The sequence below is a fragment of the Ursus americanus genome, chromosome 21 (genome assembly GCF_024610735.1).
Source record: "Ursus americanus isolate L20-20 chromosome 21, mUrsAme1.1.p, whole genome shotgun sequence".
NCBI lineage: Eukaryota > Metazoa > Chordata > Mammalia > Carnivora > Ursidae > Ursus > Ursus americanus.
The window spans coordinates 28,213,838-28,285,254 of record NC_142147.1 but is presented as its reverse complement, the minus strand read 5'-3'; the positions used below and the strand labels follow the sequence as shown (position 1 = coordinate 28,285,254).

Sequence of the window (71,417 nt, the reverse complement as noted above, 5' to 3'; positions counted from 1 at the left end):
TCTCTGTATTTAGAAGTCTGGTTCTGCTTTTGTTAGTTTATTCACTGGTAGTGTGTTTTTGGATTCTACTTATGAGTGAAATCAGTCTTTCTCAGTCTGACTTATTTCACTTAGCATTATACCCTCTAGATCCATTCCTGTTGTCTGGGATTTGGTTTTGTGGGGGAATGAGACTGACTTCCTCCCGCAGATCTCCTGGGCAGGTCAGGCAGGACAGGGGTGTGGCTGGTTCTAGGCTGCCAGTGTGAATCTGCCATCTAGTGGTGAAGGGCCGTGAGGGCGGGCACCCCACGGGGTGTCTGCACCCGGCCCAGAGGTGGTCCAGTGCCCCCGCTCAGCTGCCCATCCACTCCCAGGACTCCAGATGGTGACCACCCCCGACACACACAACCCTGCAACCCCTGCAGGGCCCCAAATTTAAATGTTCTCCTCTGCACCTCTATCCAGGCTTCAGCATGGAAGGCCCTTCAGATGATGCCCTGCCAACTTGGGCAGGGGTGAGGGCCCGGGGAGGGATGCCCCAGGGAGGGATACAGCCCAAGGTCATGAGGGAGGGAGAGGGTTACATTCCCATCCGGTCTTCTAAACACAACTTTCTAACCTGATGTGTGTTCACAAAGCTTTTCTGCCCCAGCAGGCTTTCAGGGTGCTGGGGACACACCTATGGCATATAGAGGGGGTGCAGACACTCACCCGGGGCATACACTACCAGGGGCATATACAGGGGCCTTCCTTGCTTTTTGAATTCTAAGCACAGTCATTACTACCTGATGAATTTTTCCATCGTTATTTAAATATGCAGTAATTTTCTTTAATGGACTCACTTTTTTACTGAAAGAAAAGTATATAAAAAGAAAACTATACACCACTATCGCAAATGGAAAGCCCATTATCTCTTGCCAAAAATATGAAGTAGGTGTAGGGGCATCAGGGTGGCTCAGTTGATTAAGCGTCTGCCTTCAGCTCAGGTCATGATCTTGGGGTCCTGGGATAGAGCCCCGATTTGGGCTCCCCACTCAGCGGGGAGTCTGCTTCTCCCTCTCCTTCTGCCCCTCCCCCCGCTTGTGCCTTCTCTGGCTCTCTCTTTCAAATAAATAAATAATCTTTAGAAAAAAAATAAAGTAGCTATAAAGATAAATACAACAAAAACAAAACAATTGCCTTATTGTTAATCAGTTCTGGCTAGGTTTTGTTTAGCTGCCGGAGATAATCTCCAGCAAGGTGTTTAAGATTTAGTAGCATCATGCAATATGTGCCCAGAGTCCACAGTCTCTCATGGTTCATTCCCCCTTTTGTTTACCCCCCCCCTTAATTCTTCCCTTCCTTCTCCTACCGATCTTCCTATTTCTTATGTTCCATAAATGAGTGAAACCATATGATAATTGTCTTTCTCTGCTTGACTTATTTCACTTAGCATAATCTCCTCCAGTCCCGTCCATGTTGCTGCAAATGTTGTGCAATCGTTCTTTCTGATGTTTGAGTAATATTCCATTGTATATATGGACCAGATCTTCTTAATCCAGTCATCTGTTGAAGGGCATCTCGGCTCCTTCCACAATTTAGCTATTGTGGACAATGCTGCTATGAACATTGGGGTGCATATGGCCCTTCTCTTCACTACGTCTGTATCTTTGGGGTAAATACCCAGTAGTGCAATTGCTGGATCATAGGGTAGCTCAATTTTGGTGCACTGGGTGTTCTACACAAATAATGAATCATGGAACATTACATCAAAAACTAAGGATATACTGTATGGTGACTAACATAACATAATAAAAAATTATTATAAAAGAAGATTTAGTAGCATGAAACAGAGGCTTTCTCTTTGACATAATCAGAAGGACTGGGGGAAATTGACATAAGAATGACTTCCTTACTGTGGCATTCAGTGTTATTGCAGTAAAATTGTCTTACCTTTTGGGGAACACGGGGAGCAAGGCAGAGCATTTGGTGGCATCTCAGTGCCTTGAGGGACTGGCCATGCAGACCAGATCCTGAGTTAGGTACTCTGAGAGCTGGAGGAATGGGTTATTTATAGGCTCTGACTATTGATTGGCATTTGGAGGGCTTCTCCTTTTCCCCAAGTAGACCTACAGGTCCATTTCCTGGGCTGAAGCTGAGAAGCCCCTTGCTATGTTCTCTGGATGTGTGGTTGGATTCAGGGAAGCTATAAGGATGGGTTTGGAAAGGAACTTGCTGGGCCTCTTCCCCACAAGTTAACTATGTAGACATTTCCTTTCCTCAGCAGGACCCTGCCATAGCGTTTGTGTAGGGAGTCAGCCCTCAGGGCTACACATTGCTCCATTCAAGACTTGACCACAAGATTTCCAAAGGAAAGAAAGAATTTCGATATAGATGTGGTAGAGATTAGGGTGAACTGAGGTCCTGAATGAGAATGTATGTGCGTGGGCGTGGGTCTCTGTTGAAAACTGCAGAACTCTCGGCATATAAGGACTTCATCAAATTCTAGCGTGGCTTCTGGCATCATAAGGCCATGTCCCTAGGATGATCTCCCTGCTCCTGCCCTATAAAATACCTGTCTAAGAAAGCTCAAGTCTTGGGGCGCCTGGGTGGCTCAGTTAAGCATCTGCCTTCGGCTCAGGGTGTGATCCCGGCGTTCTGGGATTGAGCCCTGCATCAGGCTCTCTGCTCTGCTGGGAGCCTGCTTCTTCCTCTCCCACTCTCCCTGCTTGTGTTCCCTCTCTCGCTGGCTGTCTCTCTCTCTGTCAGATAAATAAATAAAATCTTTAAGAAAAAAAAATGAATGAATGAAAGCTCAAGTCTGCTGGGAAGTTGTACAGTTTGTTCCAGGCACTTGACACAGCTTTCTTAGAGCATTTACTAAAAAGGGCTTACAGTGAAAACAGTGACTCCTTCCTCTGTCCTTTGAAATGTATATGTATCTCCTGCAACTCGGCAGTGTCTTTCTCAAGGACCTGAAAGCCATTCCAATCAGAAAGAATAGGGTCTGTTTCTCCAGGTCTCTATGGGAAGATGGAGTCCTAACTTCGATAATTGCCAGCTAACAGACAGAGCCAGCCAGGTCATATTTACACTGATCAGCCCTTTGTAGTTTTTTACTAGAGCCCCACTTTCTTCCCCTCCTCACTCCCTCAGTCTCCCTTTAAAATACCTGGTTAAGGGGCGCCTGGGTGGCTTAGTCGGTTAAATGTTTGCCTTCAGCTCAGGTCATGATCCCAGGGTCCTGGGATGCTGAGCTTCTCCCTCTGCCTCTGCCTGCCACTCCCCCTGCTGTGCTCTCTCTCTCTGTGTTAAATAAACAAATAAAATCTTTTAAGAAATTAAAATAAAATACCTGGTCATGTCTGAACAAATCAGAATGGAGCTCAGCACTTTCCCCTACTATCGGTAATTACTGAATAAATTCTGTTTTCACTGCTCTAATTAATGTCCTGCTTTATTTATCTTTAATAGTGGGTATACCTGTGTAGACAGATGTTTATAGGCAGATGTTTATACCTGTGCCTGCACAGCCAATTACAGCTATGAGGTCAGGTTAAGGGGTCATTCCACTTAGTTTAGATCTGCCCTTATTTTGATTGTGCTTGATTAACCTAAGCTGTGTTCCTACTGTGTGCCATAAATTTTGGGTAGAGTATGTAGACAGATCTCCAGAAAGCTATTCTGACCCCTGGAAATACCTCTCAAAGTCAGTTTCCTGATAATCCATCAGAAATTTCTCTTTGTAGGCAAGGAAATGTATATTCTGTATCCAAATCAATTAAACAACGTTCCTAGAGCCACTACTGTGTGTCAGTCACTGAAAAGTGCTACTATATTTACAGATTTACTAGATTGTTGAAGGCTTATCTCTGGTTAAAGTCACCATCGTGTGTGTATATAAATAGTGTTACATGGGGTTATTTAAACCTGTGTAATACCTACTAAAAACTGGAGACTCCACCGAAAGAACATTTCTAGCAGCCAGCTGCTCAACATCATTAGCCATCAGGGAAGTACAGATGAAAACTGAAACGAGATACCACTTCACACCACAAGGACGGTAACAACAACAACAACAACAACAGCCAATAACATGTTGGTGAGGATGTAGAGAAATTAGAACCCTCATACTCTGTGGGTGGAAATGAAAAAGAGTGGATCCACTTTGGAAAACTGTCTGACAGTTCCTCATAATGTTAAATATTGAACTGCCACGGTTCTGTCCCTAGAGAGATAAAAACGTACGTCTACATAAAAGCTTGTAATGAATGCTCATAGTAGCATTATTCATAATAGCCAAAAAGTGGAAACAACTTAAAGATTCATCACCTAATGAGCGGATAAATAATAAGTGTGTTATCCGTCCAATTGATTATTATTCATCAATAAAAAGAAATTAAATATTGATACCTACTACAACATAGATGACCCTTAAAAACATTGTGCAAAGTGAAGGAAGCCAGACACCAGAAGTCACATATTTTATCATTCCATCTATAGGAAATGCCCAGAATTGGCAGATCTATAGAGATAGAAAGTAAAGTAGTGGTTTCTTAGGGCTGAGCAGGGGAGAGTAATGAAAGGAATATGAATTTACTTCTTATGGATATTGGGTTTCCTTTCAGGATGATGAAAATGTTCTAAAATTGATTGTGGTGTTGATTGCAAAACTTGGTTTTATATTAGTTGTAAGATTTTCAAAGATACCCGTTAGGAGATTGATATTGTTGCCTTCTATTTTTTTTAAAGATTTTATTTATTTATTTGACAGAGATAGAGACAGCCAGCGAGAGAGGGAACACAGGCAGGGGGAGTGGGAGAGGAAGAAGCAGGCTCATAGCGGAGGAGCCTGACATGGGGCTCGATCCCATAATGCCGGGATCACGCCCTGAGCAGAAGGCAGACGCTTAACAGCTGTGCCACCCAGGTGCCCCTTCTATTCTTGCTTTGATGAAGGGATATGATGGGATGATGGAAGTGGATATTGGTACGCAGTACACACAAGGGAATATTGTTCAGCCTTAGAAATATATGCTGACATATGCTACAACATGGAAAAACTTGAGGACATTATACTAGGTGAAATAAACCAGTCATAAAAAGATAACTACTGTATGATTCCACTTACATGAGATACTTAGAGTAATCAAAATCATAGACAGAGGGGCGCTTGGGTGGCACAGCGGTTAAGCGTCTGCCTTCGGCTCAGGGCGTGATCCCGGTGTTATGGGATCGAGCCCCACATCAGGCTCCTCTGCTAGGAGCCTGCTTCTTCCTCTCCCACTCCCCTGCTGTGTTCCCTCTCTCGCTGGCTGTCTCTATCTCTGTTGAATAAATAAAAAAAAATCTTTAAAAAAAAATCATAGACAGAAAGAGTTATGGTGGGGCGCCTGGGTGGCACAGCGGTTAAGCGCCTGCCTTCGGCTCAGGGCGTGATCCCAGCATTCTGGGATCGAGCCCCACATCAGGCTCCTCCACTATGAGCCTGCTTCTTCCTCTCCCACTCCCCCTGCTTGTGTTCCCTCTCTCGCTGGCTATCTCTGTTAAATAAATAAATAAAATCTTTAAAAAAAAAAAAAAAGAAAGAGTTATGGTGGTTGCCTGGGGCTAGGGACAGGAAGGAATGGAGAGTGACTGTTTAACGGGTATACAGTTTCAGTTTTGCAAGACAAAAAGAATTATGAAGATGGATGGTGACAATGGTTGCACAACATTACGAGTGTATTTAGTCCACTGAACTGTCCAGTTAAAATGGTTAAGATGGTAAATTTTATGTTTTGTGTATTTTACTACAATTTTAAAAATTGAAAAAATGAGAAATGGAGATTGGATTTTGTCAGATGCTTCTTATGCATTTACTGAGATGATCATATGGTTTCGCATTTTTCAGTTTGTTAATATGGTGATATTATTGACTGAGTTATTAATGTTGAACCAAGTATGAATTCCTAATAGACCCCACTTGGTCATGACATAGTCTTTTTAATGTATTGTTGTGTTTAATTTGCTTAAGTTTTTTTTTTATTTGATTAAGTTTTGTTAAGAATTTTTGCAATGAAGTTGATGAGTGATGCTGCTCTGTAGTTTTATTTTCTTGTGATTTTAAAATCTGGTTTTGGGGGCGCCTGGGTGGCACAGCGTTTAAGCGTCTGCCTTCGGCTCAGGGCGTGATCCCGGCGTTGTGGGATCGAGCCCCACATCAGGCTCCTCTGCTATGGGCCTGCTTCTTCCTCTCCCACTCCCCCTGCTTGTGTTCCCTCTCTCGCTGGCTGTCTCTATCTCTGTCGAATAAATAAATAAAATCTTTTTTAAAAAATCTGGTTTTGGTATTACAGTGATGTTGGCCTCAAAGCATAACTTAATGTATTGCCTCCTCTTCAATTTTTGAAAGAGTTTGTTTGGAATTGATATTATTTTTTCCTAAAATGTTTAGTAAAATAATCACTGAAGACAGTGTTGATAGAATTAACCAGTGAAGTTATCTGGGTCTAAAATTTCCTTTGTGAGAAAGTTTTAAACTATAAATTCTATTTTGTTAATAGCTATAGGGCTATTCAACTGATCTACTTCTTCTTTTTTTTTTTTTTTAAGATTTTATTTATTTATGTGACAGAGAGACAGCACGAGAGAGGGAACACAGCAGGGGAGTGGGAGAGGAAGAAGCAGGCTCCCAGCGGAGGAGCCTGATGTGGGGCTCGATCCCGGAACGCCGGGATCACGCCCTGAGTCGAAGGCAGACGCTTTAACGACCGCGCTACCCAGGCGCCCCTGATCTACTTCTTCAATGGGTTTGGTAGTTCATGTCTTTCAAGGAATTAGTCTATTTCATCTACATTGTCAAATTTGTTAGGGAAAAAATTATAATATACCCTCATCAAATTTTTAATAGTGGTAGTATTTGTTTTGAGCTCACCTTTCTCATTCCTGATATTGTTAATTTATGTTCTTTTCTCTTCCTTATCAATCTGGCTAGAGACTTATCAGTTTTGATGTTCTTCCCAAAAAACCAGCTTTGGTTTCATTGATTTATTTCATCTTGAATGGAAGAGATGTCTTCATATCACCCTGTTTTAATTCTCTGATTGGTGATTTTCACTCTCTGACTTCCTATTTATTTACTGATTTATTTATCAATGGTCTCCCCTAGAATGTAAGCTTCTTCAGAGAGAGAACTTACCTGTTTTCTTCACCACTGTATCCAGATCCCCTAGAACATGCCAAATTTCTCCAGAATTTTTCATACACCTAATATTGAATGATGAATGTGATCTGGTGATTCACTATGTCCCCTCTTCTTCTAGAGAAAGTCGTTGGTATAATATCTACAGTCTGGTAAGGAGGATGGCTTATGAACAGATACAACAAATATGAATGAGGGAAATTAGGGTGGATATTTAAGCTGAACCCTGAGATAGAGACAAATATCAATTCATAGAAAGAGAATAACTGCCACCCCCAAAGAGGGCACCACCACAATGAGCAAAGCCTCAGAGGCAAGAGAAAGGAAAGAAAGAAAGAAAGAAAGAAAGAAAGAAAGAAAGAAAGAGAAAGGAAAGAAAAGAAAAAAAGGAAAGGAAAGGAGAAAAGGAAAAGGTGAAAGGAAAGGAAAGAAAAGAAAAAAAAGAAAAAAGAAGAGTGTATTTAGGCGTAAAGAATCCAGTCTGTCTTATCTTCTGATATCTGGACAAGAGTTGGAGACACAGATGAAAGGTGGATTGAGACAGATGGCAGAAGACATTGCATACTAGAAAAGGAGTGTAAGTTATAGTCAGCAAGCTTTAGCAACACACCAAAAGATTTTTAACTTGGCAACAGTCAATATGTAGGTAGTATTTAAGTGGGAAGAGACTTGCATCAGGAAGGCTTTTAGAAGATTACTCTGATACTTACTAAGAGAAATGCAAATTGACTATGCAATTTTCCCCCCATCAGATGGGCAAGCATTCTAAAGTCTGACCACTCACTGTTGACTCTCATGTATTACTGGTAGGAGTGCAACAGGGTGTCTATGGAATAGGATTTGTCCCTATCTAATAAAACTATAAATGCATTTACCCACTAACCCAGAAATTTCATTTTTAGGAATTTACCCTGAAAATATTCATCTAAGTCAAATGAAAATAATATGTACGTGACTACTCATTCTGGAATAATTTGTAATTGCAAAATACTGATAATAATCTAAATGTACATATACAGAAAGGGGACTGGTTTAATAAATTGTGTTATATCCATCCAGTGTAATACTATGAAGCTGTAACAGAAAATGAGGAAAATCTCTGTAAGTTGATATGAAGCGATTTCATATTTTTTGTTTTGTTTTTAAGTTTATTTCTTTAAGTATAATCTCTACACCAATCCTGGGGCTTGAACTCATGGCCCCAAGATCAAGAGTCATGTTCTTCTAATTGAGCCAGCCAGGTGCCCCCATTTCTAAGCTACATGGTTAGGTAGAAAAAGAAAGGTACAGACATGGAAATAACCTATGTGTCCATCAGTGGATGAATGGATATAAAAATGTGTGTGTGTGTGTGTGTGTGTGTGTGCGTGCGTGTGTGTGTGGGTGGAATGTTATGGAAAAAATACGATGGAGTATTTTTCAGCCATAAAGAAGGAAGTTCTGCTATTTGTGACAACATGAATAGACCCTGAAGGCGTTGAAACTGAAACTAATTGAAATAGAGAAGCCAAATACTGTATGATCTCACTTACATGTGGAATCTAAAGAACAAACAAACAAAAACAAACTATAGATACAGAGGACAGTTTGGTGGTTGCCAGAGGCAGGAGAAGGGGGAGTGTGTAAAATGTGTAGAGGTGGTCAAAAGGTACAAATTTCCAGTTATAAGATTTTTTAAAAGTCCTAGGGATGTAATGTACAGCGTGGTGACTATAGCTAACAACACTGTACTATATATTTGAAATTTACTAAGGGAATAGATCTTACAAGTTCTTATCACAAGGAAAAAAATGTAATTACATGCAGTGATGGATATTAACTAAACTTATTGTTTCACAATATATACATATGTCAAATCATTATGACATATACCTGAAACTAATATAATGTTATATGGCAAGTTTAAAAAAGTATAGGAATTGAGGCGCCTGGGAGGCTCAGTGGGCTAAGTGTGTGCCTTCAGCTCAGGTCATGATCCCGGGTTAAGTCCCGCATTGGGCTCCCTGCTCAGTGGGGAGTCTTATTCTCCCTTTCCCTCTGCCTGCCTCTCCCCCTACTTGTTTATCTCTCTCTCACATAAATAAATAAAATCTTTAAAAAAAAAAAAGTGTAGGGGCACCTGGGTGGCTCAGTTGGTTAAGCATCTGACTCTTGATTTCAGCTCAGGTGATGATCTCACGGTCATGAGATGGAGCCCTAAGTCAGGCTCTGTGCTCAGCAGGGAGTCTGCTTGGGGATTCTGTCTTTCCCTTTCCCTCTGCTCCTCCCCCGCTCTTTCTTTCTCAAATAAATAAATGAATGAAATCTTCAAAACCTGAAAAAAAGAAGTATATGTGGAACAGAAGTGGGAGTGGGGAGAGAATCGGAAGGAAATATACCAAATTATGGACAGTGGCTACATCTTGTGAGGGAAGTAGAATTGGGGGCCAGGGCTAGGACATGATGACTGAAACAGGGCTTGCCTGACTCTATCTCTAAACTTCTTTATTATATAACTCTTTTCTTTAAAGTCAGGTTTATTGGGGTAAAATTTACATACAGGAAAATTCACCCCTATTAGGCATATGGTTCTTTGAGTTTTGACAAATACAGTCATGTTGCCACCACCAAAATCAAGACTTAGAATATTTCTGTTGCCTCCAAAAAGATCTTTTATGACCCTTTATAGCCAGTCCTCTCCTTCACCCCCAGCCCTTGATCTGATTTTTATCCCTTGTAAAACTTTATAGTAATAACACATCTGTGTACCTCCCGTATAAATAAGTATATTAATCTAAGTAAGGTTATTTTTCCTCAACCCATGATCCACACGTGCTCATTTCAGGGGGAAAAAAAGGCAGGAAATATAAACATGGAAATGGGACCTAACTTCCAAAATCATCTTGGTGCATATTCTTACAACTTTCTCAAGTAGGTACTCAACCGAACCAGGCAGTTCTGCCACTGCTTTAATACATTTGTTTCATGTGCTCCAAATGGACTCACAGACTTTTATTTGCCTTAGTAGTTGACTAGTTACCCGAACAGTTTTATTGAGTGAAGTAATGTGAGGTTCTGTGCTGGTCCCGGTGCGTGATGTAAGGATCTGTATCCAGATGGTGAAGGTGGGGTGAAGAGGAGGGACACCTCGGAGGTAGAATGGACACAGTGCAGCAGCTGGTTGGTTTGGATCCTGTGGGAGATGAGGACTAAAAGAGGATTCTGAGGTCTGTCACTGAGTATTGCAAGTTTCATGGTGTCGTTGCAGAAATAGGAGAGGCTGGTTTTTTGGGGCAAGATAATGGGTTTGGGTTCAGGCATGCAGGAAGCTCAGAGCATGATCAGAAATGCCTCCCTGGATTTGAGAGAGGGCTAGGGAGGGAGCTATTGATTTAAAATTCAACAATGAGGGGCGCCTGGGTTGCACAGCGGTTAAGCGTCTGCCTTCGGCTCAGGGCGTGATCCCAGCGTTCTGGGATCGAGCCCCACATCAGGCTCCTCCGCTATGAGCCTGCTTCTTCCTCTCCCACTCCCCCTGCTTGTGTTCCCTCTCTCGCTGGCTGTCTCTATCTCTGTCAAATAAATAAATAAAATCTTTAAAAATAAATAAATAAATAAATAAATAAATAAATAAATAAATAAAATAAAATTCAACAACGAGAGAGGGTGGTCGAGGTCAAGGAAGTAGCTACTGTCACCAAGGGAAAAGTACAGAGGGAAAAATGGAGACTTGAGGGTCACCTTGTGAAATAGTTCCATCTCAGGGGCAGTAGGAAAAAGAAAATATGCTGGTGATAGGGGGAAAAAAGGAGGGGCCATCACAGGTGCTGATGAGCATTTGGAGAGTGAATGTCAGAGAAGGGGCAAGGATCCATAAGGAGTTAGAGCCAAAGAGTGAGAGCGGAACAGGAGCTGCCATCATTAAGATGCTGGTGGACATACTCACATCAACATATTGGGGCCAAAGCTGGTCTGCAGAAGGTGAGAGTGCAGAGGCCCCCACCCCTCTACAAGGACCTGAGATCCATGGCTCCCGCCTCCCTTGCTCCCTTTTCATCTTTGATCGGGGGGTTGAGTATAAGAACTTGGAGGTCAGGGGTGTGGATGGTACTATCATCTGGTGGACAAGGACGAAGACTCCCACCTCACACACTGAGGCCCAGCAAGTGTGTAGATGTCACAAAAGTTTGGATGGGGGCCCTGGTCCCCAAGCAAATGGATGGATAGAGTAATTTGCGCCAATCCCAGCCTCACCTATTCTAAGTCACCTGAGCACCCACTGCCTGGGGGTCTTTTCTCATTAATTTCTCTAAACTACCGTTTCTTAATGTGTATATTCTCTCTGCTCTCGGCACTCAGCACCGTAGCAATTTAGAAAGTTTTTTTTTTTTAATGAGTTGCTTTACAAATACTCTATAGCTTCATGTTCTTTTCCCCTTTTTGGGGGTCATGTGGATATCTTTCCTTTCTTTGGTGTCCTGCCTCATGAGAGAGTGGGCACTTGGCCAACAGGGAGGAAATAAAGGTCACCCTCTGCCCTGTAGATTTGGCTAGCATAGAGCCACTAAAGGAGTGTCTCAAAAACCCCGGTCACTCACTGCCCATTACCTATCTAGAGGCACCCCATGCAGCAGATTCATTTAGATGTTATTTCACTCTCCTATGAATAACTCAGGCCCAACAGCAGCAAGACCAGATTGTAACTCAGAACCCCACAGGGAGTTATCGTCCTTATAGATAATTGGCCCTTTTGCCCTGATTGCTTTACCTGAAATGGCCAAGAATGGACATCTAGATTCAGCTGTGAGCAGTTGGTCTCTGCCAGGATTGCAACTGGCCTTGGATGACAAGCTGGCACGGAGGGAGGGCTGAGGCCAGAACGGGTAAACCTGCCCAGAAGCGTAACCATAACATTCCACCACCAACACCCCCCACAATGCACATGCAGGGGGCCGGCAGCTCACGAGGTGTTTCTTATGTGTTCTTATTTGGGTTTTACAGCAGCCCTTAGGGCAGCCAGGCCAGGGGGCTTTTTAAGTCCCTATTTTACGCAACGAGAAGCCAAATACTCATAGCAGCACCATTCACAATTGTCAAAAGATGGAAACAGTGCAGGTGTCATTCAACCGATGAATGGATAAACAAAATGCGGTATGTCCATACAGTGGTGAAATACTGTTCAGCCTGGTAAAGGTATCAAGTGCTGATATATGCTACAACATGGAGGAACCTTGAAAAAAGTATACTGAGTAAAAAGTAAGCAGACACCAAAGGTCATATGTTGTATGATTCCATTTATATTAAATATCCAGAAGAGGCCAATCCACAGAGACAGAGGGTAGGTTACTGGTAGCCAGGACCTAGGGTGGGCAGGTGGGTGGGGTGGACAGAAGGAAATGGGCATGGGGTTTCCTTTGGGGATGATGAAAATGTTTTGGTAGAGGCGATGGTCGTACAACATTGTGAATGAAATGCCGTGTGAATCATACATGTTAAAATGAGACATTTTATGTTATGTGAACTTTAACTCAATTTTTAAAAAAGAGAAAAGAAATCAGTGTTCCATAGCTTCAGAAACTTGCTAGTGTCACTGGGGTCGATGTTAGGACCCAAAGTAGATTCAGGGCTTCTGACTCACAAACCAATGCTTTCACCCCTAGTAATCACAAATCTGATACTTTTTTTCTCTGGGTTTGGGTTGGGTTTTTTTAGATTCTACACATAGGTGAGATCATACAGACACCTTAAACTCACACACAGCTGTGAATAAATTATATCTCAATAAAACTAAAAAAAACAAAAACAAAAAAACAAAACCCTAACTCAGGGCTTCATCTGATACAATGCTGCCCTTCAGCAAATCAACCAACCAGACAATAAAAAACCTAGTGTTTGTCCCATAGTGAATGAGGTACATATTCATGACATGTGGAATAAAAAGATTTTACCTTCAGATACCCTAATATCGGCAGTGTTTAGTGTTCAGATGAGTGCTTAAAATGGGTGTGTATATGTATGGTTTCTGTGTGCGCACATGGGCTAGAGGCAAACGCATGTTCATATTTACTGGCATAATTATTAGCAGATAGCTGTTGATTTTTCCTGTGTGCTCAGTGCTGGAGATTCAAGCACTTCTGGTATAGTTAGGGACTGGGTAACAGTACAGGACACTGTATGCCAAGGAGAACATCCTATGGAGAGGTGGCCCTTGAATCGAGGGGTCAGGCCAGCAGGTGGACAGATATAAGGATCTCGCCATTTGAAGGACTTTGAGGAGGTAGTTAGGGTTTGCGTCCCAGATTGAATTTCTATCTCATGTTTTTGCAAGAGGGAACGTCTGGCAGATTCTGAGCAGGGTGATGACATGTAGTAAATCAAACGTCGGTTCTTCAGGCTGTTGAAGAGGGCTTGGAAGGGGTGGGGCCTGGAGGAAGAGAGACTGTCAGGAACATGGCGCTAGTCTCGGCATGAGGGGAACATCTGAGTTACAGATAGAAGTTCACCTTCAACAAATATTTACTAAGCACCTCCAGTGTCAGAAGCTCTGTTAGGAGAAAGCAACAGCCATGTAGGCAGGATGGCTCCCTGAGTTGCTCACGTCCAGTGCAACAGAAGAATGAACATTAAACTTGACGTGAGAGAGTACTTGGCTCCCGGCTGCACTTGTCACTAGCAGTGTGATGTCGGGGCTCATGTTCATCTATCAGAGGGTAAGATTGAGCCCTACTCCTTCTCTTGGGTCACTTTTAATTTTAATGTTTCTAAAATGAAAAGGAAATGAGGGGCACCTGGCTGGCTCAGTGTGGGGAGCGCGCGACTGTTCATCTCCAGGTTGTGAGTTCGAGCCCTCCATTGGGTGTAGAGATTACTTTAATTAATTAATTAATTAATCAATTAATCTTTTTTTAAAAAAATGAAAGGAAAAGGAAATGAGAGTTACAGGAGCTGCCTTTTAAAGAGGGAGGCTGCAGCACAGGTTCTGGGTGATTCTAGGGTTTTGTATACGTGGGGACTAGGTAAGTGATAGTATCCCGCGCAGAAATAGGGCAATCTGGAAGGGGCTACTCAACTAAGCAAAAGCTGAATTCAACTTTTCCTTTGCAGTAATTTTTTAAACTTTCCAACCTTTTTTTTCCTAAATATTTATTTATTTATTAGAGAGAGAGAGTGTGTGTGTGTACGTGTGCACATGCTTGGTGGGGGGAGGGCAGAGGAAGATAAAGAGAGAGAGAGAATCTCAAACAGACTCCCTGCTGAGCACGGAGCCCAACCCAAGGCTCAGGGTCACACCCCTGAGATCAGGACCTGAGCCAAAATCAAGAGTCAGCGGCTTAACTGACTGAGCCTCCCAGGTGCCCCTAAGCTTCCCAATCTTTAAAAGACAAAAGCTGTCAGTCAAAAACAGTTTAAGAACCCACTATTCACTATTTATGAGAAATCTAAACATATGTTTATGGGAAAAGTAAAAGTTAAAAAAAAAGGGCATGAACAAACATATATTAGGCTTATGATGGCCAAAATACAGCTGGTATAGGAATATTAAATATATGTAAAAGCAGAAATTGTTACAAGAGATGAAGAGGTTTACTCTGTTCATGACAGAAGGTCAAATTCATTGGGAAGGTGTCACAACTTTGATTTTTTTTTCAACTAATAACGTGGCCTCAAAATATGTTAAGGAAGTATTTACAGAACCACAGGAGAAATAGACAAACCCACCATGATGATGGAAGATTTTGCCAACTTTGCTGGACGATATACAGCCTAAATGCATATGTTAGAACAAAAGCTGAAAACTGATCATTTAGGTATATATCTTAAGAACATAAAAGAAGAACATCAAACAAACACAAAATAATAGAAGAGAAGGCATATAAAAATAAAAGCAGCAGTGGGGCGCCTGGGTGGCTCAGTTAAGCTTCTGACTCTTGGTTTCAGCTGGGGTCTTGACCTCAGGGTTTTGAGATTAAGCCCCATGTGGGGCTCCCTGCTCAGTGGGGAGTCTGCTTGCCCCTCTCCCTCCCCTTCTGTTCCTTCCCCTCTCCTCCTCCCCAGGCTCCCGCGTGCTCTCTCCCTCTCTCTCAAATAAATAAAATCTTTAAAAATAAAAAATAAAAAATAAATAAACCCAGCAATCAATGAAATAAAATAACAAAGGTATAATCGATAAAATCAAGAAAGCCAAAATTTAGTTCTTTGAAAAAACTAATAGAATTCATAAACCTCTGGAAATCCTGATCAATAACAAAGAAAAAGGCCAAGTTACCAATGTCAGGAATATTATAATAATAGCAAATTATTATAATAGCATAATATATTTGTAATATTAACTATTATGTATTATATTATGTATTTTATATTATACATTATATAGTATATATAGCTATATATATTAGCTAGTTTATATATATTATATATTTATATGTAACCATGTATGTTATATATAGCTATATTAGCTGTAATATATACAATATATATAATAGATATATAAAATATCAAGAAGCATATATATATATATACGTGTGTGTGTGTATGTATGTATAAAAAATATGAAATCTGGAAATAAATCTAATGGAAGATGTACATGCCTCTGCATGGGAAATTGCAGAAAACACTGAGCTGTTAAAGAAGCCTAACATAAATGCAAGGATACACCGTATTGACAGATTAGAAGATTCAACAATATAAAATTATTTATTCTCCATGGCCTATAGATTCAGTGCAATTCCAATCAAATTCCCATCAGCTTTTTTTTTTTTTTTTAAGTAGGCTCTGCACCCAGCATGGAGCCCAGCATGGGCCTTGAACTCATGATCCTGAGATACAGGGTCAGATGCTTAATTGACTGAGCCACCCAGGAACCCTAAAATCCCATCAACTTTTTAAGGTGAAAATGAACAAGCTGATTCTAAAATATATGTGGGAACTAAAAGGGCCATGAACAGCCAAGATAATCTCGAAGAAGAACAAAGGTGAAGGATATATCCTACCAGATTTTATGATTTATTAAAAGTATATAGTACTTAACCACTATGGTATTGATTCAAGAATAGACCAAATATATTAATGGCACAGATCTGAGAACCAAGAAACTGATACCACAGAGAAGTAGAGCAAAGACTATTTTTTTCAGTAGCCATTGCTGAACAAATTGAACGTCCATGTGGAAAAAAAATGAATCTTGACCCATACCTTACACCATCCTCAAAAATCAATTTCAAGTTGATCAGAGATCTAAATATGAAAGGTAGAACAACAAAGCTTCTAGAAGATAATATAGGAGAATGTGTTTATTATTTGGAAGTAGGCAAATATTTCTTAAGACACAAAAAGTTCCAATCATAAAATAAAAGACTGATAAGTCAAACTACTTTATGATAAACCAAAACCCGTGTCCTTCAAAGACGCCATTAAGAAAGAAAAAAAGGTAATGGGTACTATATGCAACTGATGAATCACTAAATTCTACCCATGAAACTAATAATACAATATATGTTAACTAACTTGAATTTAAATATAATCGGAAAGGAAAGGAAAGGAAAGGAAAGGAAAGGAAAGGAAAGGAAAGGAAAGGAAAGGAAAGGAAAGGAAAGGAGCCACACTTGGTAGAAACTATTTGCAATAGACGTAGCTGACAAGAACGCTTATTTAGAATAAAAGAGACTCATATGTAAGGAGAGAATGTTAGAATAAAATAATAAAACATAATTTTTTAAAGACAGGAGTCAGTAAAAAAAAAAATGGGCTATAGGGATAACCAGTAAAATTTAAATGTTCAATCTCATTGTTTCTGAGGAAATACAAATTTAAATCACAGTGAGAGACCAATATATATACCCACCAGAATAACTAAATAAAAACATTTTTAAATTAATTAATTTTTAAAAAGATTTTATTTATTTATTTGAGAGAAAGAGAGAAAGCACAAGCAGGAGGGAAGGGTAGAGAGAAGAGCAGACTCCCCCCACCACCCCGAGCAGGGAGCCCGACACCGAACTCGATCCCAGGTCCCTGGAATCATGACCTGAGCGGAAGGCAGACACCCGACCGACTGAGCCACCCAGGCACCCAAAACATTTTTTTTAAAGAGGAATAATACCAAGTGTGGCAAGGATGTGGAGAAATGGGAATTTCTGGGGGGAGTGTAATTTGGTATGTTTTCGGAAAACTGATTGGCAGTATCCACTGAAGCTGAACACACTCAAGTCTACTGCTGGGTATCTACCTGGCAGAAATGCATTGAAATGTTGATGAAAAGATATGGACAAGAATGCTCATAGTTGCCCTGTTCTTAGAAGCCCCAAGCTGGAAGCAACCCAAATAGCCATCAGTGACAGAATGTCTAAGTGTGGCATCTTCATCTAGTGGAATAGTATTCAGGAATAGGGACATACAAGTGATGACTATACCCCAAAACAGGGATGGATCTCAGAAACGTGATGTGAGTAAAAGGAGGTAGTTAGAAAAGAGCGCAGTCTATATGATTCCATTAGTAGGAAGTTCAGGGGCGCCTGCGTGGCTCAGCGGGGAGCCTGCTTCTCTCTCTCTTCCTCTGCTGCTGTCCCTGCTCATGCTTTCTCTCTGTGTATCTCTCTCTGTCTCTCAAATAAATAAATAAAATCTTTTAAAAATACGAAGTTCAAAAGTAGACAAAAAATATAGTTTTTGAAAACAATATGGTGATTCTCTTTGGGAAGAAGGTAGGTTGTAACTGTCAAAAAGGCGTGAGGGAGACTTCTGTGGGGCTGCTTATGTCTATCTTCTGATAAGTGTGTGTTCATTTTGTGAAAATCCATTGAGCCGTATGTAGACTTACGATTTTATGTACTTTTTTCTATGGATGTCATACTTTAACAAAAAACTTACTTTAAAAAGAAGTCATTTACAATAGCAAAAAAAACCCCCAAAACCCTATAAGGTATACTTTGGAATTAATTTGCATTAACTAATGCAAGTCCTATATGCAACAAACTTTAAATTTTATGGAACAATATTACATATGACCTGCATAATAGAGATTTATCTCAAGTTCATAAATAGGAAGACTCAGTATTGCAAACATATTAATTGTCTCCAAATTAATCAATAGATTTAATGCAATTCCTTTCATAATCCCAGTAGATTTTTTCGTAGACATTGACAAAATGATTCTAAAGTTTATATGAAAAAAAATCCAAGATAAAACAAGACACTCTTCAGGGAAAACAGGGTATGGGTAGCACCCTTCCCAGATAACACGATCTATTGTGAAGCCATAGTTATAAGACAGGGTGATACTGGCCAAGGGAGAAGCAAACCTGATGGTTAGTTACAACAGTACAGAAGATTCTCAAACTCATATGTGTTACAAAAGGCCAAATTTTACTGTATATAATTTGTATCTCAATAAAAGAGCAAAATGACCTTAAATGTTTGCATCTACTTCTGGACTTTTTTTGTCCCATTGATCTCTTTGTTGGTTTTACCCTGTCTTGAATATGTAGTTTTAAGTCTCGAGGTCAGGAAGGGTAAATCCTGCAACTTTGTTCTTTCTCAATGTTGCTCCAGATATTTTAGGTCCTTTATATTGCCACAAACATTTTAGAATTAGTTTATCAGTTTATCAATTTTTTCCTTTTATTTTCTTTTTTAAAAAAACATTTTATTTATTTATTTGTCAGAGAGAGAGAGAGAGCACAAGCAGGGGGAGTGGCAGGCAGAGGGAGAAGCGGGCTGCCTGCTGAGCAGGGAGCCCAAGACAGGGACTCAATCTCAGGACCTGGGATCATGACCTGAGCCAAAGACAGACGCTTAACTGACTGAGCCACCCAGGCATCCCTTCCTTTTATTTTCTTGTCATTTATTTATTTATTTGGTGAGAACACTCAAGTTCTGTTCTCTTAGCAAATTTCAGTTATATAATTATCGATTTCTAAAAAAAAATAAACTAGCGGGATTATGATTGAAACTGTGTTGAATGTTTAGATCAGTTGAAGGATTTGAGATCTTAATAGTGAGTCTCTCAGCTCATGAACTTGGAACTTGTTACATCTGTGAACACCTTCATTTCTCTCAGCAGTGTTTTGTAGTTTTCAGTTAGAGGCCTTAGATTTACTTCTTGTTATCTAATTTATTCTCACATATTTTGTGCTTTTTGACATTATCATAAATGGGATTTTAAATTTTCATTTTACAGTTGTTTGCTGCCAGTAATTAAAACACATTGATTTTGTAATTTTGACCTTGGATCCTGTGAATTTGCTAAATCCACTTATTTGTTCTAGTTGCTTTGCGAATTAATTGACATTTTCAATGTAAACAATGATGTTATCTGCAGGAGAAAGATTTTTTAGCCATCATCTCCACTCTTTAGCCTTTTGTTTCTTCTTTCTTCTTCTTCTTCTTTTTTTTTTTTTTTTTTTTTTTTTTGCCTATTTCACTATCTAGCACCCCTAACACAATGTTGAATATAAGCGATGAGAATCGGTGTCCTTGCCTGGTTCCCAGACTAAGGGCTAGGGATTTTCATACATCTTTCCCTGGGATGTAAAATAGTATGACCACTTAGAAGTTAATTTATATTATCCTATGACCCAGCAACTGCATCCATAGATACAGAGGCTACAGAAGCTCTTACCCATATGTACAAGAATGCTCATAATAGAAAAGAAGAAAAAAAAACCTCAAGTAAAGAAAATGGGTAAATAATTTCATGCAGCGGAATATGACCCTGCGCTGACAAATTCGTGAGCTACCATGACCCTCAGCAACACGGGTAAATCTTAAAATGATATTGAGTCAAACATGTAAGGCCACGTAAAGCGAAATACAGTATCGGGTGATTTTCATAAAACTCAAAACAAAGCTAATCTAAGTAACATATTGTATAGGCATAGACATAGACATGATAAAAATAACAAATATAAAAAGCAAAGGAAGGATAAGCACAAAAGTCAGGACAGTGATTATCTCTTGGGAGGAGGCAAAGAGATGGAAGTTTTGGAGTATAGAGGCAGGTGCAAGTTTTTGTAATGTCCCAGCCCTTGGTGGGTTGGGAGGCAAATTCATTGCGTTAATTATACTATTTTAGCTTTGAAAGCTACAAAGGCTCTTTTGTTTGCATTCAAAATATTTTGAAAGATTAAAGAATCGAAAATAGCAAAATAATCGTTAGCATACCATACACGGTTGTTGTTTGCCACTTATAGTGTCCTGGAGATTATTCCTATCAGTACACACAGATCTACCTCATTCTTCCTAATGGCTACATAGCATTTCACTGTCTGTGAATGTACCATCAGTTAGTTTCTTAGTCAGTCCTCCGCTATGATGAACATCTCGGTTGTTTCTAGTCTATAAACAGTGTTGCAATTAATATTATTACATATACATCCTTACACGGTATATCTGTAAGGTCACATTGCTAGAATTGGAATTACTATGGCAAGAAATGTGTCACAATTCTGAATAGATACCCTAAATAACTTGTTCAACTTCAGATAATAGTTTAAGGCAATGGTGAGAAATGCAAACAGGGGTTTCCTTGAAGATATTGTCAGCAAGGAGTACCTGAGGACACCTGTGAGTGTGTGCCTGACTGCTTTTGCACATGCAAGGTATTTGGAACAGAGAAGGTGTGGAAATGGGGTGAGGGTGACAATGCATTCACCACTTGTGAAAAGCAACATTCGTGACCTAAGGCCTCCAGGCCTGTTGGACGGGAGTTCCATTCAGATCCACAAACTCAGCCCAACTCTTGCCTACTCCCTGAAGATGCACCAGGAGAGGCCTGGAAAGGGGAGAAGGAAAGAACAACTATCCTGACCTTGGGCACAGCTCTTGTTGGGGCAGCCCCTGAGGCACCTGGGCCAGGCTTTCTCACAGTGCTGGCTAGGCAGAGGTGCCCAGTCCCAGAACATAAACAAGAGTGACCCTGAAAATAACTTTTCTGGAGAGAGACAGAGCCCAGCTGGATTCTCTTTTCTCCTCTCATGTCCTCCCCCCAGGGCAAGATTAGAATTTTGCAAGCGAGGCAGTCACTCAGGGTGCAAAATTTACACCTCATGCCAAAAAACTTCATAATAAGATAAAGAATATTTTAATGCAGTATTTTTAATGCAAAATTAATGCAAAAAATAATCCATGATGAACACAAAACCAGAATTTTATACGTTAAGGACAAGAGCCAACCGTGCACTTTACCACCCTGCTTCTCTTGGCTCACTAGCTCTGGTTCCAATAAACCTTTATTTACAAAAACATGATTTAAAAAAATTCTTTATTGTAGGGGCACCTGGGTGGCTCAGTTGGTTGAGCCTTCGATGGGTTCAGGTCATGATCTCAGGGTCCTGGGATTGAGCCCCAGTTGAGCACTTGCTGCGCATGGAGCCTCTTTAGGATTTTCTCTCTCTCCTTTTCCCTCTGCCCCTCCCCTGCTCGCACGCTCTCTCTCTCTCTCTCTCTCAAAAAAAAAAAAAATCTTTATTATATACTGTGGTAACTATTACATTGTTATTGTGATAAAATATACATAATGTAAAAATTACCATTTTAACCATTTTTAAGTGTACAGTGGCCTTAGGTACACTCGCGGTTGTTGTGTAACGACAGGATTTTTTAAATATTACATTAAAATATTATATATTGTGATTATAGAGTTTGGGGGCGCCCGAGCCCAGAGCCTCACTCGCCTTACTCTAGTCCTCGCACTGCCTCCCCCACTCTTCGCCCCCTCCTGGAGCCTGAGAATCGAAAGCTGCAAGTTTCTCCCAAACAGGCAGCAGTAAGTTATTCCAATAGCGATCAGTCCACCGGGGATGTCCGTCCATGCAGCCACCCGCGACAGGAAGAATTGCTCCGCCTGCATCTGCCCGTCCCCTTAGCTCTCCTCTTGCGACGGGACACACCTGGCGGGCGCGCCCTCTACCTGCCTGGGGCCACCTGGCTGGCGGCCCGCAGCGGGTGGCCCGCCCAGCTTCGGTCGCCCGGGCTTCCCCTCGGCCAATGAGGAAGAGGGAGCCTCCGGGCCCGGGCAGCGTCCGGCCCAGCGTCCAATGGGAGCGCGGCATGCAAATGAGCAGGTGCGGTGGCGGACGGCCCGTCAAGGCGGCCGGGGCTCCGGGGATGTTAGAGGAGAGCTGGGCTGCCGCCGAGCAGAAGTCCGGGCTTCCAGCTGCGAGCTCCGGTCTCCCGCCATGGCCCCTGCTCCGCCCCCCGCCGTCTCCTTCTCACCCGCCGAGGTCCAGCGGCGCCTGGCGGCCGGCGCCTGCTGGGTCCGCTGCGGGGCCCGCCTCTACGACCTCACTGGCTTCGTGCGGCACCACCCGGGGGGCGAGCAGCTGCTGCGGGCGCGGGCTGGTGAGGATGTTAGTGCCGACCTGGACGGGCCGCCGCACCGGCACTCGGCCAACGCGCGCCGCTGGCTGGAGCAGTACTACGTGGGCGAGCTGCAAGGAGACCCTCAGGTACTTCCCAGCCGCGGGGTGACACCCCACACACACACTACTTCCCTCCCTCACTCTCCACGCACCGGCAAGCCCAGTCCACCTGCCCTCTAGGAGGACCCAAGGTGACAGCCTCCGCCCTCACCTTCGCTTCCCCCTTCTCTCCAGGTAACAGGTCACTACCCGCCCCCCTCACCAGGACTTGTCCTTCCTCTCCGTCATTGCTCCTGACCTGACCCTCTTCTTCCTGCTACTTCTACTACCACCTCCCAAGTTACTCCCTCCTTCCTACTTGTGCCTTCTGCAGCCTTTGACATCTGACAATTTGGATCACTTTTACTAGCCCCTCACACTCCCAGTCTTTCCTTCCTGTTCCTCAGCCTCTCCCTCTTCGCATCTGTTCTTCATTTCTGTTGAATAATAGCTTCCAACCTCAGCTGTCCTCCCATCCCCATCTCACCCTACTGCTGCTTCCAAAAGTCACAGATCAGTTACCCTTCTCAGCCAGTTTGGATTTCCTGGTGCTGCCCAAGTCTGCACTAGGGCTTCCCTGGATAGGTGGCGAGGTTGGGGCAGTGCCTTGGATGAACTCTGCCCTCCCATCCCTCAGACCTCCCTTTATTTCTTGTCTTGCATGCTGGCATGTCCAAAAGAGCGAAATGACAGAGGTAAGCTAGTGTTTTGGGGAGCGGGGATTAGCACTGTGAACCGCATGCTGCTGGGCAGGACAACCTCATGATGCTATTTAAGCCTCCAGCTGATCTTGGGGTAGGTTTTGTTATCCCCATTTTGGGATGAGGAAACTGAGGCTCAGGGAGGCCCTGTAATTTGTCCAAGGTTAAAGAGCTAGTTAGTGGAAAAGCCAAATGTATCTGACTCTAAAATCGATGCTGTCTCCATCCCAAGGATCTTTGGATATGGAAGATTGCCCCTATCCACTGGGCTCCAGGTAGGCTGAGCCAGAGGTACACTGACTCCTTGGGCCTTCCCCAGGTTCGGCTGTAGGACTGGTGACAGTGGGACCATCATGCTTGGGCATTAAGCCAACAGTTGTTTCTTGCTTCTACCTCTTGTTTTCAGGGTGGCCCCAGCAAGTGCTTTTAGATCTTTTGGGTAAAAGGACTTGCTTGCCTCTCACTGCTCCTGGTGACTCTGCACAGGGCCATCTAGTCTAATACGTCAGTCATTTATTCACTCACTCACTTGGTTGTTTAATGATTGTCAGCACTAAGCTAGGCACTGGGGAGGCGCCATTGGACAGAACCAATACAGTCTTCATGGAATTAACAGGCTAATGAGGGAACATACTAATGGTACAGTGATTATTTCATTATCTGGTACCGTCATAATGTGGATTTGGAGATGAGGAATTCAAGGAGAGTGTTCTTGAGAAAGTGACATTTTCACCGAGAGCTAATCAATGGATACGGTGTTAGCCTGGTGAAGTGTGGTGGGATGAACATTCCAGGACAGAGGGAACAGCATGTGTGAAGAAGGCTTGGAAGGGAAGGACTTCACACAATCAAGAGACAAATAAAACCAATGTGGCTAGAGGCTGATGGGCAAGGAGAGAGAATGGAGAGGAGGCCAGAGATCAGCCCGGGCTGTATCATGCAGGGCCCCCTAGACTGTGGGCAGGATTTGGGACTTGATTCTAAGAATGACAGGAAACCAGGGAAGGGATGCAGTCAAGCAGGGGTGTGGTGTGGTCAGATTTGCATCTTTGGAAGAACAGCCTGGCCGCAGTGCCAAGAAGGAATAGAGGGAGCCCAAGTGGGTGTGAGGAGACCAGGCAGGAGGCTGCTGCATAGCTTGGGCGAGAGGTGAAGGTGGCTTGCACGATGGTGGTGGTGACCAAGGGAAGGAGAGTTTAAATTTGGGAGATTTCATAGGTAAAATGCCAGGACTCAACATTCTGCAGTGGTAGCCCAACTGAATGCTGGAAGTTGGTGTTCGGTGTCAGGTCATGCTGACGGGGCAGAGAGGTTTAGCTATAGATATAACTCAAGCTGAGGGCAGGAGAGGAGAGGATGGGACCAGCACACTAGCGATTTCCAGGCTTGCGATGGCTAATGGGAGCCATCCTACGCTGTAACTGTGTCCTATAAACAGGAGCCTTAGGGTGTGGCTTCTCTTCCCAGATAGCAAGGATCACCCCAGGCCAGCTGCCCCAGATGGCTCCACCTCCCCGCTCTGCTAACCACCAAACACTACGGTTTGCTTCGCTTCACTTTGCTTTGCCTAACCTGACCCTCAGGGAGGACTCAGAGAATATAGGACCAAATTTGCTTTCTACCCCTGCGCTCACCTGTTACCCCAAGAGTCCCAGGGTTACCATGTTGCAGGCATCCTTACATCTGGGCCCCAGTCGGAGGATGTGGGGAAAAAAACTAAAAACTAACAACACATTTACAAACCCATGACTCAGACTTGACCAGTAGCCATACTTACCCAATACTCCAGTTGCCTGTCAGCTTCTGTCTACAGATTTGTCTTCTGGAAACTAGTATAGCATTGTCTTTAAATTGAGGGAGAAGGGTAGTCAGAGGGGAAATCTGGAATGGAGTATCCTGTACAGAGAGAAGCCCTGTTCTTACAGCCTGAATGGAGACATTTCTGTCCTTCTTTCTGGCTAAGCCCTTCAAGCAACCTCCATATTGCTTTCTTCATCTTCCTTCTCTCCTCTTGCTAAACCAACGATGTTGACATATGCAGAGCTTAGAGCCCAGCTCCTGTAATGTGAGGACCAGGAGGGGTGATGGGAAAGGGGAATGTCATGAACCAGCTCCATTTGTTTGGAGGTCATTCCTTTTTTTCTTTTTCTTTTTTTTTTTCTTAAATATTTTATTTATTTATTTGAGAGAGAGAGAGAGAGAGCGTGAGCTGGGAGGGGAGGAGAAGAGGGAGAAGCAGGCTCCCCGCTGAGCAGGAAGCCCAGTGCAGGCCTCAGTTCCAGGACCCTAGGATCATGACCTGAGCAGAAAGCAGATACTTAATTGACTGAGCCACCAGGTGCCCCTGAAGTTCATTTCTGAATGGTACTCCTTCTAGGGGGTCTTTCTTTCCCAGTGTAGTCCTTGGAGGGGAGTGTCTTGGAGCTCCACTGTGAAATTTCCAGGGAGAAGGCCTGGTCCCTTTGGTTTCCGCTGTTCTCCAATTTGCCACACCCCCTCAACACCCCTAGGTACTCTTACACACTTTCACACTCACACAAAGGCACACACACACACACAAAACAAGTCAAACTCGTTTGAGCCAACATACTGTTGGGATGAATCAAGGTCTGCTGTGGCCGTGGTCTTGGACTTGAGGATGCCAAGCTGCCCACCTAGACCGAGTGAGAGCGATATGGCTGAGCAGAGAAGTCAAGCTCGCTTCCCATCCTGACCCTCAGGGGTGGTAGAGGGAGGGTCAAGCTCCTCACTCCAAACTCAGGTAAGAGCAGTGTTCTTCCAGCTGTAGCTCACGTCATTAGTGGGTCGTGAGGTCCATTTATCGAGCTGCAACCAACATTTATTTATTTTGGGATTTTATTTATTTATTTTAGAGAGAGAGAAAGAGGGAGAGAGAAAGGGAGCATGCGAGCAGGGGGAGGGGCAGAGGGAGAGAATCCCAAGCAGACTCCCCACTGAGCACGGAGCCTGACGTGGGGCACCATCTCACAACCCCGAGATCATGACCGGAGCTGAAACCAAGAGTTGGACACATAACCAACTGAGCCAACTGAGTGCCCCTGAGCGGCAACCTACATTTAAAAGGAATAAGGAAAGAACTTTGGGTTCAAATCTCCTCCCAAGGTCATAGATACTGTTTCCCAGACTTGGGTCATCCATGAATCACTGTCAAGTTTTTTTTCTGAATTGGTATACCACTTGAACTATTATACTTAATATTTATCCTTAGGTAGACTCACTTTCTATTTTCCCCACTTACTCACCCTAGGCAATAATACCAGTGACATCACAAGTTTTACATGCACTTGAAAATAGAGAGCTATTCAGATAAGAAATGCTCATCCCTGTATCCCCTAAAATCATCTCGGGTACCCTCAGTGGAGTAAATATCATGCTTTGGAAAACATACAAAGCAGAGGTTCTTAAACCTGGTGTTCTATGGATCATTTTGTGGGACTGGTGAATGAGATGAAGTTGTGTGTAGAATATACATGGTTGTGCATTTTTCTAGTGAGAGAGCGACAGCTTTTATTGTAGTTCAACCAGAATCCTCCTCTCACTCCAAACCTGCCACCAAGAGGCTAATAATTGTGAAAGGGTGGCTCGTACTCCCTCCCCCCCCCAACATGTGCAGACCTTGGGAGGTCCTTCTGTGGGCAAACATCCGACCATGCCTCTGGAGAGAAGCCCTCTGTTTGAGAAGACACTGGAGGAAAGCAAACCTCAACTCTCCAGCCACTGCTGTTGGCCTAACTCTGACGTCTGATGACTCTGGGTTCTGGGTCCTAATCCCACAGGGTGCTTCTCTCTCTGAGTGGTTGGGAAGTATGCAGTTTCTGCCACACGTGTTTCTGGCAGCCTTTGGGGGTCTGGCCATTCAGAGCTCCAGGGCTTGAGTAATTCAATGGGGTAGGACATCGAAGTGCAGGAAGACTCAGAGTGCCCACCGCACCACTGAAACTACCCTTGCCAGCATCATCGGGACCTTTGTCTCACTAAACCCGCTCACCAGTTCACACCTTACCGCACCTGGTCTGGCAGCAAACTCGACGCAGTCACCACTCCTCCTCCCTGATACACTCTCTTCACACAGCTGCCAGATACCATATGCTTTAGTTTTCCACCTGCTATGGCTGCTGTAACAAATCGCCATAAACTCAGTGACTTAAAGCAATGCGAATGTTTTCTGTTATGGTTCTAGAAGTTGGAAATGAGTCAACAGGGCAGCCTTCCTTCTGAGGACTCTAGGGAAGAATCCATTTTCTTGCCTTTTCCAGCTTTTTTTTTTTTAAGATTTTGTTTATTTATTTAACAGAGAGAGAGACAGCTGGTGAGAGAGGGAACACAAGCAGGGGGAGTGGGAGAGGGAGAAGCAGGCTCCCAGCAGAGCAGAGAGCCTGATGCGGGGCTCGATCCCAGGACCCTGGGATCAGGCCCTGGGCCCAAGGCAGATGCTTAATGACTGAGCCACCCAGGTGCCCCGCCTTTTCCAGCTTTTGTTTGTTTCTTTATTTTAAATGACGGCTTTTGTTTATTTATTTCTTAAGTAGGCTCCACACCCAGCATGGAGCCCAACGCGGCGCTTGAACTCAGGAAGCTGAGATCAAGAGTCGGGTGCCTAACCAACCGAGCCACCCAGGCATCCCCTTTTCCAGCTTTTAGAAGCTGCTGGTATACTTGGCTCATGGCCCCCAGCCGGCAGTTGCATTTCTCCAACCTTTGCTCTCACATCTCTTCTTCTCTGACTCTCCTGCCTTCATAGTTCACTTTGAAGGTCCCTTGTGATTACACTAAGCCCACTGGGATCATCCGGGATAATCTCCCCATCTCAAGGTCCTACACTTAATCACGTCTGCAAAGTCCCTTTTGCCTTGTAAGGTAACATGTTCACGGGTTCCAGGTATGGGGATATAGACTGGGGGGCGGGTGGGTGCGTTACTCCACCTACCCCACCACCTGTAGCCCTGGTGATTAGTTCTCAGTCTCCTTTGCTAGTTTCTCTTGCTCTTCATTTCACAGAAAAGTTTGCAAATTTTAAAGGGAACCATATAATGTGTACTCTGCTAGATGGCTTCTTCCGTGCAATACTATGTCTGGGAGATTATCTGAGTTTTCCTTACTCTTGATAGCAACTGTCTTTGCTGTCTGCTCTGTCCTAGAGAAGCCATAGGCTATAGAAAGGAAAAAATGGAGAATAACTGCAAGACAGAGTGGATGGCTTACACAGACCACATGCTAATCCTCATGAGCGTCCTTAGTCTTTCTTCCAGGATATGTCTCCCCTACGGCCCTGCTTTGGCCAGCGCCCCGCTAAGCTCATTCTTGCCACAGTCTCCCGGGCAGGTCTCTCTCTGCCCATACTTCCCGCACCCCAGTGCCTGCAACCTTTTCTAAAGAGAATTTTGTTATGTCACAGCAGTATTCCTAAGCCTTTAGGGCCTCCCCACTGCCACACCCTTTCAGTCCAGCTCCAATGCCTACTTCTTTCATGGAACTTCCCACCCTTTGCCTGCACCTGCGTTACAGAGCTCATAATGTTCTTCCTTATTTACTGTGTTTTCACTATGTGTCTTATCTTCTCAACTAAACTATAAACTCTCTGAAGACTGGAACCGTCTGATTCATCTGGGTTCCTCTAGGACACACTAGCACACCAGTGTATGCCAACAGGAACGAATCAATGTTTGAATCAGTGAATGAATGGGCTGCTTGGAAAACCGAGACCTGTGCATAATTGAAAAGGAAAGTGGTAATCTTAGCACAAACAAGATACTTCAAGAATTCCAAAGTTAAAACAAACAAGCAAACAAACAAAAAACCTCTTTCCAGTTCCTCTTTGTTGGCTAAAAGAGCTGGGAGTTTGGTGGAAAGGTTGGAAGGCTATCAAGAGAGTCACTCATTTCTGCCTTTGTCCGCAGTTATTCTCAGCCAGGGAGTTGGCCAGTGTCTTCCATACCAGGCTACTGCCATTCACGCATGCCCCTGAAGCCCCTACAAGGGTAGGCATGGAGTTAACCTTGGAAAAAGGCAGTCGAGAGCCCTCATTGCTCTCAGGGATGTGACCGGCCCCATGTGGCTGTAAGTATCTGCATGACATGCACAGGCAGGACCCAGGATGCCTGGATTTCCAGTTCTATTTACTCTTTCCTGTGTCTTTGCATGCAAATTTCTCTAAAGCATATGGTCTAGGAACTGCGGTTCTCAATCTTCTCTAATTGCCGCTCCTCTAGGACGATATGATATATAAACTTTGTACCCAGGATTTTTTGTTGTGAAGCATGATGCTCCAAATATTTTGTTTTCCTGCCTTGATAGTATGTTGCAAAGTATTTAAATAGCGGTACCAGGTAAGCAAATTTGGGGAACTGTGATGCATATAAATATGTCGTGAAGTCCTGTCATAGGAAAACTGGCAGCCAGAAATTCTGTTGATACAAGAACAGGTGACTACACAGGTAAACCATGCGATCTACAACAGACTTGGTTGATAATTACCTACGTGAAGCAATCTTAATTTCTCCCTTAAAGGGAATAGAATGTAAAAGGAGTAGAGTTCTAGTTCTCTACATTCTTCTGTGCCCCATAGAACGTTCCGAACAGTGCTTAGCTCACATTTCCCTCTGGAAAGTGGATCTCTTGTAATAGTTTTAGTTTTACAAGTTTCAAATGTTAATGGTCCATAATAACCCACTTAGTTGCTAAGCTCTAGTCTTTTTTTTTTTTAAGATTGTATTTATTTATTTGAGAGAGCGCACGTGCGCACAAGCAGGCAAAGCACCTGACATGGGGCTCAATCCCAGGACCCCAGGATCATGACCTGAACCGAAGGCGGAAGCTTAACCAACTGAGCCACCCAGGTGCCCCTAGTCCTTAGTCTTCTATAATAACAAAAGTCTATGAAATGTGCATCATTTATCCACAAGGATGAAAGACAGACCTCAAATTTTTTTAAGTCAATTCAAGGCTTACACTTTGAGATTGGCTGCCATTGAGGAATAAAGAACACCAACACGGAGCTGCCTATAGACAGTTTCTGTGATCCTGTACACCACTCCCCGCAAGCCAGGGACAAAGCCAGACTAGCCTGATTTAGTGGTCGCTTTCTCTTATCCCAGGCAAGACCCATTGGCATGCCAAGTGTAATGGCTTTTGCAGGTTGGAAATAGGGTGCCATTAAAAATTCAGTAGTTTCTTGGACCTAAGTAAGAAGGTCATTGACTCCTAGGGGAAAAGTTCACTTGAAACGAATCTACTTTAAATGAAGACTAAATTTCATAGAAAATGGGATAGAGGTTGGGAGAAGGGAACTGATTATCTTTAAAAATGAAAATGAAGGGCCACCTGGCTGGCTCAGTTGGTAGAGCATGAGACTCTTGATCTCAGGGTCATGACTTCAAGCCTCATGTTGGGTGCAGAGATTACTTAAAAAAAAAAAAAAAAGGAAAGGAAATTAAAAATGAAAATGAAACCGAAATTTTTTTAGTTTATTTTAACCTGACAACCAAATTAAGATTGCAATGGCGTGTGGGTTCTTAAATTGAGCAAATAACAAATCAAGTCGTGTGGGTTTTGTGTACATGGGTGGTTCTGACAAAACTGTATGAAAGCACAATGTGGCATTCCAAACTTCACATTGGCTTTTCACAGCATGATCATAAAGAGTCTTTTTGCAAGAGTATTTAAGAGCTAGGGATCTCTCTTGATCCTTTGATAAAGAGCTCATTCGTTTTCCTTTGAAGAGCCTCATCCTTTGCCGGTTGCCTGTGTTTCAGTGTTAAACAGCCCAATTTTGCCAGATCCTTATTTTGCAGTGGAATTGTGAGTAAAACGGTTTTCTATCTGTTTCATTGACTTCATGAAATTTTTTGTATTTGATCACTGATTTTCGATTTCACTTTGTTGTGGGTTTGCATTTTGTTACATTGTATGTTGTCAGATGATGGCAACCCCAACCATCACTTTGCCTAGGTAGGCTGTGGGGATCTGGGGGAGGCAGTAGTCAATGTTTAAGCAGGAACTAAACTTGTAAATGGTCAGTTGGCTTGTGAATAGTTGCATGTTTAGGTGATTTTTGCTGTTCTTTCCAACTTGAGTCTTCAGGGACTCAGATAAAGAACACTTGGCAAATAATGATCCCTCTAGCACTAATAGTTTGTATGGCGATATACATTTCCCTAGGTATTTCTCATATATTTCTATTTGAACCCTTAAGGTAGGTGGGGCAGATGTCAGTTCTCCCAATTCATAGATGAGAAATGTGTAGTTTTAAGAGATTCTGGAATGTGTCGGGTCTCCAAGTGCCCAGTGTTTCCACTGCATACACATAGGGACAGATCTTAAGCAAGTGCTTAAACCAAGGGGGATCTTTTTCTTATTAATTTATAATCACTCCTTATATATAAAGGATATAAGCCCATTTTCTATCATACGTGTTACTATTTGTCCTTCAGTTTTCATTTGTCTTTTGACTTATTTAAAGTTTTTTCTCCATTTAAACCTTTCAGATTTCCATGTTGTAAAACATAGTTCTATCATTCTTAGAAAGAGCACCTCTGCTTTAAGATTTTATACATAAAAAATATTTTAGGGGTGCCTGGGTGGCTCAGGCGGTTAAGCGTCTGCCTTCGGCTCAGGTCATGATCCCTGGGTCCTGGGATCGAGCCCCGCATCTCATCGGCTCCCTGCTCAGCAGGAAACCTGCTTCTCCCTCTCCCTCTGCCTGCCGTCCCCCTACCCCCGCTTGTGCACACACTCTCTCTCTGCCAAATAAATACAGTCTTCAAAAAATATATTTTAGTGTCAGGGTGCCTGGGTGTTTCAGTCAGTTGAGCGTCTGACTCTTGGTTTGGGCTCAGGTCATGATTTCAGGCTCATAAGATTGAGCCTCATGTAAGGCTCCATGCTCAGTGGGGAGTCTGCTTGAGATTCTCTCTTTCTCTCCCCTCTCCCTCCCCTCCCCCTCTGCTCCTCCCCCTGGTCACAGGTGTTTGCATGCATGTTTTCTCTCTCTCTAAAATAAATAAAATCTTAAATATTTTAGTATCTTGCTAATAATGTTATGCTTAATGTTTTTGTTATTGTTTTTTCTTAAATTTATTATCTACCTGAAATTTTTTTGGTATAAGGAACAAAATAGAGATTATTTTAGGTTTATATTTTTCCGAAGGTCCAACTGGTTATCCCAGTAGGTTTATGGAATAATCGCTTTTCCCACTGGTTTAAAAAACACCTTTATCACCCATCAACCATTCAGAGATATATTTTGGTCCATTTTGGGGCTTTATTCTGTACCAACGAAATCACTCATTTTTTTATTAGTTTTCAGCCTTTAGGGTTTTTTTGTTTTGTTTTGTTTTTTTCTCTCTCTTTCTTCCTTCTGTTCCATTCCAGCCAGGATTCTGCACCCCCCCTCCTCGCTCCACTAGAGAAAGCAAATGGCAGGACAGGGGCTGAGCATCATTTCTGGGGCATGTTGCTGGCCTTGGGGAAACAGTCTGACTTTCAGAGGCTGGGGGTGTCTGGCATGCCCTGGACCCTGAGGTCATATGGCCAGAGTGGAGAGGAAGCAGCTCAAGGAAGCCCACGCAGGCGACAGGCCCCAGTCACTAAGACTGGAAGGGAGGGGGGGCATCCAAAGTGGGTGTCCAAGCGGTCATGGAATGGTAATGATTTCAGCGGGGAATGCAGGGGTGGGGAGGGGTGTGGAGAGAGTGCCTGGAAGCAGCCTTGTGGCTGGAAGTCTGGACACGGGTGGTCCTGTGTGCCTTCCCTGCATTGTGTCCACAGCCTGTGGTAGAGGCTAGAAGAACAGTGAGGCAGCCATGTTTGCTAACAGGGAACCTAGTATCTTTCTTGCAAAGCACTGTAAATCTCACACTACTGGTCCCTTTGGCCAAGTATCCCAACTGGATACTTATCCCCCTACCTTTGTTCATCAAAATCAAAAGAGGAGCTCCTTAAAAATAGATTCCTGGGTCTTTCTGGGATGATGGAAATGTTCTACTTCTTGATTTGGACATTGGCTACAAGGAGGTATGTAATTGTCAAAACTTATCAAACTACATCCTTAAGATTGATAACCTTTGGGGCATCTGGGTGGCTCAATCTGTTACGTGTCTGCCTTCAGCTCAGGTCATGATCCCGGGGTCCTGGGATCGAGCCCCATGTCGGGCTCCCTGCTCAGTGAGGAGTCTGCTTGTTCCTCTCCCTCTGCCCCTCCCCCTGGCTCATGCTCCCTTGCTCTCTCTCTCAAATAAATACAATCTTAAAAAAAAAAAGATTGGTCATCTTTTACTATATGAAAATTAGACCAAAAATTTTTTAAAGGGAGGCAAATAAATTTAACACTTACTTAGTAATCACACTTTTGGATATGACCTCATGATCACAAGAGTTAGATGTTGATATATACAAACCTTTAAGGATTGCTTTTTAAAAGAACCTGTAGGATGTAAATAAATGGTAGGTCCTCGGTAGTGGGGATACACAGGTTCACGGTGAGGTTCTTTCAGCTCGCCTACAGTTTAAAATTTTTCAGTAATAAAACATTGGAAAATAATTAAGTAGTCATATTACAGACATCCCAGAGAGATGTATGTTCTTAAACGATAGGTGGAAAAATAAAGCAACAGCACTTGAATGGGTGAAGCATCACATTTCTAGTAATATTGTACTACTTTCCTCGAGCAGCCGTAACAAATCCCACAAACGAGGTGGCTTGAAATGAGAGCAATTTATCATCTCAGTTCCAGAGCCCGGAAGTCTGAAATCAAGGTACAGGCAGAGTTGGTTCCTTCTGGAGGCTCTGCAGGAGAATCTGTTTGCCTCTTTCCTGGTTTCTGACGGGGTGGGCAGCTCTGGGCTTATAGGCACATCACTTCACCCTGCCTCCATCCTACAAATGCGCTCTTCCCTGTGCCTCTGCATCTCCAAATTTCCCCTCTTCCTTTGAGGACACCAGTCGTAGTGGATTTGCAGCCCACCTTAATCCAGGATGACCTTAAATCAACTGGATCACATCTGCAAATACCCTATTTCCAAATAAAATCGCATTCACAGGTTCCGGGTGAACATGAGTTTGGTCTGGGTGGTGGTGGGGGGAGACACCATTCCCCCCAGTACAGATCTCATTAAACCACTCGGCCACTCAGACAGCCTAGATGGAAGTGAGTACGATACGCACCAAGAACTGTGTTAGATTTCGGGAAAATCACTCTCATGGCCACAGAGATTTGGATATGGAAGACTTGTGTGAAAAGTTGGATGTTTAATTTGAGTGAAAAAAACATACACGTAAACTAAATCAAAGAATTAATTAGCATAATATGTTGTATATATATATATTTATATGAGTATATATATATATATATATTATATAATATATATTTTTTCCTTTGGGGGCACTCCCCAAATCCATAAAATTAGAATCTCTGGAGATGGGGCCCCTGGACGGGTCAGTTGGTTAAGTGTCCGCCTCTTGATTTCAGCTTAGGTCATGATCTCAGGGTCCTGAGATCCGGCCCCACATCAGGCTCTGTGCTCAGCAGGGAGTCTGCTTGAGATTTTCTGTCTCCCTCTCTGCCCCTCCCCCCCCAAATAAATAAATCTTAAAAAAAGAAAAAAGACTCTCCGGAGGCAGGACCCCAGAAATCTATGTTCCGTGTGGCTCAGAAGCACCGTCAAGTTTTCAGGCCCCTGTCCTAGAAGGCTAAGGGCGGAGGGAGGCATGAAAGTTGCTCAGGGGGCAGATCTCCTGGGATTACTAAAGAATCGGCATCCCCGAGCTCCTAGCGTGGGGCTTGGCACAGAGCAGCTGTGCAGACAGGCCACCCTCTCGCCCACCCATCCAGAAAGAGGAGGGGCCTGGGGTCTGCAGCCCAAGACCTGTGCCCTGGTCCAGCTCTGTGTCTCATTGGCTGTGTGACACTGTGTGAGTTGTTTAGACTCTCCCAGCCTTGGTTCCCTTATTCCCTGCATCCCTACAGGATTTGTGTGGCTACAGTGAGATCGCATGAGACCTGTAAGACCCAACATGTGGATTAAATGGAATCAGGATGATTATAAGCCCCCTCAGCCCCAGCTTCTGCTAAGAAAAGGTAGATATCTGTTGAGTGGTGGGAGATGGATGTTTCCAGAAACTGAAATGCTGTGTGCTTAGACCCTCTTTGGCAACCACCCCCCAAGGAGCTGGAGAGTGGTGACATTCTAGTCTCTCGCTGTCGTCCCTTCCCCCAGCTAGGGCCTGGGGGTCTGTTTCGACCTGCTGCCCTCATTCCATCTTCCCCTGGACAAGGGCAGGGCTGGACCTGGGAACTCACCCCAGTCAGGGATGGGCAGTCTCCAAAGATGAGACTGGCAAAGGCCCCAAGTGGTCCCAGGGGTGTGCAGGGCCACCTTCTCCCCACTCTTCTTCCTCTATTCAAGCAGAAACATAGTCGATGTCTCCTCATGCTCAGACTGAGCTCGGTGCTGGGAATAAGAAGACAACTTGTAACTGCCCTCTTGGGGTGTAACTGCCAGTGGAGGGAGGGAGACAAATAGGACAATTATAGGTGATTAGGAGCTACAACAGAATAGTTTATATATCTGTTTTTTATATATTGTATATATAATAGTCTATGTGTGTATATGTATTATACAACAGAATCGGTAATATATTTTAGAATGGGGACTGAGACAAAGTGACAGCTACAACTTGTGATGGGAGTAGTCTAGGGTGTCTTCTCTGAAGAGCTGATATCTGATGGATGAAAAGGAGTTATCGTAAAGGAGAACTGGGTAAAAAAAAATTCTAAACAGAGGGAACAGCAAGTACAAAGGTCCTGGAGTATGATAGGACTTGGTGACATTAAGAATCCAAAAGGAGGCTCTTTTTTTAGAGAAGATTTATTTATTTATGTTAGAGAGAGATAGAGAGAGAGAGCAGGGGGGAAGGGCAGAGAGAGAGGGAGAGAGAGAATCTCAAGCAGACTCCCCACTGAGTGTGGAACCTGACGCAGGGCTCCATCTCACGGCCCTGAGATCATGACCTGAGCTGAAATCAAGAGTTGGATGCTTAACCGACTGAGCCACCCAGGTGCCCCCTAAAAGGCAGCCCTTATGCTACTAGAGCGTGGTAGGTGAGGGGGAATGTGGTGTGGGTGAAGGTGGGGAGGGAAGCAGGAAGCTTGTCTCTGCAGAGCTCATGGTCTTCATTATGGGGTTTAGATTTTATCCTGAGAACAATGGGCTGAAAGATTTTAAGTGGAAGACAAAGTTGGTTTGTATTTTACTAGGTTGTTCTGGGAGCCATGCGGAGGTAGGTTGAAGGGGGTCAAGAGTGGAAGCAGGAAGAGAGCTAAAGGGACATCGCTGTTGTTGACAGAGGGAGGTTGCCTGGCCTGAGCCGCCATTGAGACGAAAGGAAGTGGGTAGGAATTGGAAATATCTTGGAGGTGGAGCCACTATAACTTGCTGATGGATTAAATGCTGGGAGTAAGGGAAAGAATTGAGGAGGAGGCCAAGGTAACTTGAGCAACGAGGTGGTTCAATATGTGGAAATGATGAATACTGGGGTGGAGGCCCAGGTTTGGGGTGAGGTCATCAGAGTCCACTGGGGCCACACTAGGTTTGAAATGCCAAGGAAATACTCAGGTAGAGATTTCAAACAGTAGTCTAGAGCTATGCTATCCAATATGGTAGCCACTTACCACACGTAGGAATTTAATTTAAAATTAGTTAAAATTAAAATTCAGTACTTAGTTACATGAGCCACATTTCAAGTGCTCAGTTAACACACGGGACTAGTAGCTACTATATTGGACAGCACAGATCTAGAACATTTCCATCACTGCAGAAAATTCTATGGGGTAGCATCGGTCTAGAGCTGTGGCCCAGAGTTGAAAGGTATATTAGGATAATGGCATCCTAGGGGCACCTGGGTGGCTCAGTCGTTAAGTGTCTGCCTTCGGCTCAGGTCATGATCCCAGCATTCTGGGATCGAGCCCTGCATCAGGCTCCCTGCTCAGCGGGAAGCCTGCTTCTCCTTCTCCCACTCCCCCTGCTTGTGTTCCCTCACTCGCTGCCTCTCTCTCTGTCAAATAAATAAATAAAATCTTAAAAAAAAAAAAAAGGATAATGGCGTCCTAATCCTGTGACTGTGGTCCAGGAAGCTGATATCCCTGTGTGGTTCACAAATAGCTCCTTCTTGCCCTTGACCACACCAGACTGTGTATTAAGTGCTGTCCCTGAGTGGTAGTGATATCGGAGAGCCACTGACCACCCAGAAGGACAGCTTGCCCTGGGGTTGTTCAAGGACATCACACCCTGGGGCTAGAGCACCTTATAGTGACGAGTATAAACATAGTGTTTACTGAGCATAAAACAGGGAGTACAGGCCGTCGCTCACCAGGAGACACCTGTTCTAGGGCTGACTGTGGCGATTCTGCTAGTTTAAGAGATGTGCAGTGGGTTTGGAATTAGGTTAAATGACAGTGGAAAAGAAGACACAGGCTCAGAGTCCAACAGTCTTGTATTCTAGAATTAACACTAGCACTGAAGACAAGCCAGTCAACCTCTCTGAACATAAACATCCTCTAGAAGATTCCAGATCTAGGCATGGGTAGAGGGAATTGTTTGGATCAGTAGGTTGGAATCTATAAAAAGTAGCAGGTGTGAGGCAAGTCGATTTTTGGGGTGGTCGTTTTGTTTTGCTTACAAAACTGTTCGGTACCTGCTAGCGTTTTTTGGCAATATAATCATTTGCCAGTTTGTAACCAAAGATGAGAATGAGTGAGTTATCTCTCTTAAACTAATAGATTATAAAAGGAAAATTTAGGAATATTGTTTCTGAGATAGTGATATATGGAGTCATTTGTAAACAGTGGTTTTGTTTCTCCTTTTAAAAACAGTGAAATAGGAACACCTGGGTGGTTCAGTTGGTTAAGTGTCTGCCTTCGGCTCAGGTCATGATGCCAGGGTCCTGGGATAGAGCCCCATGTTGGGCTCCCTGCTCAGCAGGGAGTTTCCTTTTCTCTTTGCCCCTCCCCCCTGCTCCTGCTCACTCTCTGTCTCTGTCTCTCTCAAATAAATAAATAAAACCTTTTTTAAAAAATAAAATAAGAAAGCAAAATATAGTATTTTGAGGATAATCCTTACAGATTGGAGTGTTACATGATGAACCAAAATGTATTTTAACATAGAAGTTGGGCCAGTGAGGAGATAGTATATTTTAGATGGTTTAAATGTATTTCCCTTGTGCCTAGCACATTCTATAAGCCTGCCCTGAGATGCCTTGAGGTCGAAGTTTTGAGAGACTACAGTCTAGAAACGTCCTATATCAAATCCACGACCGGGAATTCTGAGGAACTCATTCCCTAAAGGCTGCTTATGCCTCCCGACAGAGTGGAAACTCAGGCGCTGCAGTGCCGGGCAGGATTTTGTGAGGCGGGACTGAGGAGGAGAGCCTCAGGGAGCCCCTCCCGTCCACCCTACCCAAGCCCAGGTCCCAACTCCCCCACCCCACCCCACCCCACCCCCAACCCCAGGCTCCCAGCTGCTCCAAATCCCAGAGTCAGGCTTTCATTGGAAAAAGCCACATGTCCACTTGACCCTTGGTGCCTTCCTAGAAACGGTGCCGTGATCTGAGGTCAGAGGCTGGAGAGGAAAGGCTCCCCGTGGATGCAGAGGGTCCCTGACGGGGGCTAGTAGAGAATCAAGTTAACAGCCTGAAAACTCTGGAGAGATTCGAGGAGTAATTTAGTATTTTTAATCCACCGGCCCCCTTTTCTGATGTTCTGGATTGCCCACCTAGACTGGCTTCTGCTTCCAGTGACGAGGTTGCTGGTGACATCCTCCAAGTGGCATCATGTCGTGAAGAGAAGCAACACCAGGCGAACTGATGTCAAGGATCCAGGAGGCTGGGACTGTGTGGTCCGTACCCGCTACATCTCCTGAGAGGGAGAAGTTGGTCACACCTCAGGCACACACGTCCCACTCGCTTTCCCCTCTCCTTTCTTAATCCTGTCATGAATACAGGGGCAGAGCCAATGTCCTTGCAGCTATCGTGGGTGGGTGCGAAGCGGGGGAGCTTTCGGCATGCCTTGTCACTTGCCACGTATTATGATTGGTTTTTTGGTTTTGTACAGAAAGGCTGTATTTGAAACATTTTAAGGACAGGCCTGGCGTCCGATTTGGACCTAGTCTGACAGAGGGCAGCTTATTAGAAATGAAAGCAAACAGATCCTGCGACCTGCGTTGTAGTCCCAAATTTCTAGCTACTGAGAGCAACCAGTGGTCCCTGGAGGCCTCGGGGGTGGGCTTGTTAACACAGAAGAAAGACTCTCGGAGCCTTCCTACCTGCCCAGGACCGTGTGCTCCCCAGGCACGTGGGGCACCTGGAGCCCCCCGCCTTCCTTTGGGCCTCTAGAGGCTGGGGGGAGCTGGACACAGGGCCTGGGCACCATCTCATTTCAGAGAAAGGGTTTTCGGGCCAAACCCAGGCTGCGGGATAAAAGGCCATCTGTCCACCCCTGGGTGCCCAGCCCCAGCTTTCCTGAACAACATTCCTTTATGCCAGCGCCCCCCCCCCCCGCCCCGCCTCCTGCGCCCCCGCCCTCCGCACACTGCTGCCTTTCACTGCCTCCAGGCCAGCGTGTTTGTTTGTCGTGCAGGCTTTCTGTTGTTCTCTTTTCTCTCCCCCTCAGGCTCCCTCCAAGCAAACCCTCCCTGGGCACCACAGGGTCTGGGGCCCTGGAGGAGGGCTGAGGGCTAAGGCAGAGTCCAGGCCAGGCGCGTGGGGGCCTCCTGGGGAGTGCTGCCAGAGGAGGCAGAGTTGGTGCATGAAGAACATTCGAGGGACCGCACTGGGAGCGGTTTCCGGTCTGGCTGTCCCAGCTGTGGTGTGAGGCTTCTGGAAGCAGGGATTTGGGCCCCCTGTGCCCCCCACCCCCACCCCGATTCCTCCCTCTGTGGAATACCTCCTGCCAGCCTCTCGGGGAGAATCGCGTGGGTACCAGGGGGACGCCAGCTACGCATGTGGGCTGGTAATGGTGCTCAGCGTGGACGTGGCCTGGCTGTCCCAGGAGCCGCGTGTTCCAGGGGAGGGCGAAGGGCAAAGTAGGCCAAGGTTTCCACTAAAGGCAGAGGCGGGTGGACTGGCCCCCTCCCTCCACCCTGCCCCGCTCCCAGTTCAGCCCGCCTCTGAAAACTGAACGAGAAAACCGAGGAGTGACTTTGCAGGCCCTGAGGAAGGGGACCAAGGCCACCCCTGGCGGGCCGGAGAGCAAACAGAGGGCGAGGAAGGGGCAGTGCCTGCATGTCTTGGTGCCTGCGTGTCTCCCCCGTCGTGGGCTCTCTGTGTGGGCTGCCCCCGCCGATCTGGTAGGAAGGCTGTGTGGATGACAAGACCCGGGTCTCTGCTGTCTCCAGCAGGGGATGAGAGGCAGACCCTTTCTCCACGTGGCCCCGGATGCCTCCTCTCCCTGTTGTTTTCTCTCCTAGTTGAATCCCTTCTCTTTCTGGGGCCCAGTCTTGATCCCAGAGGAAGCCGGCTCAGGCCTGGTGTTAGTTTGCTAGGCTTGCTGAGTCCCACAGACTGAGTGGCGTAGGCAACGGAGACTGATGGTCGCAGGGTTCTGGAGGCTAGGAGTCCTAGACTGAGGTGTCGGTAGGGTTAGTTCCCTCTAGGGCTGTGAGGCGGAATGGGTTCCAGGCCTCTCCCTAGCTTCTGGTGGTTTGCTGGCAATCTCTGCTGTTGCTTGGCTTGCATATGCTTCACCTCTGTCTCTACCTTCGTCTTCACTTGGTCTTCTCCCCGTGTGTGTGTCTGTCTCCAAATTTCACCTTTTTCTAGGGACACAAATCATATAGGATTAAGGCCCACTCTAAGGACCTCATTTTAACTAATCCCATCTACAATGGCCCTACCTCCAAATAAGGTCACATTTTGAGATACTGGGGGGGCCAGCATTTCAACATATGAATTTGGGGTGGGGTGGGGAGTTACATAGTTCCACCCAGAACAGGCCTCTGTACCGGAAAGCAAGGCCCTGGACGTAACATCCTTGGTGCATGGCCTGTGTCTCCACCATGATTCTTGCCCCATCACGATTTTTTTCTCCTTTCCAGTCACACAAGGGGAAAGAGAACCAGTAGAAATGAGCATCTGCCACCCACTTGTGCTTCCTCTTGAAGCCAATCCTCTCTGCCAGGCTGGAGGGAGGAGGAGGCTGAGGGTTACCCCTCATCGAACCTTGCTGGGGCTCTGGCACCCAGCTCACTCAGATCCTCGACACAGCTGACCCTGTAGGCCTGCCCCATGTGGGTGCAGCCCCAGCTCCCCCCTAGACTCCCTGTTCTGGACATTGCACGAGAGGACAAAACCTGGGCTGCTGCCTGTCCGAGCGCGCCCTTCTCTGTGGCTGTACCATGAGGCAGGAGGGCTGCGGCTCGTCCAGATGTTTCAAACCTGCAGACCAAGGGCCACGTTTGTATTGAGACACATTGGTTTGTTTGCTTGTTTTAAATGCAAAGCAAATTTTAAAATCTGGAGATTCCCCACAAAAATCTGGTTTCCCAGCTTTTCTTAGAAATTGGAAGGTCTACAACCCTGAGTTCCTTTCTCACCTGACCAGGACCTAAGTCAGGGCTGCCCCCTTTAACAGGGCACAACCCCTCTGGTTCACCGCAGTCCACTCCATTCAAGACCAAGGCACAGTGACCTTTGATTACTGCTCTCAGTGCATTTCCTTTCTTTCTTTCGTCTTTAGCAACAGGGTGCCTCATGGTTTTGCGTGTTTGTTTTGTTTCATGGTACCTCATGTTTCCAAAATGAGAGTGAGCATCTTTCCTTGTGGAGGTGAGGGTATTCCTCCGTGTTTATTATGCAAACAACGTGAGTCTGCGTTATGAACCGCACCCTGCCTGCCTCACTCATTGGTGTCACCTGCCTGACCTCAGAGGACAGAGCAGGACCTCGGGGTGCCCTGTTAGGGATAAGCAATTTCTTGTTCCAAGGGTCACATTGCAAGTTGATAATGGAGCCTGGTCTAGAATCAGGTCCCTTAGTCTAGAGGTGAATCCGCAGCATCTAGAACTAGAGGCTGGCTCCAGTGCTTTCCCTGCCCCAGGATCCCCCCAAGGGCTGCCTCCTTGAGGGACAGGTGTGTTGAGGGCACTGGTGGAACCTTAGGGAGCTGGCAGGAATAACTCCTGGGTGGTCCATGAGTTTGGGTCTGAGGGTGCTAAACTCAGTGTGAGAGAGGGTGGAGGTTGGAGCTCAGGGGAAGGGGCAGGGGTGTCCATGAGAGGAGAGCTGTGGCTTGGGCTGACCCAAGAGGATATAATGCCTCATGAGCAGCTAGGAACTGGCATTGCCCTGGAGGAAGCTAGGACTGGCACTGCTGTCCCACTGGCTTCTCTTCCTGCAGCTTTGCACTGTGGCTGGAGGACCCAAGAAGATGGGAATGCCCTCCGTGCTGCCCCCACCATATTGCCCAGCACATTCAGTGGTTCTCACCTCAGGATGGGTGGTGCCTGCCCACCCAGTCTCCTTGGCGGAGCACATTGGCCATTCTTGAGCACATGGACCTTCTCTGTCCAAGTACACACAGGCTTTGGAAGGCATTGGGCAGTTCTCTTTCTACCTGCCCCACCCACACTTTGGTGGCCTCTTCAGGCCTGGAAGCCACCATCTACTCATTATTGTATCATGCAGTAGGCACTGAATGCTGATCCCATGCCAGCTACTGGGGACCTAGCAGTGAGCAAGACAGCAGGATCTCTACCCACATGGAGCCACCCCGTGATCTGGCTTGGGAGACAGTCACAGGGAAATGCGTGAGGAGAGCAAGATGCTTTCAGCCCCAGCACCACCCTGCTCCACTCATCACGCTTCTCCCAGACAGCCTTGGGCCTGATCCCAAAAGTGCTTCTAGCTGTGCTCCGGCCTGCCTTCCCAGGGTGGAAAGGTCAGGAGGAGCCAGGACGATGGGGTGGGTCTTCAGCTCCATTCTTGCTGCCCCACGACCCTCTGTGTCCTTCAGGTGGAGCCTCTAAGAAAGTTGTCACCTTACACGGGTGGGTTGCACACCCCAGATTAAGCCACATTCATTCACACTTGGGCTGACCATTCTCGCAAAAGCCGGTGAGAGCCTGACTCCCGAATGCTCACTTCACCTTTCCAAAATACTGAAACACGTTCGACCTGAAGGTAGAACAATTTCCAAATACTGGAAAAGAACACACATGTTCTTCGCTTTCTGACACTTATTTGGTTTTTAAAGATCTCTTTGGCTTGCTTCCAGGATCAGGAGAGTCTTTTAAATAATGCATTGTGGAAGTTTCCAAGAAACTTTAGAAAACAAAATCTTTCAAAGCCTGAGTTATAGCCTAGTTCCCAGGAGTGACCTTTACACACTTCTGATTCATGGATGGTGTTTGCCTGTGGAATTCAAGGGTGAGCCCAGCTCGACTATAAAATAAACACTGGGGCGCGGAAGGCTGGAAAATGCGGCCCAGATCAGTGTGTGCGGCACAGGGGCTCCTGTGCCGGGGGCAGACCGGAGCAGCCTCCCCAGAGTGGGAATGGGAGCCCATCTTCGGGAGGGGCTTTGCCCTGTTTCTGTGTGGAGAAGCCTTTTAGAGCTTTTGAAATCCCACAGTAGACTCGAGAAAAAGAGTCAATGAAAGACACACTGGAGGACACTCCCTGGTGTCTGCGTGTGTCTGCTCCTGGCCGTACCAACGTGCCACTCGCCCTCTCTCCTTGAAGTCTCCTCCCAGACCAGAGGTGTGGACGGCCTTGTGATTAATAACCTGGGCTTCTGCCAGGGAGGGGTGTGGTCACGATGAGGCCACCCGGAGAGCACCTTGCTTATACGGTCAGTCTGCAACGTATTTGCCAAGAGCCTATCACCCACGACATTGCTACCTGGTGGCTCCAGCTCTCTCGGGTTGAGATTAAGCTGGGGCAGCCGAGGGAGGGAAGAGGAGGACAGGAGGAAGCGGTGCCTGCTCCCTTCCCCGCCGCCCTCTCCTCCTCATCCTTCAGGCATGGGCAGTGCACCCCAGTGCCAGCCTTCATTCACACGAGACTGGCCCAGGGTTCAAGGGCCCTGTCCTGAGGGGATCCCCCAGCTGCTCGGCGCTGGGGCTGCAAGCCAGTGAGCCAGTGCCGTGCGGGTGTGGCTCTCTCCCACTTCCCTCCTTTCACCTGGAATATTTCCAGACGGACAGAAAAACGGCAAAGTTCTGTTTCCATTGGAAGCCAACACCTACCTGTGAAACGGGCTTTTAGTAATTTTTAAGAAAAACCTGAAGGGCAGGGCCCCTAGGTGGCTTGGTTTCAGCCCAGGCCATGATCTCAGGGTCGTGGGATCGAGTCCCGCATGGGGATCCACGCTCAGTGACAAGTCTGCTTGGAGATTCTCTCCATGCTCCCCCCTCAAATAAATAAATAAATCTTTAAAAAAAGAAAGAATGAACGAAAACTTTAGAACTGAAACAAGTGAACATTTTGCTGTACTTCCTGTTACTTGTAGTTTATAGAGACCCACACCGACTACTTTGAACCAAGAAAATAATTAAAAACAAAATTTTAGGTTGTAATTTTTCTGCATTAAAAAATGTTTATAAATAGGAAGAACCTTTTTTAGAAAAAGAATGTCAGTTTAAAGTTGCCAAATGTCCTTCCTGAGGAAGAATTGCCTTTTATTCTGCAAGTATGCGTTTCCTACCTATTTGGTCTGGAAATTTCCTTTCATTTACGAAATGCTGCTGATGATAAATTTAAAAAATATATTTATTTGGCAAAATAAAATGCTAGTGCTCCTGTATCAGTCTGAGGCAGTTTTAGTTCTGCTTATCCCGTTGTCCTTGGCCAAAGATTATTAATATGGCCCAGATTATTGCAACTTTGACCCTTGTATCTGGGCACTGTCCTATCCAGAGTGGCATTTTAAGATGGTGTGTTCAGTGTCCTGGGCCACTGCTCTCCTCGAAGTGGATTTGTTTTCCATTTCCAGGAAGCATGAGCCCTGCAGAACCTCAGGGCTTTATCCCCAGCAGCCAAGCCCACCATCCTGCAGGAGCCTCGGGGAACCCTGGCCATTTTGCAAAGAACATTGACACATGGCCCACTCAAGAAATAATGAGTGGAGCATTTAGGATTTTCAGGAGCCCATCCTAGGCACCCTAAAAAAGAGAGAACTTATCCTGCCCTATCGGAATCTATAACACCATTGGACAAACAAGATAATCGCCCAAACATACAAAAAACAGCAAGGGGCAGGAGATTATAAATAACCAGCTGGGGCAGTGGGACATATAGAAAGTCTGATTTTTTTTAAACATTGGAAAACGAAGAGATCATACATTTGTTCATACAGTTGCTAGGATGATGACAGGCTGGGTACATCATAAGCATTTGTGAATATTAACCTTTGTCATCATCCTGGAAGGATGACATTTGAGAAGGAAAATACTGTCCTAGAGGGAAAAATTAGGGTTCATCCAAGGGCATAACAGCAGAGAAGACTGGAAATACAGGGGAAAGATTTTAAATATAGGGAGGTTAACCATAAGCCAACTTACAGGGGACAATGCTAGGTTCGTTCACTTTTAGGAAGTGGCGTCAGAGGAGACAGTGGGGCTTTTGGGTCAGACTATGATGTGGGCAGTTGGGAACATTCTTCAGAGGCAAGGAGTGGGGCCAGGGTCAGAGAGAGCGTCTTCTGGGCTGTTGCTCTGGCACGTTGTGGGTGCTCAAACATGTGTGTCGATGGACAAATGGAGGAAAGCCGTGTGGGAGGGACGATCTGGGTGAAGAGGCAGGGGGCCACAGTGCTATTGCACTGAGACCATCAGCCCTGAAGAGGAAGCCGATATGGAGCCAAGGCTTCCTGTCCCTGCAGACTTCCCATTGCAGATCTCATTTCCAGGCTTTCTCTGTTTTCCACTGACTGCTACCCACCCCCCTTCATCACTGTTCTGGGCATCCAGTCATCACACATCTTTTGGGGCCCTCCAGTGAACAGTTGTGCGGGTCCAAATCACTTCCTGGACCATATCGGCTCTGCACACAGTGCCAGCAGCAGGCCACACAAAAGGCTTCTAGTGGCCATAAGCTAAGTGGGTGAATGCATAGGATGGCCGCCCAAAGGGCTGATGGGAGCTCAGGTCCCATGATATTGCATGCCAGGGAGGTGCGAGCCCTGCAGGGCTCTGCACTGGTCCCATCACATCTGCTGTGGAAGAGGCACAGCAGGCCAATCCTTATGCTTAGAGACTCTGTTGTGTCCTCAGAGGGTCTTGGGGAAAAGCAGGCAGCCGGGGGTGGGGTGTTGGCTGTCCTCTAATATGTGTCAGGTTGGCAGGTGGAAAAGAGAAAGTGTGCACAGTCCTAGAGGGAAGGAATCAGGAGTGATCCCTGGAAAACGTTCAGCCAGGTGGGCAGAAGGAAGACTTTTCCAGGGACTGGAACCCTCCGAGAACAGTCCAGACTTGAGTGAGGAGGCACACGGGCTGGGCAGATGAGTGCTCTGTGCCCTGTGCCGTGAGCGGACGGCCCTTTCTTCTGCTTCTGGGGGTGGTTCAGGTGGATGTGCCCAAACAGGCCTGTGTCTGCCGTTCGGGGATGTCTGAAGAGCCTAGCACAAAAATGTTAAATGGTGATTGGTGTGATGACCCCTCCCCTGCCCCGTGTAGGATGGGTGGGGGTGGGGGTGGGTGCGGAGAAGGATCAGATTACCCTACTTAAGAAAGGATTTGGGGTGCCCAGGAGAAAATGACTATCCAGGAGGGAGGAAGAATCAGTACCTCAGTGATTGGGGGAGCTCTGGGGCATTTTGAGGCTAGGACAGAACTAGAAGGGACAGGTGTATTATGGGGCATTTATATTGGATACTTAGGGAGTTTCATTGTATGATATGCTATAAAACCCACTCTTCTTTGTCCTTAAGAGGTCATCCGAGATGCTTTTTTAAAGAATTCAGGTATCCGCAGGGTGGCCCAGACTAAGGTCCTGAGCTATCCACCCCAAATCAGGACTGAGGAAACCTACTTTTACTTGGGTTAATATGGGTTTCCCCCAGAAAATGCCAGCATCACTGTCACCACCAGGTTCTCTTGGTTCATTTGGAAGCAAAAATGTAAGGATTGTGCCAGTAGAAACCCCAAAGGGCTTCCCAAACAGGCTCCTCAGTTCTTGCCAGTACCCTGCTTCCAAGGGCCCTGCCATGGCCACCAGCACCACGGTTCCCGTTAGTCCCAGGCAGGCCTCCCCTTGGCGAGTACTCTCCCGCCCTTTTCTGCAGAAAGACGTGAGTTTCACCTACGCACCAGCCTGCCCTCTCCAGCCTCACCCCGTGTGACGTCAGGGCCAGCTGCAGCCATGTGACCTTCCCAGTACATTCCATTTCCTTCTGACTTGGCCTCTTTGCGACTTCGGTTTCACCTTGAGCCCATCTGGGCACTCTCTGCCAGTTCCGCCCCACATACACCTGCTGACCCACGCATGGGAGTTCCTGGAGGGACCGTCTCCCTCTCTCTGCTGCCTTTCTGGTGGGCACGCAGTCCTAGATGCCCCAGCATGGGCTCTGGCATTATCTTACTAGGAAGGGAGGGAGCTGGGGTAGTCATCAGAATGGCACTATGAGTCTGCCAGGTACCCGGGGTGCCACCCTGTGACTCTCTCTGCCTGCCACCTGCCAGGGACCTAGAGAGAGAGGCTGGCAGGGGCCCCCTTGGCCACAGGATACCTGTTGATGGCTCTTACTTCCCTAGCCTCTCTGCCAGCTTCTTTTCTCTCCCATATCTTTCTGCCTCTTGTTTTTGCGGAAATTACTTTTTTAAAAGAAAAAGAAAAGTACAGAGAATAACACAATCAGGGTTGACCTATTTTCAAATGCACTCAGTATCTTTGATTTCCACCCTACCCCCCTCCCCCGCCCCAGCATGGGGCTCTCACCACTCTGGGCTGCCTCGCTGTGGGGTGGCTCCCTGCTCCCTTCTTCCCCAACCCCTCACCCCCACCCAGCACCACAGGCAATCGGCCGTATCTTCTCTCCCCAGGGCTCTGTGGAGAATGGGACTGTGACCTCTGCGAACACTCAGAAGACAGACCCTTGGATGGAGCCAAAGCTCAAAATGGTGGATTGGGACAAGGTAGCTGACGCGGGGCTGGGCGGGTGATGATCTGGGGCTCCTGGGGGCAAGGCGAGAGCGTGGAGCCAAAGGCTGTGGTTATTCATAATATTTTCCCAAGAGGGATGAGGATGTGGAAGCGGGTGCTCACAGCTCGCAAGCACGATCCGGGGCAGCAAACCCCAGCTGACATGGCGGTGGGTGTGGGGATGCTGTGCACAGGAGGTCTCTGCAGATCCCAACCCCGAACGCCCCAGAGGGCGGTCTCCCGCAGGGACCTGGAGCTGAGAGGAGCACAATGACAGATCCAGAAGGTCCAGACATACCCAGCCTGACCAGTGCACAGGGCAGAGCTGCCCCCACGTACCAACAATCACTCTCAAGAGTCACCAGCCCATATGGGCTTGGGAGCCTACTGGGGCCAGGGGAGACAGGGCTGGAGCCATTTATAACATTTGTCTGCCTGGGAGATCTGGGGAGAACCGACCTGAGTGCCATTTCCCTCCAACCCGGGCTGTGGGACGGTCCCAATCCTGGAATAGATCTTGCTGTGCACATCCATAAATGTACCTACCTGTGTTAGACACCAGGGACAAGAGACAAACAGGACAGGCCCCCGCCCCCAGGGAGCTCACAACCTGCTGGGGAGGACAGACCACCCCCACCAACAGTTATTACAACATGAGGAGACGTGAGAAGCACACCCAGAAAACACAGGTGGCCAGAGGTGGGGAGGCCTCCACAAATCTGTTTCCTGGGCCCCTTTGGCCGGGACCCCAGGACCTCAGAGGCAGTTATCTGTGATGTGGAAATTGCCACTGCCTCTGGGGGGGGGGGGGAGTCCATCCTCCTGTGGCAAAGACACCTTTGGGTGCTCTGCTAGAGAGGTCTGGACAAGTTGTCCTGGGGCCCATCCCCCTCAGGGAGGCATGAAAACCGAAAGGGAAATGGGCTAACAGGAGGGAAGGCTTGCCACACAACTTGCCCCCACAGGGCTTACCAGAACTTGGTGTCCTGACCTCAACCCCTGGGCTTGGCCACAACTGCTTGTTACCCAGGTCAGGGTCTGAGGTTGGGGGGTCTCAGTACAAGTGGCTGACTTCTCTGGAAGTTTTGGGGTCTTGGGCTTATTCTGCACATGGGTAGGATGGAGGGGGAGATGGCCAACTTGAATGAGATAAGGACCCCAGAAGCTATGGAGTCAGGGCCTCATCCTAGGAAAGGAAGAACTGCGGAGGGAGATGAGGAGAGGTTGGGGCAGAGGGCAGGACCAGAGAGTAAGCTGCAGGGTGTCCAGCTCAGTGGCCAGTGGATGGTACTGAAAGGAGTGGTGAAGAGGGGCCAGCCTCCGTGCTCCTGGCTTGGGGGTTGAGTATTGGAAAGAAAATACTCTAAGGAGAGAGCCGACCAGGGCTGGGTGCATATGGGCAGCCCTGTGGTGCAATGGCAAGAAAGAACCATCTGGAAGGGAGGGGGCTGTCATAAGAGGCTGGCTGGGGACAAGCAGATCCTTCCTGCATTTCCAGCGCTCCCCCCGCCCCCATCCCGGGAAGGGTCCTCTGAGTCTCTCCAGGCTCCTGGCTCCAGGCTGACCTGAGCCATGTCACTGTATAAGGCAGGGAGAGGAGGAATCGAGTCCTGTTCTGCCATTATCCCGGACCCTGTCCCCACCAGAGGGAAAGAGGGGCCTCCCCCCTGCCTCCCCTCCCAGGGCCTACTCCTGGCTTCTTCCCAGCACAGCCTGACTCACCTTCCCGGCTCCTCTGTCATTCTCTTTCACACACTTTCTCTCTTCCTCCTTCCCCCCTCCTCTGTCTCCAGGCTGAGTGACAGCATGCGGACCTGCTCTGGCAAGGGCCCACCCCACCAGCCCCACTGGGGACAGTGGGGGTCAGCACGGAAAGCTGGGCTTCCCAGGGACAGGGAGAAGTGCTTTGCTAGTTTTTTCTTATTTTTGAATTCGTCTACCACGTGGTCAATCCCAGCCCCTCTTGGGGAGTGGAGAGGCTGGGAGAGCCCCTAAGCCGCTGGTCTGATTTAAACCCTCCATCTGTTTCTGCCCCAGGCCAGAGGCTTGGGTGGGTCCGTTGGGTCTGGACCCTGGGGAGCTGTGGAAAGAGGCCAAGACGGTGGTAGCTTTGCCCCCACCAGGGTTCCCCAGGCCTCAGGTGCACTTGCACACCATTCCTGGGGTGGAAGGACTTGCCAAAGTTAACCCTGAGTGTTTTGCATTCAACGGGAGCCCCCTCTGGGTGCTACCAAGGAAGGGAGTCTCAGCTTCCAGAACCCAGCCTCCCTAGCCCTAGAGGCTGGAGGAGGAGTAGGCTGTGCTGGAAGGAGTGAGGGGAAACTGAGATGGGCACCAGGGCAAAGGTGGAAGCTTCTAAAAAGACGGCAGAAAGGGCCCGGAAGTGGCAGGGTGCCCTGCCCTGCTCAGAGGTGCTGTGTGGTCTGATTTTCAGGCTCTGCGTGGGATTTTACTGGAACAATTTCTAAATCATTCCTTCGATCACTCAGCCGGGCAGGATCCAAGCTTCCTTGTGGGATGAGAAACCACACTGAAGCTCCTCACGCTGCACTATGCCCTGCTTGTCTCTCCCTATGTTCTGGAACCCAGCCAGCCTGGAGCCTGCCCGGTTACAGGTGGCCGGAGAGGCCCTGGCTTCTAGGCACACCTGTCCTATTTGTCCCACTGCCTCTTTTCACCCCTTGAGCGCATCGGTGTCAGAGCCTCGCCCCTACCCACAGCAGCTTCCTCCGCCCCTCAGACTTCAACTTCGGGGGGGGGGCCAGCCTCCCAGGAACCAGATAGAACTGGTGGGGTTTGAGGGGGTTGCAGAACCCCCGGGCAGCGGGCAGCGGGGTTAGCACTGAATTAACACTTCTTTTATTGAGCTCTAACCACAGGCCAGACACTGGGCAAGGCAGTTTATATCTATTATCTGATTTAATCCTTTCAACAACAGGACAGGGAAAGGATTGGAAGGATCCTGATTTAACTGACGAATAAGAGTCTAAGTCTCCGCCCCAAAGTGACTCTGCGAGTCAGCTTAGCGGCCCAGCCCGGAGTTACTGTGGAGCCCAGCTGCGTACCCTGGAACCCTTCCACTCTGACAGTGGGCAAGGATAAGAGCCTGTGGCCTGTCCTGGGAGAGGGGATGGCAGAAGGGAGGGGGGAGGCTGAGGTATAATCTTCTTCCCCATCCTGACTTGGGCAAAGACAGAACTGTTCCAACAGACTGCTACCAGCCCCAGGGCTCCCAGTGGTTGAGGCCCATTCTCTTCCCCTCAGAAACAGGTAGAATCATCCAGCCAGGGGTCTTACAAAGCCGTATGCAGCAGTAGGCTCTCCAACCCCAGGTCCCCTACACACACATCCCCATGCACATAACCCTGTGGGTGCAGGCCTGGCTCACCTCCCCGCACTCTGTCCCCCAGTCACCTTGGGTCTCCTTGGGCCTCCTTTCTCACCTTGACCCTCCCCAGGGTAGGCGTTGAGAGAGTCCCGCTGCCCAGAGAGACCCACAGGGACCTCCCAAAGGCTGTCCTTGTGGGACCCAGGTATTCCGAGTCTCTTCCCTGCTTGCCACCTTGACCAGACTCCTGGCCCCTCTTCCAAAGTGCTCAGCGGTGCTCAGAAAATACCTGCTCCCAGGAAGAAAACAGGCAGGTGCGCTGGGTGGGCACTGCCCTCTGTGTCCCTACGAAGGCAGTGGATGGGGCAGGCGGGGGGACAGGGCATATGCCTAGGTGGCCACACACAGCTCCAGGTCTGTTTATCTGCAACATGGAGGAAATTATTCCCACCCCATACATGGGGTTATCAGGAGGATCAGGAAATGTAGGAAAGGGTATAGAAAGTATGCTGCTGATGAAAGACCAGCCAACCTTGCTTTGGGATGGGGGGCAGGGCAGGTGCCTCTGCTGTTCTTCAGCCCCGAGGACTGAGGTCCCACTGACTTTCTGTATGACATGGCCAGACCTTCTCTCTCCCTGGGGTCTGGCCCTTCACCCTTGCTTCCCGGCCACACTCATCTCTGAAGTTGGGGGACGCCTTAGACTACCACTTCCCCTGGGTAGAAGGAGGAGGTGGGTGGACCAGAACTGTCTTTGTGGACTTGAGCTTGTCCATCTGGGGACCCCCGTTAGACTGTACAGGACAGGCCTGCAGCCACCCTGTAAGGCCCCTGTGGGACCCTCAAAGCCTCTGTGCTGGGGAATTCACAGCCACAGGGCCCTGAGCCAGCTGATAGGAGGCCCCCGGGCCCTGTGGTTGAGACCTCGGGTTGGCTTGGTGCGGGTCCTGTCTAGACCTAGCATAGACCATTGAGCATCTGACCTCAGTCTCCACATCTATAGAATGGGGTCGTCTCAGGCTCTAGCTCTCAAAATCAGTTTATGTAGGATAATGGCTGTGAAGACTGGGCCCAGGGGGCCTATGAGAAGGACGAAGAAACAATGACTGGGATTCTTGTAGGGCTTCTTGTCCTCACTCCTCTCCGCACTGGGTACTGCTGGTTGGAAGCCCATCCCCAACCTTCCTGACTCAGGAGGTATCCACGGAGCTATGAGCTGTGAGGTTTGGGGGGATATTGCTTTAAACAGTCGCCTTAGGTCGCGGTGGCCGTGGAGCTGGGAAGAACTGCTGGCTCGGAGCAGCGGCCCCCTCTCTTCACATGTGCCCTATCAGGGGAAAGCGGATTCCCAGCTAGCCATTCCTGAGCGGTGGCTGCCCCTGGGAAGAGCTCTGTGCCACCTGGCCCCTGTGCTGCCTGGGAAGAGGGGGACCTGGGGAACAGAGGAGGCCCCCTTCCAACCCTGGCAGCATGCACAGCTTCCCGTGCTCCCTCTGGGCAGCCGGCTGCCCTTTCCCCCCCGGCAGGCCTTGCTGCGGCTGCATTCCTGACATAGCCCCTGGGAGCCCTCCCCCTCCCTTGGGTCAGGGGCAGAGCTGGGTGTGGGAGGGGAGTAGGAATTTGGCCAAATTTATCCCAATTTGCATGTGTTTCCTGGGGCCCAGCCTGTTGCACGGGACTTTTGAGTTCATAAAAGGACCCCCCCACCCCCAACAAGCAGTTTCTGGGTATATCTTCACCCTCACCCACACAGTCAGCTTTAGCTGGGCACCCCTGAGTGAATCACTTGCTGTCTCTGAGCATCAGGCTTCACCTCTGTAAAAAGGAGGATTTGCTCTTGAGAAGGCAGCTCTGGAAGCCCCCAGATGCCTGGGAACTGGAGGTGTGGTCTGTGGTTTGTCCCCCCTCCTTTCCCCATTCAGCCTCGAATAGAAGCCACAGATCTTTGCCCGTGTGTTCCAGGGTCCCAGAGCCTGAGAAGGTAGGGGTGGGAAGGGGCCAGGACCAGGTGCTAGGAGGGGGAGGAAGAGAGCCATTTGTTTGGGAGGACTAAGGATCCAAGGGATCATCCAAGGGCGAAGAGGACGTGAAATTTATTTGGATTCCCATCTTCCCATCTCATTGGATTCTGAGCTGTCCTCTCTTACCATCCTCCCTTCTCAAGACCAGTTCCCAGACAGCCGCCATGTTGGAAATGACCCCGTAAGTGAATGAGAGGTGCTGGCCGTATTAGTATCCAGCTGAGGCTTTCTCTGTCAGTGATAAGGACTGGAAGAGAATAGAGAAAGGACACCTCGTCCATCGGTGTACCTACTATCTAAATCAAGGTTGAGCATATGGTGAATGTCCCATCCCTCAGGAGATTGTAGGAGGGAAGACTGGGCAGGGGAGTTGGGGGGAGCTCCCACTCCAGGACCAACCAATCCCATCTCAAGAGTCACTTGTCCCCTCTGGGCCTCAATGTTCTTCCCCATAAAATGGGGAGGAGGCCAGCAAGCTTGATTTCTGTACTTGCATGGATGTCTCACTTTATTTCCCCTGGAATAGCGGCCTAAGGCTCCACGTAGTGGAGATACAGGTGTTGGCCACTGAGGACTGAGGGGGATGTTCGCAGAGGGGAGAGTGAGCCTCCTTGGGATTCTTCTAGGGTGGAGCTTCAGCCCCCAGAGTGAAGTGGAGGGCTGCCTCACAGAAACACACTATGGGCTTGACATGGAGTCAGGTTTGAGGCCCTCCAAGGCCAGGGAGCAGGTCAGAGGCAGACTTGCAACCAACTCTAAACAGCAAGTCTGCCATTTGTACAGTGGCCAGTGACAACTATCTACTCAGGGAGGAACGAGAGTCATCTCCAAAGACCAGACGGGCCACAGGACATCAAACAAGAGACCCCTGTGTTCAGGGGGTGGGAGGCTGAGGGGGCTGGCTCTGTCTACCACACCTGAAAACAACCAGCGCTCCGTATCTGCTCTCCTATTGTTCTGTTCCCTTTGCAATATGGTGTAAGATCCAGGCTAGAATCCTGGTTTACTGCTCACCTAGATAGTCTTCCTGTGTCACAACTGAATTAAGCTTAGAAGTCCTATGCTGTTTTCTACTCACTTTATGAAATAAGGGCAAAATGGATCAATAGGTAAAAACTTGCCCAAACCACTGCTAGGCTGAGAGGCCTGCCTGGCCATACCACCGTGTTATAGCTAGAAACGTTCACTGTCTAAGGTAGCTAAGTCTCAGCTAAGTGTACAAATGAAAAAAGGCATCGATGTGTGTAACATGCGAAAATGGAACATATAAAATCCAGAGGTTTCAATCAAGATAGATGGTGGTAAGTTAAGGATGCATAATATCATCCTTAGAGCAGCAACTGTGGGAAAAATACAGAAGGGCATAGCTAAAAAGCCAATAGAGATTATAATATAGAATGTTTCAGGGTGCCCGGGTGGGTCAGTCAGTTAGTGTCTGCCATTGGCTAAGGTCATGATCTCCGGGTCCTGGAATTAAGCCCCACATCAAGCTTCCTGCTCAGCAGGGAGTCTGCTTCTCACCCGCCCCCTCTCTCTCCCCCTCCCTATCACGTGTTCTCTCTCTCTCTCAAATAAAGAAATAAAATCTTTTTTTAAATAATATTTCTAAATACTTGATTAATGCAAACAAGACAAGAAAGGAAGGTGGAGGAGACAAGTAGAAAACAAACAGCAAGATGGTAGACCTACCCCAGCTTTAAATGTAAATGGACTAAACACTCCAATTAAAAGGCAGAGATTGTTGGACTAGATAAAAAAGCAAGACCCAGCTATATGCTGTCTTCAAGAAATGCACTTTCAATGTAAAGACATATGCAAGAGGAGAGTAAAAGGGTGGGAAAAGACAGACCATGCAAACACCAAACATAAGGAAGCCCAGTAGTAGCTCCATTAACATCAGACGAAGTGGACTTCGGGACAAGGAATATTACCAGGGACCAAGATGGCTATTTCCTAAGCCAATTCATCAAAAAGACGTAACTGGGTGACCTTGGGCAAGTCACCCGGCTTCATTTCCCATCTGCAAAATAACAATAATAATAGTACCTGCCTAGTGAGGGGTATGGTGAGGATCAAATTATTTAATCCCCTTTTTTCCTTTTTTATTTTTTACTCAAATTATTTAATTCATGTAATGTGTTTAGAACAATGCTTGGCATGTGGCAAATACTCTGTGAATGTTAGTTCTCAAGGTTATTGCAACTGGGACAAAGCCGCAAGCTCTCACCATGACCCTGGCTTTGCTTCCTCAGGTGGGGCTCTGCAGGCTGCTGCAAGATAAGGTTTAAATACGGGCCACTAGCTGGTTCCTCCAGTTCTTTTTCCTGGTAGTGGTGGTGCTGCGTGCGTGCATGTGTAGAGACAGGAGGCAGAGGAATGGAAGGAATGAGACAGCATGCACCCAATGAATCTGTTTGCTATGAGACCCAAGGAAGAAAATCAAGGAGGTGTGGGGCCTGGGGCCAGGAAGGGAGCAGGCACCAGGTGGAGTTTGGGTGATTGCCTGGTATAACTGGTGCTGAATGGGACGGCTCTAGGTTGACCTGAGTCTTCTCCTAGTCTGAGAAGCAGGAAGGCAGCCACTACGTGGGAATTACCTAGTTCACATGGCAGGAACCACAAAGATCTTTGGGCCTTCCTCCTGGTCACAGGCCTAGAAAGAATGCCCGGTGAATTCCCTGCTTGCCCTGAGGACCCTACACCCCTGCTCCAAGGCAGTGATAGTGGAGCTGGTTTCACCTGTGGCAGGGCTGGGAGATCTGTTAAGGTCATGCCAGCTTTGGCATGGAGGTCTGGGCAAGGATGACATTCCAGCCAGGGGTGCGGGAAGACAGGTCTCTGAATCACTGTTGACTCCTTCTCCCAGGCTTGAGTGCTCTCCCTCCACATATACCTCCTTTTCCTCTCCTTTCCTTTCCTGACACTACCTCCCTTCTCGCCCTCAGTGGCTGCCTACCTCCCTTATATTGGAGATTTATTGACACACACCATGAACCGGACACATCTCACCCTCTCTCCTATTGTGGGTCGTAGGTCAGAGCACACCGGCTTTACAGATGTGAGAGCCTAGGAGCTCCAAGAGGTAGACACTTGCCCACTTCTGAGAAATGGCAGAGTCTGGCTTTGAAGATGGTCCCTCACTACAAATTCATTGTTCTTTACCGGTTTCAGTCTACTGATTTTGGTCCAGATTAATCTTCTCCAGTATACAGACTCATCAGAAATCTTTAAGAGCTTCCCACTGCCTAGCGCAGCAGCTTCCAAGCTTTTTTGATCTTGCATCCCTATGAGTGAAACATTTAGAGCACATTCTCCATTACATGTCCATTTTAATTATCTATAAATTATCTGCATGTGCTAATGTACTCTTGGATTATGTACATTGGAAAATATTCATATGTGGATGAGATAAATATATCACAAGTAGAAGGAGCCTCTAATATTCTCTCCCTGCGGATCAGTTTGTGAGTATCCTTAGGATATGTATACAATTGGCCTGGAGGAAAAAGTGCCAAGTCGTGGGCCTGGTACGGGCTGTTCTGCCATCTAAAGCTGTCAGCAGATTTCTTCCTACTGCCCTGCAGATCAGTGTCAAGGTACCAAATGGGCCACAGTCATTCTCAACTTCACGTCTCCCTCTACACCTTTCCCTTTTCCTCCTTTCCGAGTCCTCCATGTTGTGTGAGCTCTAGCCCAAACCCTGGGGTTTTCTGCAAAGTCTTTTTCTTCAACCCTGGACCCAGGCATCTGTACCAGTCATTCTGCCTCCTGATCTCAGCCTGCCTGCATCACCACTGAACAAACTATCTCGCCTGGCATGTTTCATGTGGCCGAGCACTTTAGGCAGGTACTATCATTACTACTTCCATCTCAGCTGGGGAAGCTGAAACTCAGAGAGGTCAAGTAATTTGCCCAAGGTCACACAGTAAGTGATGGAGCCAGGATTTGTACCTGGGCCTGACTCTAGGGTCTACTCTGATTAAGCACTAAGCTAGATAAAGCAAAGATGGTTACTTATATTCCTGTTTATTTTTCTCAGCAGCTTGCATAAAAATACATAAAAACGTGAAATAGCAAGCAAATTCTTGAATGAATGATAGTTTGAATGGATGAATGAATGAAACACCCAGGCCAACATCAAGAAGAAAGCCCATGGTAAAAGTGAAAAGTCCCCTTTTATTACCAGTACAGAATGTATTGGTTCCTGTACTAAAGAGTCCTGGGAAAGAGTTCAGGCTTCAGGCATGGATGGATCTGGGTGTGCAGGTGTCATCGCCCACATTCAGTGTTTCCAGCTCCCGGTTTGGCCATCCTCTGTGTTAACCAAGTCCGCAGGGAAGCTCGGCTAGCAACTCCAGGGTCATGCCCTGCCAACATAGCATCTCCAGCAGGAAAGAAGAAAGGCTGTCTGACAGCTCATTGCACCACCTGAGGTCATGGGCCTGTCCTAGATCACATTTCTGTGACCAAGGGTCTGAGATGAGTGGCTTGGTCAGTTCTGGGATCATTGAAGTGGAAGGGTGGGTAGTGGCGTAGGGACCACGGGAGCTGAGGTGGAGGATGGGAGTCGGGATATCGGAAGAATGAGTGTGAACAAGTGTGAATATCAAGTCCACTTGACTTTGTCTCTTGCAGGATTTGGTAGACTGGCAGAAGCCCCTACTGTGGCAGGTAGGCCACTTGGGAGAGAAGTATGATGAGTGGGTCCACCAGCCAGTGATCAGGCCCATCCGCCTCTTCCACTCTGACCTCATCGAGGCCCTCTCCAAGAGTGTCTGGTGAGCTCTGCTCTGGGCCCATGGTGGGCTGTCCCTCTCTCCTGATGCTGCCAGTCAGATACAGAAAGGGAAGGGGCAACTGGGGCCCTCCCCAGAGCCCAGAGCTATACTGCAAGCTCTTGGGGATAGTGGAACATGCCATAGACATAATCCATTCCTCTGCATGGTTTGTCCACTGAGTGAGCGGCAACCGAACATGTAGCCAGAAACCACTTTCAGTGTCACCCCTATTCTAGTCCAGACTCTTGAGGATTTTCCAGCTTCTAGAGCCCACGGGAATAATTTTGCCTGCAATTGGCTCCTTTGTCACAAGAGGTCAGTATCTATCCAGCTACTCAGAGTCTAGCCGCAGGGATGCAGTTCTTTTCTGCCAATAACTTATCTCTGAGACAGTAGCAGATAGACTTATAGTCTCTCTGTAAGAAAAAGCAGTGCCGCTTTGGCCCTATGTCTCCATATGCTTTCCATAGAGGCTTTGGTCTCATGTATCCCTTCTCTAGTTGAGAGATGTGTCTCTGGGGAAGCTGGACACCGTCGAGCCCCTGTGCATGTCTCTCTCTTACCCTGATGGCTCTCCTGCAGGTACAGTGTCCCTATCATCTGGATGCCCCTGATGCTGTACGTCAGTTGGTCCCACTACCGAACCCTCGCTCAGGGCAACGTTCGACTCTTCGAGTCCTTCAGCACAGGTAACGTTGGTTCCTTCCCGGAGGCAGGAGACTCCAGTGCTGTCTCTGGTCCTGAGTTTCGAAGAGCACAGAACCCCAAGCCACGTCACAGACGTTTGTAGACGAGCCCCCGTCTGCAGCAGTAGACTTCCAAAGAACAGTATCAGACTCCCCCCACCCAACCCCAAATGGATAAAGGAAAACAAAACAAACAAAACCAGCAACAAGTCAGCAGAAACTAAATGAAATCATTTCATAGCAATAAAGGAGTGGGCTTCTCGCTGAGTCGAGTGCTGGAAAATGTGTGACTTGGGATGTCAAGAAACTGAAGGAAATCATTTCATTAGGTGCGCAGCTGAGCGCTGGACTCCCAGTGCTCCATGAACACAGCACAGATTAGAACCGGGAGAGAAAGATGTGGGAGTACCCACAGTGTTCCCCGGGCAGAGGCCCCTGCAGCAGAGCCCTGACCTGGACTGAGCCCACTAACCACTGCTGAGCACTTAGCGCGTGCCAGGCCACCTGCTTTCCAGGGACCATTTCCCTTAACCCTCCCAGCATTCCCACAAGAGAGGTACTGTCGTCCTGCCCTTCTAGAGACGAGGAGATGGTGCCTCAACGTCAAGTGAGTGACTCAGGTCACAGGGCTAGGACGGGCTTGGGGGTGGCCATTTCTGCCAGCCTGCCTCCCGAGCTTACTGCCTTCTTTGTGCCTCTAGGAATAAGCCACCTGCCCAGATGGTCTCCTGTCCTAGCCCAGCCTGCCTCGGGGAGGTGCTAGTCCCCGGGGGGTGGCTCAGACCAAGGCAAGGTTGGGGGACAGGCGGGAGAGGTCTGCTGGGAGTCACTGAGGTGGGCTTTCCTCTCCTGATCGCATGTCACATTCCCGACTGTGAGCCTTCAGAGCCCCCCCTCTCTGCCAGACACAGGCTCCTTCTCCCCTCACTCTGGGGCTTCGTTCCCGCCCACCTCTGCCGGGAGTAGTAAGTTAAGGGCCCGAATGGCTTAGGCGAGAGGGACCAGGAGGCCACAGTGATGAGAGCCTCAGTTTTCCCAGCCGGCCCCGGGTGGGGTGGGAGATGGAGGCTGCAGGCAGTCCCGCAGAGCCCGGAGCTGCTCCCGTGCACCACGGGTTAACACGCCCACCCTGCAAGCCAGGGTTACCCTTTTCTGCCCACACTGAATGGCTCAGGCACAGCACAGGGCTTGTTGCTCAGAAGGCCTGCTCACTGAATCACCCACTGTCCCCCCGGCGCTCCCCTAACAATCGCCAACAGTGGCAGGGCCGCCAAGGCTGGCAGCCGGAGGGGGAAGGGGATGCTGGAGCTTTGGCCCGGGTCCCTCTGCAGGGTTCCTCCAGAGATGCCACTCGGTACCAGCTCCGACCGGATGGGCTGACAGGGCTGATGCTGGGGTGAGGGGGCGGGCAGAGACTTGACCTATAGCAGGGGACTCTTGCGTGTGGCAGGGAGGGTGATTTGAGGGCTGGGTCCGAAGGAGGCCTCTGCGGAGAGCTGAACTGCGTTGTCTAAGAGAGGTCCAGGGCAGAGTCTGTGAGCACAAGCAGCGATGATGGCGTGAGAGAGACTGTCCACAACCCTCCCTCCTCCCCCAGCTCATCGGGCGGGCCCAGGCCACAGGCAGAGAGCAGAAGAGCCACAGAGTGAGGCGAGGGGATGCTCAGCAGGGTCCCAGTGCAGCTGCTGGACAGAGGGGGCACAGGAATAAAGGCAGAAAAGTCAGGGTGCCAAGGAGCCATGGAAGCTGAATGGAGACATAAGTTCAATGCTGAGATTCCTAGATGCACATGTGAAAATGCTTGGAAAGGCAGAGGAGTTCTGCAAATTTAGGTGGGCCCCTGGAGCGGTTCCTGGGAGCAGATTAGAGTGAGCTCCACGCAGGAACCATTGCCAGGCAGCACCCTAGGGATGCAGGCCGCCACCAGGACTCTGTGGTGGGAGCCTGAGCAAAGGTCAAGACCAAAGTCTATGGCCAGGGAAAGTTCCTGCGTGTCCAGTGCTTTTCCTGCTGTCAAGAGAGCTAAGCAGCAAGGTAGGGCTCTTGCACTGTGAGCAGGGGGAGGCAGGGTGCTGGGCTGGGAACCTCCTCCTTCAACCAGGGTCCCTCCAGAACTCTACAAGGAGAATCAAGACAAGGTGGGCACGGTAGGACCACAAGTTGGAACTTAGATGTATTTTGCCTCATACTTAAATTTTAAAGGTCCCATTTGAAAATTACGGTGGCTACTTGTTATATATGAGGTGCATTATATCATTACCAGTATTAATATATAATAATATATTAATCTTACTATATAATAAATAGCCTCATCATATAATCAGATATTCTGTTTTCTCCATCGTAACAACAGCCTTTCATGGTGGGTAGGATATTTTACTGTTGAGAAAACACCGAGGTGGTGCAGAGTCAGGATTTGAACCCAGGTCTGCAAATCCAAAGCCTGTGCTCTGTGTACTTCACCAGACTGTTTGGAAAGACCCCAGAGGTGTCAAAGCTTCCCCAGCAGAAGGGCTTTCTTGCCTACCCGAGCACCCCCCCAAGGTCAGATGGCCACTCACACAAAGCTGTCAGGCACGCATCTTGTACCAAATGTGGACACAGCTTAGGCTGACATCCTGACGAATTTCCATCCACTGAGCTCACCACTGGGGCACAGTCACCTGCAGTGCTGCAGGTTAGGAACCAGTGGACTGAGGAGGAAGCCAGCCTTAGGGTGCCAGTTGCTAGGTATTTGGCTGTAAATCAGCTCCCTGGCTGGTAGACCCTGGGTGGGGGAGGCATTGCAGAAGGCCACTGCTCCTTCCCCGCACCCCACTGAGTCAGCAGTCAGCAGTATGGTCCCATCTGAGAAGCCTTCAAGGCTCTCTTATGGTTACTGTTCACCCTTTCCCCCACCCCTCAGCTCAGCCTGGTACAAAAGGTCAGGTTCACATTGGTCCTTCATTGTTTTGTCAGAATGGGGCTGGGCCTGGATTCTGTTTCAAAGAGCCAGAAGGTCACCTCCTCCCCCTGCCTTCCTGGGCTTTCTTCCTTCCCAGCCACCTGTGGTCATCCACACTGGGCCTACTCTGCCTTAAAATGGGGACGAAGGGTAAAACAGCAGCCACAGTGCAGCATGAGGAGTGTGATGTGAAGGGCGGGGCGGAGATCCGAAAGCAGCCCAGGTGGGGGTGAAGGGCATCTGCGCAGGCTTCTCACCGCGGATCCCTGGGCTGAATCTCCACGGATAAGGGGGCAGGGAGGGAATCCTAGTAAAGAAAATATGAGCAAAATTAGGGATATGGTGAGAGTGGGGAAGAAGGAGGACGAGGTACATCTAAGGAGCCACAAGGGCTCTGGTTTGGTCCCAGCACAGGTGGACACGGAAGCGAGGCAGGGATGTGACTGGCAGCACGGGTCTCAAGGGGCTTCGAGTGCCCTGCTGGGGTTTGCACTTTACCTAAAGGAAATGAGGGGTTTGAACAGTGCATGGACGCCGGGAACTGGGATGGGAGGCAGATGCTTCATTGGGCAAGAGGGGACAAAGTGGTAGAGGATTAAGAGCAGTGAGATATTTTAAAAATTGAGATGAGATTCCCGTAACATAAAATTAACCATTTTAAAGTGAGCATTTCAGTGGCATTTAGTACATTTGCAAAGGGGTACAACCACCACCTTTGCCTAGTTCCAGAACATTTTCTCCACCCCAAAAGGAAACTCCATACCCATTGAACAGTCGCTCCCCACTTCCCCAGCCCCCAGCCCCTGGTAACCACCGAACATACCTTCTGCCTCCATACGCTCGCCAGTTCTGGACATTCCATACAGGGGAATCGTACAACACATGGACTTTTGTATCTGGCTTCTTTTACTTTGCCAAGAGATGTTAAAGAGGGAGAACTCATAGGGCCTGCTGCCTGGATGGATGCGGGAGGGAGGGGTAAGTTAGGCTTTGGTCACGTGTGGATGTCAGAACCCCCGGCTGAGGAAGAAACCCAAGAGGAGCAACCTAGGGTGACAGGATGGACAGGAGGAAGAGGGTGATTGGCCTCACCTGACAGCAGTTGACTTTGGGGGCCTGTGGACAGGCGTATGGAGGTGCCCTGTAGCCAGTGGCTGTCCGGGACTGGGGTGGAGGGGGGTAGCCTGTGGGTGTAGCCAACTTCCAGGATCCAGCAGAGAGAGTATGTGAGAGTAGAGGGTCAAGGCTTTGATGCAGGGGACAGAGGCAGCATTTCCATGATGGTCCCTGACAAGGGGCATCTAGAGAAGAGGAGAAAAGCCAAGTGACCAAGCAGGCAGGGAGAGGAGACTGAAAACAGGCCCACACAAAAACCTGTCCTTGAATGCTCAGCATTATCCGTAATAGCCCCAAAGTGGAAAGAGCCCAGATGTCCCTCAGCGGAGGAAGAGACACACAGAGGTGGTCCATCCACACACATGGAAGATACTCAGCCTTAACAAGGAATGAAGTCGGGCACATGCTGCAGAATGGATGTGCCTTGAAAATAGTACATGTAGAGGAAGCCGGTCATAAAAGACCACTTGTTGCAGAATTTCACTTATATGGGATGTCCAGAATAGGCAAATCCATAGACAGAAAGCAGATTCGTGGTTTCCAGGGGCTGGGAAACAGCAGGAGTGGGGAGGAATGGAGAGTGACTGCTAACGGAGACAGGGTTTCTTTTTGGGGTGACAGAAATGTTCTAGAATTGCCCGGTGATTGGTTGCACAATACTGAATATACTAAAGAAACCACTAAATTGTACCCTTTAAGGGGTGAATTATGGGATGTGTGAATTATATTTCAAGAAGGCTGTCATTTTTCAAAAGGGTGAGGAAGCCTGGCCAAAGCAATGGCTTGTGGAGAAAAGTACAACTCAGAGTGAGAAGAGGCGTAGAGAAAACAGTGACTAGAGCTGGCGTCCCCGTGAAGCCAAGAACGAGTGGGGACAAGAAATGAGAGCTTGCAAGACTGCGGGCTGTCATCAGAGGGCTGGGGGTGGGGAACCTCGCACTTGATGACAATTCCATCTCTCTGGTCTTCTGGTCTCCGGACGAATCATCTCCAGGTTTTTCGCATCTCCCTTGTATGCTGATTTCAAGTCTTGTCTGTTAAGATTTCCCTACTTGGGTTTTTTTGTCCCTCCTGCCCCTCCCTCCCCCGTCCCTTGTTGTTATTTTTCATCATTAGTCTCCTGGCTCTCCTGGAGGGGCATCCGTCCCTCTCCCCTATGCCACTAAAGCAAGGTCACCCTTCCCAGGTATGTCAGCCATCCGGACTGCTTTAACAAAACATCACAGACTGGGTGGCTTGTAAAAAACAGGAATTGATTGCTCACAGTTCCAAAGACTGCAAGTCCAAGATCAGGATGCCAGCCTGATCAGCTGAGGGCCCCCCTTGCAGGTCCCAAACTCCTTGTTGTATCCTTAGGTGGCCGAAAGGGGGAGGAGCTCCGTAGGGTGTATTTTATGAGGGCACCTGTCCTCTTCGTGGCGGCTCCACCCTCACGACCTAAGCACCCCCAAAGGCCCCACCTCCCAATACCCTTACATTGGCAGTGAGGCAGTGAGGTTTCGGTTCACATAAGAATTTGGGGGCGGGGGGGACACTCAGGCCACAGCACCAGGGAAAGGTCCAGCACTGGCACCTTTGCTCCCCTTAGTCCCCCTAAGGAAGATCTCAGACCTCCGGCCGGCAGGGGCCAGGGCAGGACCCCTCCAAGCCCAGCGCAGATCCTCGCGGCCGCCTTCCCATTTTGACCCAAGAGCCCCGTCCGATGTGGCCCGGCCCCACAGCCGCCGGGTGGAGCGCAGCCGCTCCCAAGGAGCCGGGCAGCGAGAGGGGACCCTGGAGCCGCCCGCCGGCACCGCCCGCTGGGGCCGCCGCCCTGACCCCGCCTCTGTCTCCCGCCCTTCTGCAGAGTACTCGGTAGCCATGCCCGAGTCTGCGTTCCCGGGCCTCTTCGTGCTGGGGATGCTCCTCTGGAGCCTGATGGAGTACCTCATCCACCGCTTCCTGTTCCACATGAAGCCCCCCAGCGACAGCCATTACCTCATCATGCTGCACTTCGTGCTGCACGGCCAGCACCACAAGGTGAGCGGCGCAGGCTCCCGCCTGGGGCTGCCAGCTGCCCCCGCTTCGTGGGGGTCAGCTGGGGACCAAGTCAGGGCACTCGAGGGTGCTCGGAGGGGTGACTGGGTCCTCATCTGAACCGGGCGTGGGCAGCGCGAGCCTGTGAACCCGCCCGCCGTCCTTACTGACGCCAGGCCCGCGGCAGGTGCATCTGAGAGATCCTCTTTAACCCGCACAGCAACGAGTTCGTTCATTCATTCAGCAGACAGCACCCAGTGCTCACCAGGTGTGGGCGCTGCTCGAGGCACCATTGGACGAAACAGTAAAAAGTCACGGCCCTTGTGGAGCTTCCTTCTGAAGGTGGTGCTGCGGTTCTCCCCGGTCCACAGAGCACCAAACCGAGACTTGGAGAAATTAAGACATGGAGGAACTTGCCCAAAGTCACACCTGGCACAGCCAGGAGGTGGTGCCCCATTCTGTGAACTCCAGAGTCTGTGTGCTCAACCCTCCACCACCCTGGGGCTCTTCCGGGACAGACAGTATGTCATCCAGAGGCTGAGAGCAGAAGCCAGGGGTGACGGAGGAGGCTGTGTCCCCCGGCTGCCTCTCCGTTCCTGCGCGGTGCTGTTCTCTGCCTCTCCCAGGGCATCCCTTTCTTCTTTTCTCTCTCCCCCTTCCCTCCCTTCCTGTCTTCTTCTTCTCCTTCTCCTCCTCCTCCTTCTTCTAACTCTCCTCCTCCTTCTTCTTCTAATTCTCCCCCTTCCTCCTCCTCCTCCTTTCTTTTTCTTCTTCTTCTTCCTCCTCCTCTTCCCCTTCTTCTTCTTCTTCTTCCTCTTCCTCTTCCTCATCTTCTCCTCCTCCTTCCCCCACATCAGCACATTGCTCTATGGCTATCACCTGCTCCCTCTCTCTTCCCCCCTCCCCAGCTCAGAGAGGGTCTGTCTCTTCTCAGAATACTCACCAAGGCATCTCTGAAATCTTCCCTCTATGCCCGGCCCTTGGCTTCTGAAGCTCCCCAGTGCCAGGCTTGGCTCTTTTTCTGGGTCACCATGACCACACCCCCTCGGAACTAAAAAGGGCGCCCATTAGGATGTGGGGATGGGGAAAACGTATCCATGAACACTTCCAGTACCATTCCTCCCTGTGAGCCTGCATTAACCTCAGCCTGCCAGGGTGCTGCCCTCCGGACAACGTCAGGCCTCAGTCTGAGGACCCCGGGCAGTATCTGATGGTGGGGCTCTTCTCTAGCACTTTGTAAATTCCAGAGCCAAAGTGGCCTTATGAGCATAACGCAGGACTCTGAGCCGTGAGCATCCCACCCACATCACGTCCACCACCATGTTCTTGGACAGGCTTCCAGGTCCCAAGCTGGCTTGGAAATGGGAGCAGGACAGTCTCTCAAGGGCTCTCAAGTACAGCAGCCTACCCTCCCCAAAGCCATCGAAGGCGCCAGGCTCCCCCATGCATGACAGGTTGCTGCCACCTCGCTGGAATGGGCGGGCTGCTCTGTCTCCATCCTCTGCCGTTCGGAGACTACAGGCAGGTTGGCCTGGCTGTCTTCTGACATGTGAGCCTCTCCATCCACAGGCACCCTTCGATGAATCCCGCCTGGTCTTCCCCCCCGTGCCGGCTTCTCTGGGCATTGCCTTCTTCTACATAATCCTGCGGCTCCTCCTGCCTGAGGCGGTGGCGGGCACTATGTTTGCCGGGGGCCTCCTGGGCTACGTCATCTATGACATGATCCATTACTACCTGCACTTCGGCTCACCGCACAAGGGCTCCTACCTGTACAACATGAAGGCCCACCACGCCAAGCATCACTTTGCACATCAGCAGTCAGGTGAGGCCCACACGTCCCTGCCTCCCCCACTTGCTTACTTATTTATTTGACAGCCACCATTGAGCCCCTAGCGAGGGCCAGGCACTGTTCTGGGTACCAGGGATCCACGGCAAGGCAAGTCTGGGGCTCCCACCGTGCTCACTGGGAGACCAACAAGGAAATCAATAAATTAGCAAAGATAATTTTAGGCAGTGTTAAGGGCCACAGAGAAAAGAAACCAACAGGATGTGGGGGAGGGTCCAGCTTTGTCTAACAAAATATAATGAGAGTCACAGATGTGATTTTACATTTTCTAGTAGCTACGTTGACAAAATTAAACAGCTATAATTAGGTTTTTAAAAAATTTTTTTAAATATTTTTATTTATTTGGTTGAGAGAGAGAGAGAAGAAGCACAAGCAGGGGGAGGGGCAGAGAGAGAAGTACTCTCCCGGCTGAGCAGAGAACTTGCGGAACTCAATTCCAGGACCCCGGGGATCATGACCTCAGCCAAAGGCAGACGCCCAACCTATTGAGCCACCCAGGTGCCCCAGATATAATTAGTTTTAATAATATATTTTATTAAGCCAATTACATCCAAAATATTATCATTTCAACCTGTAACCAATGTAAAAAATCACTAATGAAATATTTTACATTCTTTTTCGTATATTACGTCTTCAACATCTGGTGTGTACTTTGCACTTAGAGCACATCTCGATTCAAGTGCTAAGTTTTCATTAGAAATACTTGATCTATATTTAGAGTTTATAAAATTGGCTGCAAATAAAGCCAAAAAGGTAGATTCATATATGTGAGTTGTCCTAAACGTGCTTAAAAGTTTTCCAGTAACTCAATCGACACTACGTTTTCAAATTGAAATGTAAGTCAATTAAAATAAAATGAAATTAGGAATCTAGTGCCTCCATAGCTCTAGCCACGCAGTCGGTGCTCAGCAGGCACGCGGGACGGCACAGCACTAGGTCGAGTGGGCTGGGAAGGTGCCAGTGCAGAGCTGTCTTTACAGCTGAGGCGTCCGCTAACCAGCGTCCAGTGTCCAGAGAAAGAGCATCCCAGGAGCAACAGGTGCAAAGCCTCTGTTCTGGCTTCTGAAGCAGGAATGAACTTGGCATCTCCAAAGAGAAGGAAGAGGCTGAAGTGTGAGAGAGAGGGGAAGAGTCAGGCAGGGGCCAGGCTCTCTCCGGAACTCAGGATGGATAAGGAACTTGGGTTTATTTCAGTGGCGTCCTCCGGAGTCTGGAAACACAAGTACCAAGCTCTCATCTGCCAGGATGGCCCTGAGAGTTGGGAAGGCCAGCAGGGACAGAGGCTCAAACCTCACCTACGTGCTGGCCCTCCCCAGGCTCCCCTCCCGAGGAAATCCCTCACACGTCTTCACCAGTGCCTCATCTTCTCCCCATTTGTCTCCCTCTCTAGGATATGGCATCAGCACTAAATTGTGGGATCACTTCTTCCACACCCTTATACCGGAAGAACCCCATCTGAAGATGCAATGACAACTCCCAGCCCCACCGTCCTGCCCTCAGCCCAGCCGTGGCCCCTGCCCCACCCCACCCCCATCCAGACCCTGCAAAGAAGGTTTGCTTGGCCAGGGAGGACAGCCTTTGTCAGGCCTTTGTGCTTGGTGGGGGTGCTGGGGAGAGCAGGAAGACTGGGACTGACCCTGAGACTGCCCTCCTGACCCACCAAGTAGCTCTCAGGGACTAGCTCTTTCTTGGAGCATCCCGGCCTCTCCACTTAGCATCCCTGCCCTGAGCCCACGGGGCTGCTCCAGGCCCTGGCCAATGGGGACTTTCCCGAGGGGAATGAAGGAAACTGACCTCTGGGGCCAAGCCTGTGTCCCACCTGTGTCTTAGCACCTTGGACTCCCTAGGACGTATGCCCCCCACATGGTGGAGTGCAAAGAGCGGGTCTGCAGGGCCTGTGACCCTTGTCTTCCTCACCTTCCCTTCCTGGGGAGGGTTTGGTGGCTCTTGCTGTTCTCCTGATGCGTGGAGAACACTGAGGTGGATGAAGGGCTCTCACAAGAAGAGACAACATGATGCCTCCCACAGGCCACCTCCAGTTCCGGGGGCAGTGCCTTTGTCCCCCGCCAATCACAAATGCCAGCTGTAGCACCAGATGCCTCAGGCTGCAACTCATCCAGCACCTACAGGCACGGCCCTCGCCTGACTGTGCAGATGGGCCGGGGGTAGCTGGCGTGGCCTCCAAGGTGACGGGAGCCCAGGCCCCTTTCTTTAGGAACCACCAGCTTCTCTACCCCTCCTCCTGCCTGCCTTCAGAATCACAAAGCTTTTCCCCAAGGGAGGCTAAAGAGGCCTCTGTGTGGGTAGGAGCCCCACCCCATGTCTGGCCATTCTTGACCTCCACCTGGCATAGGTGGGCCTCTACCCCCCTCACTCAGGACCCTTCCAGCTAGTGCCTCCTTACACCAAGGGGCCTTCATGCGGTGCCTTATCTCCCTCCCCTTTGGCTTCCCTGCACCACCCCCAGCAGATGAGGTTCCCGCCCCTTCTTCCTCATAACCAAAACCCTCACTGCTCATTCGAGAGTCTTATTTATAAACCATATAGATGCCCTTAGTCTGGCCCCAGACCCAGTAGCTGCCCAGACTGCCCTATCTAATCCTACATGTCAGGCTTATGTAAAAAATTTTGTCCTGTTCCTGTTCCCTTCTCACCCTCAAGCCGTTACTACTTGAAATTTTCTGAAAACTCGTGGAGCGTAAAGGCTAAAGAGAAGCAGTGTGAGGGATCTTGTGATTTGTACTGTTTACTGTGGAGTTATTTAAAGATTTCAGAATAAATATGCAAACTACAATTGTGAAATAAAGGTGTAAATAAATTGTATATTTTGAAAAATAAAAACGCTGAAAAAGAAAATCAACGAAGGTTTGTTGCTCTTGTTGATGGTGCCTCACCGGACCTTCATAGCTGGGGGAGGGGCGGCCGGGTGGGGGATGGGCGTGGCTGGCCCAGCCGTGAGAGCGCATTTATTTTATCACTGACCAGGCAGTGTAGACTCGCAGGAGCAATGTGAAGATGAAAAGCTTATCAAGTCTTATCTTCTTATGCGGTCTTATTACTTTTAAAATTCTCCACTTTTAAAATTCTCCGCAGACCACACCTCCCCTCACTGCTGGTGCCTGGGGTGGAGGTTGGAGGGTTGTCACTCCCACCAACCGCGGGGATATCGTTTCTTCTGGGATTTATCAGACCCCAACTGAGATTCCAATGGACTTTTCCAAAACAAAGGGGGAAGGCTGTAACAACAAATGCCCACAGTGGGAACTAGAAAATCAGGCTAGCTCAGGGCAGATAAAAGAGTTTCTCAAGAGGTCTTCTCACCCACATCAGTTCCCACCTGGGGAACCTGTCCTCAACACTCAGTGTCTAATTCGATCGGTCTGGCGGCGGTGGACTGGATTTGCAGAGGCAGAACCGGAAGTGGAAGCGGAAGAGGAAGAGGAAGGACGCTGATGTTGGTGAGGCTCTGGCAACCCGGAAGAAGTCCAGGCGTCTGCTGCCTGTCCCTGCTCCAGCTGCTACGCGGTGGCTTTATCCGTGTGGCTCCCAGCCTGTGATGCGTGTGACCTATCCGAGCCACCCAACCCACAAACACCTGGAATCAGGCCCGTGCAAGTGGCAGAAATCACAACCTCCACTTCCTGGGAGGTGCCAGAAATCTGACCACGGAACATCGCCCCCAAAGGATAGGAAGAAACAAAAAGGAGGAGCAAAGGAAGAGATTCACTAGGTGTAAATGGGCAAGTCCACCAGAGAAAAGTCTAAGGTGAGCAAGTTTGAGCAAAAAAAAAAATTATTAAAACAACAACAACAATTTACGTAAAAAGGTTGAAACAGAGCAAGTAAGAAACACCAAAATCCAAATGAGTTTGTAGCATGGTGATAAGAAGATTTAGAGGGAAAAAACCGTGAAACCGAGCCAATCTAGTAATGAAAAGTTCTACTCCGTGAACATTGGACAGATTCCCCCAGAGCTTCTTGTTATGCCCATTAGAACTTCCCAGGGGGTTAGGAATTTCCACAGAGCCTTTGGAAGACAGCCTCACTGTACAGAAAAGCATGTAAGTGCCATGAGGCCATTAACCTCAGCAAGGTGGCACTCACAGTGCATTCCCTACTGCGTGACCGTCTAGTAGAGTCTGGGGATTTTATCATCAAGTGCAAGAGACATAAGTAAGAGTCAAAGACATGATCAAAATGCCAGCACAGTTAGCATGATGGGAAAGTCTGGAACTCATGGCACATGATTATGTTTCTTGTTTGTTTTTGTATGTGTGTGGCTTTTCGTTAAGATTTATTTGCTTTATAGAGAGAGG

At 48.0% G+C, this 71,417-nt stretch overlaps 1 protein-coding gene across 1 annotated transcript; it reads left to right on the top strand.

Annotated features, from left to right (window-relative positions):
• The first annotated feature begins 22,212 nt into the window (after positions 1 to 22,212).
• On the top strand, positions 22,213 to 69,961 carry FA2H (fatty acid 2-hydroxylase). Its single transcript, XM_045795987.2, has 7 exons — positions 22,213 to 22,566; positions 48,267 to 48,359; positions 58,351 to 58,493; positions 59,076 to 59,182; positions 65,086 to 65,258; positions 66,825 to 67,077; positions 68,492 to 69,961. Exons 1-7 carry the CDS (start codon positions 22,297 to 22,299, stop codon positions 68,569 to 68,571), a joined length of 1,119 nt encoding a protein of 372 aa, XP_045651943.1. The 5' UTR covers positions 22,213 to 22,296; the 3' UTR covers positions 68,572 to 69,961.
• The last annotated feature ends 1,456 nt before the right edge of the window (positions 69,962 to 71,417 follow it).

Excerpts from the sequence above, each read along its gene's own strand:
- FA2H (XM_045795987.2), top strand. The coding sequence starts at position 22,297 with ATGGCCCCTGCTCCGCCCCCCGCCGTCTCCTTCTCACCCGCCGAGGTC. Across the intron at positions 22,567-48,266 it reads AGCTGCAAGGAGACCCTCAG|GGCTCTGTGGAGAATGGGAC; the intron begins GTACTTCCCAGC and ends TTCTCTCCCCAG. Across the intron at positions 65,259-66,824 it reads TGCACGGCCAGCACCACAAG|GCACCCTTCGATGAATCCCG; the intron begins GTGAGCGGCGCA and ends CTCCATCCACAG.